We start from the raw sequence: 68912 nt of genomic DNA, 5'->3' as shown, positions 1-68912 counted from the left end.
CACCTCAATATGCCGAGAAGTATATCGCAGAAATTGTGAGGTTGCATGGTATACCAATGACCATAGTATCTGATAGAGGCTCACAGTTCACGGCTCATTTTTGGGAACATTTACACAAAGGCTTAGGAACTAGTTTAATTCGCAGTACCGCTTATCATCCTCAGACAGATGGTCAGACTGAACGAGTAAATGCTGTTTTGGAGGATATGTTAAGAGCCTGTGTATTGTCTTCTAAGGGATCATGGGAGTCATGGTTACCGTTAGCTGAGTTTTCTTATAATAATAGCTATCAAGAAAGCATCAAGATGGCCCCATTCGAAGCTTTATATGGCAGAAAATGTAGAACACCATTGAATTGGGTCGAACCTGGAGATAGAAGGTATTATGGCATTGACTTTGTAGAAGAAGCCGAGAAGAGAGTTCAGATTATTCAGCAGAATATGAAAGCATGCCCAATCGCGTCAGAAAAGCTATGCAGACAAAAGAAGGAAGACCCCTTATGTTTGAAGTTGGTGACTATGTTTATCTGAAAGTCACACCAATGAAGAAGAAAAGGTTTGGAATCCGAAGAAAGCTTGCCGCGAGATTCGTAGGACCATACAAGATCTTGGAACAAAAAGGTCCGGTAGCCTACAAGTTGAAGTTACCTGAGACAATGAGTACAGTTTTCCCAGTTTTCCATGTATCACATCTCAAGAAATGTTTGCGTGTTCCGGAGGAAAGAATAGAACCTCGAGGTATCCAACTCAAATCAGATTTGGTGTATCGTGAACAACCAGTCCGAGGTGCTAGACACTAAGGAACGTGCTACTCGGAATAGTGTGGTGAAAACATACAAGATACAGTGGGATCATCATGATGAGGGAGATACAACTTGGGAAACAGGAGAGTATCTACAAAAAGCTTATGAGGAATTTTATAACAAATGGTTCGTAACCCAAATCTCGGGACGAGATTTTTATAAGGGGGGAGGGCTGTAACACCCCGGTGTTATGCCTGCATTTAGGCACTACAAATCACGCATATCATGCATCATCAAGCATCCAAATCATACATGCATAATCTTGCATATAACAACTGACACATTACTTCGAAACATACGAAACATGTTTGTGAAACGTAAATGGTACATACACTTGTTATAGTTGTTTTGCCCTGATTTTGCTTGCTAGTTTAGTAGAAACTGTTTGGTTATGATTGTAAATCATCTAGAATTATTTAGCACAATTTTTGGAGCAAGGTTTGTATTTGAATTATTGCCAAATTTTGCTTTAAAAATAATTCCCCAAAATTAGGGTTTTGAGTTAAAATTTGACTTTGATTTTGTAATTCAAAATCTATAAGAAATTGGACTTTGGTCATGTAATCAAAGTTGTAGAGGATAAAATTTTGAGCAACTTTCATTTTTGGTCCAAAGTTTGAAACTGCTTTAATTTAGTCCAAAAATTCGTTTGAATGAAAAAGGGATTCAAATTAATTTGAAAAAAATCTGGTTTTTACCTTCGTGGGCCTTGCGCCTCGCTTCTGGCCCGCCAGCCGAAGCCAGCCCAGCCCCGCACCGCGCTGGCCTGCTTCCGCGCTTCGCCTTGGCCCAGCAGCCGCCTCGCCAGCCCAGGCCCACGCCGCGCCCCCGCTCGCCCGCACTCGCGCGCCTGCGCCCTGACGCCGGCAGAAGCCGACCGCCGCGTGGCGCCACCCGTCGCCGAGCTCCTGACCACGCGGCCACGCGCCACGGGCTTCCTGACGCTGCTGGCCGAGTCTTGAGCACCCCGCGCGCCCACCGCATTCCAGCGCTCCGCATTTCTCTCCCGCGCTGCCTCTCTGCCTCTCACCGCGCGCCCGTCATAGCCATCGCGCACCGCGCCTCGCCGGAGCAAGCTCGCCCGGCCGTCCTAGCTTGCCATTGAGCCCTCCATCTCGCCCGCATCTCCAACTCATCTTCGCGCACCTCGTGCTCGCCTCGGTAAGCAGCGAGAAGCTCCCTCTCCCTGGGAATCTCTCGCCGGAGTTGTGGCCGAGCTCACCGGAGCGCTCCGCTCCGTGGACCTCGCCCTCCGTCTTTCTTCCAGCTGTCTTTTCGCGCGCACAACCACCGCATGAGCTCGGTGAAGCTCCCGCTCTACTTTTCGCGCCCCTTCCTAGCCGGAGTTGGCCGGCGTACCTCGCGCAGCGCCGCTGTGATCGCCATTGTCGCCGGCGACCTCCTTCGCTGTATCTAGGGGGTCCATTTTCTACTTCCATCGATGCGGGACAACCTGTTGTGCACGCCGGTGCCGTCGGTTTCGTCGGGGAGATCACCGTCGGCGAGCTCGACCATCGCCGCGCCGATGTGTGCCGTCTCCCCTGTTCCGTGTCAATGACATGGGGGTCCCGCATGTCAGTCGCCGAGCCGAGGAGAGCCAGGCTGGGCTGCGCCGTTCTGGGCCATGTGTGTGCGCACAGTAGTAGGCCAGTTCGTTTCCAGCGGGCCGGCCCAGTAGAGTTTTAAAGAATTGTTTTCCATTTATTCTTTATTATTTGAAAACAGAAATGGTTTGCAAAATGTTTGGATACTCAAACTTGCTCCAAATTTGTTGAAACAAATTTTGCTAGGTTCCTTATCAACAGATCTACTTGGGAAAATTATTGCATGTCATTTTTGAGATACTTTTCTATAGGATTTTATTTAATCTTGAATATTGCTGATAACTTGAAAAATATGTAGAAAAATATATAGGCTTCAGAAAAATACGATTCCAAGTTTGTTAATCTTCTTGTGTCATGCACTTCTTAGGAAAAATAGGTTTCATACATGTGCTGTGGGAAAATTTAGAGGTGTAGTTTAAGCTCCTTTTATAACTGATTTTTGTTATTTTTGCTAGAGAGCAAACTTTGTATAAAACATGCATGTAATAATTTTTGTACAGTCATTATATGCTATGAAGAACCCAGGAAAAATATTAATTCTGTTGTTTGACACTTTTCATAGTACAAAGTAATTTCATGCTCATTTTTATGCTATAGCTTGTCATTTTTGTGTAGGATAGTTTACTTGTCCAAATGCTATGAAATTTTTATGGTAGTCTGATTAGGGTAGTAGTATGCTACTGTAATTTTCTCAAATTTTTAGGAGCATCAGAAATATAGGTTGCTATTCAAACCTATTATTAATTAGGGTTTAAGCAAGTGTTGCTTTAAGTGTGATTAAGAAATTAGTAAAGCTTTGGTGTATCTTTGAAGCATTTCATAAGATAGGTTAACTTAACATATTAGTAGTAGAAGAGAATGCAGAAGATGACATGTGCTTATGGTATAGTTTCTTGGATGATGTTGACTACCTTGTATTTCAACATATCCATTGCATTCATCTCCTTCGATGCACCGTTTGCATAATCACTTACGCGCATTGCATCATACAGGATCGCAAACTGAGAACTCAGTCGTCATTCCCGAGGAGCCCGAGCAGCAGTTCGAGGTGCAGCCGCAGGAAGTGCCAGAAGCCGACGAGGAGGGCGTTGAGGAACTTCCGGAGTGCCCCGATCACCGTCCGAGCTCCTTCGAGAGAGGCAAGCCCCGGAGCATTTTTCTCCCGGTTTGCAATGATTTAATTAAATGCTTTACTTTAATTGATGCATTACGTTCAGGAGTTGTTTGCAACCGTTGCTGCATTATACCTTGTTTACCTTTGTTATACTATATCCTTGTTACCCTGGTATCCGCAGTCGAGTCAATGCTTAGCTGGCTTAGACCGGTAGAAGTCGGGTGATTTCCTGTCACCTGCGAGCTATAGGTGATTACCTGGATCTGCTTGGATGACTATGAAGTCATGGTATAACTAAGTGTTAAATGAAGTTGAGACCGGACGGAGACTTGCAGAGTTTTGGACTGTAGTGTTTCCGTCTGTGTCGATTAAGGACCGACCGTTGTTGGGCCTCGAGTCATGTTGAACGCATGCCTTACATTTAGCTGGCCGGATAAAGTACCTTCCGACCGCGAAGCTGGGAGATTTTTCGGGCCGAGTAAATTGCCCGCAGCGCACTGTGCCGAAGCAGGTGTGGTAGGACACGGGGGCGGGATGATAAGGCCAAAGTGCAGTCGGTCGGCCCCCGGGTACATGTGGTTCCTGGCAAACTCGAGGTTCCTGGAAAGTTGACTCGGTGATCAATATCTCACTTTAGCGGGTGAGTGAGATTTGTGTAAGGAACAAATCACCAGCTGGTTAGGAATCGATTCGAATCGCCATCGCTCCTGGATAGTGAGCACTTGACTTGAGTTACTTCATCGTAGTAAATGTTATGGAACACTTGGACAGTTATAATGAATATGACAGTATGGAAGTTGTTTAATGATCATTGGTTATTATTATCTGCTTAATCACATGTTTACTCTAGTATAGGTGTAAATCTAGTTGACAGATTAATAATAATTAACTTGGCAATAATGCTTTTAGAAAGGTTCTTGAAATGCTAAAAATGCTTCTTTTTGCAAATGAGTCAGCTACCCTACTATAAAGCCCTTCATAATCCTTGGTGTCATTTGTTTTTGGTTATGTCGGGTAAGTCTGGCTGAGTACATTCTCGTACTCAGGGTTTTATTCCCACTTGTTGCAGATGGGCAGATGTACTATGGCTACTATATCAACTGCCTGTATCCTGCGATGGGTGATGCTTAGGACCATGGGCATGGTCATTCCTTACGTCTCATCTGATGCTTTTGTTGGAGATGATCATTTGCTGGCACTATATTTGAACTCCGTGTGAGTGTGTGTGGTTTTAAACAAATGACTTCCGCTACTTTTTATTCGAACTTGTTTTGTAATAACTATGTTTAAACTCTGATGTATCTGTTATGCAAACTTTTATGTAATATGTGATTGGTGACCGCTAAACTTATTACGATCATGGCTGGGACATGAGTTGGTTTGAAATCCTTCGTGATTTCACGGACTACCGGGTTATACGGGCTTAAGTTTGCTAAAGCGTCTGCTCTGGCATATGATTTTCTTACTTAATTTCGTATAATTGGTCGGTTCTGTTACAGTACACAAGCAAGAAGGTAACTAGCAAGCTACACAAGCTAACTAATTACAAGAGCAACTACACAAGCACAATGTATATGAATATAAATACAAGCTTATGTAAAGGGGATGCAAACCAATGGGAAGACAAGGATGCCACGGTGATGTTTATCCCGAGGTTCACTTGGTTGCCACCAAGCTAGTCCTCGTTGTGTCGACCACTCACTTAGTTGTTCGGCGGCTAATTGACATCACCCGGTAAGCCCACACGTTGGGCACCGCAAGAACCTACTCACAAGTGAGGGTAGCTCAATGACACGCTCAACTAGAGTTGCTCTTCATGGCTCCCACGGGGAGAGCACAACACCCCTCATAATCACTTCTCCGAAGCACGACACAACCTTCTTTGCGTGCTTCGACAGAGACCACCACCAAGCCGTCTAGGAGGTGGCAACCTCCAAAAGTAACAAGCACCACCGGCTTGCAACTCGAACACCTAGTGCCACTCGATGCAATCTCACAATGCAACGCACTAGAATCACACTCACTCGCAATTGATTTGCACTCTTGCAAGCACAAGTGAGTTAGAGGGCATCCAAGCACTCCTATACAAGCCACATAGGCGTGAGGGTGCTCAGCTAGCACCCCAAGGCCGGCTACCACTTTTATTTATAGCCCCAAGGGCTAAAAGAGCTATTGCCCCTTCACTGGGCAAAACACGCACTAACCGGACTCGCAGGTCATAACGACCGGACGCGCAGGTCACAGAGTCCGATCGCTAGGATGACGCCACACGTCCCCTCCTTTCGAAGCTGATCATTGGTCTCCAACGGCTAGCTCCCCCGCATGCATACTCCTGACCAGACGCGCCGAGACCGAGTCCGATTACCAATGCATCTCTACAAAACTGACCGGACTCTGCTTTCTCCCGTGACCGGACTCGACTCTCCAGAGTCCGATCACTTTTAGAGAGGTCTTTTGATGACCGAACGCGTCAGGTCATCACTGATCGGACTCCCCTAGCGTCTGGTCACTGTTGGTGCGGGACCCACGGGATACCCCGCAAGGAAGGGAGAAGATCTAGTCTAACTAGGATTCTTCCCCTATAATCTTAGCAGTAGTATTATTCTGTAATCCTACTAGGAACTCTCATTGTAAACCAACTAGGATTCTGACCTCCTGACTATATAAAGGAGGGCAGGGTTCCTAAGGAAAGGAGAGTGACAATTGTACGACACGACATTTTACAATCAATCCAACGCAAAGGCTAAACACCGACTGGACGTAGGGCTATTACTCGATCAAAGATCAAGGGCTCGAACCAGGATAAATCGACTGTCTCTTGCGTTTACCGTCGAGTTCCACATACGCTGAAGCCCAAACAAACTGCCCCGGGGACCCCCGTGGCAGGCTATCGATGGTGAAACATCGACAGCTGGCGCGCTAGGTAGGGGCTTTCGGTGAATTTGCATCTAAGAGCTCGATGGACCTCGACAACATGATCTTCTCGACAGGATCAACCTTCATCTTTGGTTCGTGGATCTGCAAGGCAGGCGACGATGGCAAGCTCCAAAGCCGTCTCCTCAAAGATTTGGATCACCATGAAGACCATTCTATTTTAGCAACTACGACAGATCAACTTGCTGGAAGATTCGCGCAGCTCGCGATGTCCGATCCAACTCAGACTTCGCGACTTCACGCATCCGATTCAAACTCGGGCTCCGCTTCCGAGATGGAGTCCTATCCGAGTTCTTTCGGAAAACTAAGTTCTTTTCCGATAAGGCTCCGGAACACAACATCAACCTATCAAGAATACAACTCGAGGTACACTCAGAGTACTTTAAAGAAGACAGGTCCTTTTATGTTCGATCTCCGCAACATGGCAACGTCTTATCGGGCACAGCTTGAAAGATCTCTTAATCCAGTGCTTGGAATACCACTGATAGGAGCTCAGACAGGTCTCGTGTTAACTATAACATCTCAAGACTGCATCGTCCACTGGTCAGGTTCCGTTCCTGAGGATTGCGGCACCCAACTAGTCGACAATACGACAACGACAATTCTACCCTACCAAGAAGGTGGCTCAATCTATGACCTTGAAGTCTCTACTAAAGTTATCAACAACTCTAATAGTACGGAAACCAACGCCGATGACAGAACAACTCACGCTCGAGAAGTATTCATGATTCGCCGTCCTCGATCACCATTGGTCCCCTAGAAGCGTCCGACGTCAGGTCTTCAGATGAATCTGAGTGCAACATATCACCATTTACCTAGGGGCATGATGGTGAGATCGAGAGTCAGAGGCAAGCCAGAGAAAGAAAGAACAAATTGAAACAAGGATGTCAACGCCGTGCTAAGCAGCGCAAGGAAGCTTGGATCAAATATGAGTCAGACCTAGCCGAGTACAATAGAAGAAAATTAGAGCGAGAGGTCGAAGAAGGACGAGCAGTGAATACACCCTACGATAAGATCCGAGAAGCACTAGAAGAACTCAGGGCGACTTCACATCCCAATGAAAAACAAGAACAGCTCCAGGACTTCCTCCGATCAATAGTCCTAAGGGCACACGACGGAAGGGCCCGCTCAAGACTACCTAACAGGTCAACATCTCATGAGCAGGAAGATCAAAATCAAAGGAAGTCCGCCTTCGAGAGACTTGGACCGAGTGGAAGTCACAACAGAGAAAGTAAAAGAAACCATAGTCAAAACGACCGAGTTGAACAACCAAGAAAGGCCAGAAGCAAAGCACCTACACGGACAGCCACGCAAAACTACTCTCACCAAGATAATAGTTGGCAAGAAGGGGGCGCTGAATCAGAATACACAGAAGCCGAAACGCATGATAGATTCCCCTGTTTTGCAAATAGACTTGCTTCAATACGACTGCCTCACAAGTTCAAGCCGTCCAACCACTCCAAGTATGATGGCAAGACCAAACCAAGGCAGTGGCTCAGGATTTACTCGCAATCAATTGAATTGGCAGGAGGAGACGATGACATCAAGACCTTGTTCTTTCCCATGGCCCTAGAAACCATGCCCCTTCAATGGTTTGACAAATTGAATCCAGGATCAATCAGAAATTAGGAAGACTTGCAAAGGGCTTTCTGTGAAAATTTCGTGGGTATCATTATGCACCGAATTACCCATGCAGAGCTAAAAGGACTCAAGCAGAAAGGAGGTGAAAGTCTCAGAAATTACTATCGACGATTTGGCGAACTACGAGCTCAAGTACATGACATCACCCAACGAGAAGTAATTGAAGCTTTCTCTCACGGAATCATGGCTAGGTGGCAATTTCAAGACTTCTGCAAAGAAAACCCAAGAAACAATGAAGAATTCAGACGAACAGTGGAAAAGATGATTACCGCAGAGGAAAAGATATGAGAAAGATTCCCGGATAGAAACAACCGAGATAACCCGGACAAGCAAAATCTTTGAAATAACAGACATCAGGAAAGAAAACATGGACCAGACAACACAGTAGCAGTGACTGACAAATCAAGGAAGTTTTCCAAGCCCAGGAGGTATGACGGCATTGAAAACATGCGTTGCATCTTACACCCCAAAGGAAATCACACCATTGGAGATTGCTACACCTTCAAAGATCGATACACAAGAAAAGATAGTAAGGAGAATACCAAAGAAGACAATCAGAAAAAAGAAGAAGACAACCACGAAGACAAGGGATTCCAAAAATCCAGGAGGACAGTAGCAGTAATCTTTTCTAGGGTTCTAGATTCCAGAAGCAAACATCAAGAAAAGCTAGCGCTGTGAACCATCATGGCAGCAGAACTGACTACTCCAAGATATCTCAACTGGTCACAATATCCAATCTAATTTTCAAGAGAAGACCAATGGACTAGCGTAGGAAACGCGGACCATTACCCACTGGTTCTAGATCCAACTATTGCCGGTATGACTATCACAAAAGTACTAATCGATGGGGGAGTCGGACTCAACATCATTTTCTCAAAAACTCTAAGGAAGATGGGACTACAACTCGCCGGGATGATTACACCAACAAGCACACCTTTTTATGGCATAGTACCTGGCAAGGTAGCAATGCCACTTGGACAAATCACTCTATCGGTTACTTTTGGGACTCCCTCGAACTACCATACAGAGTTCATCAAGTTTGAAGTTGCGGACTTCGATTCATCATATCACGCAATCCTCGGGTGTCCAGCACTAGCAAAATTTATGGCGATACCGCATTATCCGTACCTGTTGCTTAAGATGCCAGGGCCTAATGGTGTCCTTTCTCTTCGGAGTGATTTGAAGCGCGCTTTTGATTGTGATGTTCAGGCAATCCAAATTGTAGCAAAAGCATAGGCCGCCGATGGAAGAAAAGAAATAGCCACTGTCACAGCAGAAATGAGCCCGGAGGAGCTAGTGATACCGGCTAAAAAACCCATCATCCTAGCGCCTCCAAAAGAAGCCGATGTTAAGCAAATCGACCTGGGCACCGGTGATCCCTCCAAAATGGCAACCATCAGCGCCCACCTCTCGGCAAAATAGGAACTCACGCTCACCAATTTTCTTTGGGACAACAAAGATATCTTCGCTTGGAAGCCGGCCGACATGCCAGGTGTCCCAAGAGAGTTGGCTGAGCACAGAATTGATATCAATGAGGGCTCCAAGCCTGTGAAGCAACGACTACGACGATTCTCACCCGACAAGAAGGCAGCAATTAAAAAAGAAATCATAAAACTAATGGTAGTCGGATTCATCGGAGAAATCCTCCATCTGGATTGGCTAGCAAACCCAGTTCTAATACAGAAAAAGAATACGGACGAGTGGCGCATGTGTGTCGACTACACAGATCTCAACAAACACTGCCCGAAAGATCCGTTCGGACTACCATGCATTGATCAGATAGTTGATTCAACAGCAGGATCTGCCCTACTATCCTTCCTTGATTGCTATTCAGGATATCACCAAATCACATTAAAGGAACAAGACCAGAGCAAGACATCTTTCATCACTCCATTCGGTGCCTACTGCTACAAAACCATGTCATTTGGACTCAAGAATGCTAGTGCCACTCACCAAAGAGCTATTCAAACGTGCCTTGGTGATCAGATCGGCGAAAACGTAGAAGCATACGTGGATGACGTAGTAGTAAAGACAAAGAACCCAGATACACTAATTGAAGACTTAAAGCAAACCTTTGAAAACCTAAAAAGGTGGAGGTGGAAATTGAACCCAAACAAGTGTATATTCGGAGTTCCCTTAGGACAACTACTCGGATTCTTGGTCAGTCATCGCGGAATCGAAGCAAGCGCCAAGCAAATTCGAGCCATAACAGAGATGGGCCCTCCTCGAAGTGTCAAAGATGTGCAGAAACTAACAGGCTGCATGGCGGCCCTCAATCATTTCATGTCAAGACTGGGCGAAAAAAGGGTTACCTTTCTTTAAATTGCTAAAGAAGACAGACAAGTTTGAGTGGACAGAAGAAGCCAACGAAGCTTTCAAGAAGCTTAAGGCATACCTCACCTCCTCACCCTGAAGCAACCTTGATTTCCGCGAAGGGAAATCCATAGAGTCGAAGTGTAATAAGATCGATGAAGATCATATTACCCAAATTCCAGTCGAATATCACTTCCATACAACGTAATATCAGAGTACAAATAGTGCAGAATTACATAATTTATTACATCGCCGCATTGGCGGAATCAAAAGTAGCATTCATTCAGAACAGCTTGAAGATAAGATCGTCAAACTCGAGCGTAGGCATGAACCCCTCAACCGTCAAACTCCTCGGAGCTATACTCCTTAGCAGAACCTGTGTGCCAAAATTTATCAGTACGATTACATGATTTTGATGATTTAAAGAAAACATTTATACTATCCAACACTCATTACAAAGAAACAACAAGATCCATAAGATGCAATAAGATCCAAAACATTCATTACATGGGTTTTATTACATAGCGTCATCTCCAGTAGCTACACTTGGAGACTTGCGAGAATCATACTACGCATAGTGTCTCATATTACATCTCATAAGGGGTACATCATGGGGTACAACTTATGGAAGCCACTGACATGACTCATGACCACGCAGGGCCATCTACTCTAACTCATATACCACAGCTGGGATACGACTGTACTCGATCTCGATCTCCTTATCAGACTTGTGAAGTCGGGACACGTACTTCAAGGCCTCAGCGAGCTCCTCAGTAGGCTTGGCTCTAGGTAGGGTAGGGTAGGCATCTAGGTTGAGGCGAGTCGAGGCTAACTCAAACTCCTCTATCGTAGGCTTCGTCTTGCTACGAATCTCCTTGGGTAACTGATCCCACATACCCTTCATCTCCCTGAGGCGCTTCTTGTCAGACTTCTGCCAAGCCTGCCATGTCCTCTCACACTTGTCCTGTAGGTACTCGTTCTGCTTGAGTGCCTCGATCAGGTGACCCTGGTTGCGAATGGCCTTCTTCCTGAACTCCTCTAGATCCTGTGTCATGGTCTTGTTCTGAGATTGGATTTTTAGCATATCAATCCCCTTGGACCTCTCTCTGTCTCCTCTATGGTTGAACTCGGCCTTCTTGTCGTCCAACTCTCTCTGCAACTCCAAGACCTTGCTGTCGAGGGTAGCAGTTCCTATTGCCTAGGTCGGCTGCTTTGTCCTATAAGTCGATGACCTCGGTTCTGTGGACTTCTTCACGACGGTTGAGCTCGTCCTGCAGCTTGGCAACTATCTCAAGTAGACTAGCTCGCTCATGTGCTCCTTGCGAGTCTCGCTCCTGGTACTCCCACAGATGGGCCTAGTCCTGACGTCTCCTCTACTCCAGCTAGGTCACATACCTGTCTTGCTCTAGTAGGTGGATAGCTGAGACACGAAGGCATCTGTCCTCCTTGGCAAAGATAACTCTACCGGCTGTGAAGCTCTGCTCACTAGGGGTAAGGCTGGGTCGAGGGCCTAGGGAAGTAGACGGAACTCTATCGTCTTCAGGTGTTCGTAGTGGTCCCTCATTACTCTGCGAAGTGCCTTGTGTGAGATAGCTCGCAGTCCCTCCTCGACTGTGTCCTCTATAGTCATCTCGGTGGAAGCTGGGATAGAAGGTAAGGTAGTGCTAGCTAGGAACTCGACTGAGGTGACAACCGGTCCTTCGATTCCTCCTTCCTGAGCTGGTTTCCTAGTGCAGGTGACCTTGACAAGCTCGTCAGAGACTCCTAACGTGACGAGAACTCGGCAGAGGGTCTGTGCAAAACCCCCGAGCTCACGTAGGTCAAAGGTAAGCCTGGCGTGGTCCAGAGGTAGCAGTCCTAGAGGCGGTCAGTCGACGTTCGTTGCCATCTATAAATTTTAAGAAACAGGTGTTAGCAGGTCCATAAATAGATAAGCCTTGCATAAAAGTAGATGCAGGGTCGGTATATAACCGAAAGAAGGGTTGTTCACGTCCTATTCTATTGTCCATTTCTAAGGGTTTTGTCCTATGGTCAAGTATGACTCTGATACCAACTGAAGCAACCCTGATTTCCATGAAGGGAAATCCACAGAGTCAAAGTGTAATAAGATCGATGAAGATCATATTACCCAAATTCCAGTCGAATATCACTTCCATACAACGTAATATCAGAGTACAAATAGTGCAGAATTACATAATTTATTACATCGCCGTATTGGCGGAATCAAAAGTAGCATTCATTCAGAATAGCTTGAAGATAAGATCACCAAACTCGAGCGTAGGCATGAACCCCTCAACCGTCAAACTCCTCGGAGCTATACTCCTTAACAGAACCTGTGTGCCAAAATTTATCAGTACGATTTGTACTGGCCACTCCCACCCTATGAGCATTGCTTTGTGGAAATTGGATGCAAGTTGGATATAATCAGAAAGGAACCTATAAGGCTAGGGTTTCCTATGCAATAGCATATCAAGTATATCATAATAGTTGGTCAAGTTTTAACACCATTCCCACACCCATTCCACCCCATTCCCATTCTAGAGCTAGGTTTCGATCCAGGGATCGATATACCACCATCTCCACACCATCACCATACCACACCCATACCATCGCTCAGTCGACAGGCCAACTCCCTCTCGGTACTGTCTTAAGGCCCGTAGCCCCTGGCTACGAACGACACTCTCTCACGGGGGGAGAAGAGAAGGACTCATCTCGCTATCTAGTTTAAGCGAAACCTAGGAAAGGTCCATAGCCTACAAGTCGGCATATGTATTGATCGATCAACCATGCACTCTGCAGAGGTTTATTGCGTAGGGCTCGATGAATTTTGGTCCTAGTCTGGTGTTTTTCTGAGTTCGTATGAATTAGTTATGAATTTCCAAAGTTTCAATCATTTCTGTTCAATGGGAAAAGGTTGAATTAATTTTGGGCTGACACGTGTCATGCTGGGTCTGGTTCACGTGACATGTGGGAACTTGGAGTGGTGAGACAGCTGGTGAGGTGGTCGGACGCACTATTTGTACTCTAATATTACATTGTATGGAAGTGATATTCGACTGGAATTTGGGTAATATGATCTTCATCGGTCTTATTACACTTCGACTCTGTGGATTTCCCTTCGCGGAAATCAGGGTTGCTTCAGTTGGTATCAGAGCTAAACCTCGGCTGACAGGTGGGTCCTGCTGACGGTGTCATTGACATGTGGGTCCAGTCTAAGTGAACGTCAAGTCAACCGGTGAGTCAACGTTCAACGAATCACAGTCACTGACATGTGGCCCCGGTCAACGGTCAACGTCGACCGGTCAATGGTCAATACAGGTCGGGTCCAAACTGGGCCGGTTGAGCCTGGATACGGGCTGGACCTTGGTCCACCACGTGGCGCGTGCTGGTGCGGCCACGTCATCTTGCTGGGCCATTAACGGGCCGTGGTCCACGGGCGCAGATGAGGCGCCGTTCATGGTGAACCAGCCTATGTTGGTCCATAGACCGCAGAGCCGGTCTATGAAGGACTTGCTCCACTTACTCCTTCCCAGGGTTCGGTTCACGTGCACGACGTGGTCGTGGTCGAAGCTCGGCGGAGCTGCTCGGGGTGTGGTCGACGTGGTCGTGGTCGGAGTGGTCGACGTGGTCAACGGGGTCGTGGTCGGAGCTGCTCGTCGAAGCTGCTCAGGGTGGTCGACGTGGGGAAAATCCCCTCCTCTTCCCCGATGGGGCTTCCGCCGGCGGTGAGGTCACCGGCGAGCCTCTCAGGCGGTACTGGTGCGCGATTAAGGTAGGCAAAAGCGTCGCCAAGCCTCGGTGAGTGCAGTGGTGGGGTCAAGGTGGCGGCTGGGGCTTCCTAGGGTCCCGGCCACGGTGAACGGCGGCATGGGTCCGTCGGCGTGCATGGACAGGGCTGTGGTGGTAATGAGAGTCTAGTTGGAGAAGCATGTGAGCTCCACTGTGCTTCTACGGCCATGGTGGGCATGTTGAAGGAGCTCCTGGTGCTCCTGGTGGCTCTGGCCACGGTGGTGAGGGCAACACAGAGGCGGTGGCGCTCCGACAAGGTGCGGTGCAGCAACGCAGGGCTCTGGTGGGCTTCTTCCTCGGCTAAGGTGAGTGCGGCATGACTCTCGTCATGGCGGGGCCAGTCGGTGTGTCAACGTCGCCTTTATCGCGACGTAGAAGACACGGTGGTCTCACCATGGTTGTGCTCTCGGCCATGGTGAGCGTGCTCGTGCATGTGCGCTCCTGCTCCAATGTACTACATCATGGCTGGGGTTCTCCTTTTGGCTGATGACAGCGCACACGGCGCGTCCTGGGTCTCGGTACGCATGGCCATGGCGGTCTCCCTAGCTAACCAGTTGGGCTAGGCCAGAGCTCGAAGCTTCAGCAAGGTTTTGATCATGGTGGTGCGCGTTCCATTTGGCTAGGGAGGTGGTCTCAGCAAGTTGGCTCACCGTAGGGTTCGTGGCGGTAGGATGGCGGTGCAGTGGCGATGTAGTGCCGTGCCGTGCAGCTACGTCGCTGTAGCTGATTGGGGCAGTGCTCCTAGATCCGACGAGCTCCTCCCTACAGCGGCCTCCTTCTCCTCCGTGCTTCTCCCTCCTCCCTCTCTCTCGACTTGTCGCGGTGTGGTGATGTGCCACCAGCGGTGGCGGCGAACGAGCTGAGGGTTAGGGTTCATGGACGTTGGCTTTTATAGCCGAGCTCCAAGGGCTTCAATGGCGGACAGCGATGGGCGGTGGTGATGAGCCGAGCTCATCCGATGGCTCACGTGAGGTAGTGTAGGCGCGGCGCAAGGGGAAAACAGGGTCATGCGATTTGCGTGACCCCGGGCCCGCGCCTGCTCCGCGGTCGGCTCCCGGTCGCGTGGTGGAGGGAGCGTGGGGAAGACGACGACGCTGTAGCTGGGCGCTGACAGAGGGGGCCTATTTGTCAGCTTGTCCTGATGCGGCGGCGTGCGGTGCGTGACGTCTGACGGGCGGGTCCGGCTCGTCAGTGGATTGTGCGCGCGCGGGCGGTAGGGCGTTGCTAGGCTGGCTTCGTGGGCCACGTGCGCGTGTGGGAGGGCAGGCGAGCTGGTTCGCATGGTCGAGTAGGCCTGGGCTACTGCTGCTACTCCCTATTCTTTCCTTTCTCTTTTATTTATTCTTTCTTCTATTTTATTTTCCTTTCTCTTTTATTTGCACAACAAAAGATCAATAAAAAACAACTCACTTGTTTAGAATTAAAATGCATGCAAGAATGTAGGTGTTAGGGATTCTAAACACACACCTATACAACAAGTGACATGCTATGCTTATGACTAATGCAACACTTAGGGTTAGCTCCTACAAATGTCACTCATCATCACATGGGGTTAAAAACAGAAAAATTTTGTAGTTGGGATTTTTGGTGTGTGAATTTTTGGGTTGTTACACACCCGTTCTCACACCTCCGAAGAAATACGAAGACATGATGCTGTATATTGCGGCAACTTCTACTGTGATCAGCACAACGATTGTCGTAGAAAGAGAAGAAGAAGGGCGTGTATATAAAGTACAACGCCCCGTATATTACATCAGTGAAGTACTGTCAGAATAAAAAATCTGGTACCCGCATGTGCAAAAATTACTCTATGCCCTCCTGATCACTTCACGCAAGCTTCGCCACTATTTTGAAGGCCACAAGATTACTGTGGTGACAGATTTTCCACTCGGAGACATCCTACACAACAGAGACGCAATAGGGCGCATATCTAAGTGGGCAGTTGAACTTGGTGCTCTCAATATCGATTTCACCCCACGGAAGGCAATTAAATCTCAAGCCCTGGCTGATTTTGTTGCCGAGTGGACAAAAATTCAACAACCTATGTCAAATACCATCCTTGATCATTGGAAGATGTACTTTGATGGATCACTCAAGCTAGGCGGAGCCAGTGTAGGTGTTCTCCTCATTTCTCCAGATGGAAAACAACTCAAGTATGTCCTTCAGATACTATGGCAAGCTACAAACAATGAAGCAGAATACGAAGCCCTCATCCATGGGCTACGAGTGGCAATTACCCTCGGAATCAAGCATTTACTCGTATATGGCGATTCAGCAGTAGTCATCAATCAAGTTAACAAAGATTGAGATTGCACCAAAGAAAACATGGGCGCTTACTGTGCTGAAATACGAAAGTTCGAAAAATATTTTCAAGGATTAGAAATTCTACATGTCCTGCGCGATTCTAATATTGTGGCAGACATCCTCACCAAGCTTGGATCAGACAGGGCGAAGGTCCCACCCGGTGTATTCATAGAGGAGTTATTAGCTTCCTTTATCAAACAACCCGATGAGATAACCCCTGAAATCTCAGCTAAAGGCACCCAAATTTTGGTAATCACCACTTTATGGACCTAGGTTTTTATCGATTACATCAAAGAGAATAAGCTGCCAGCGGAAAAAAAAAGGAAGCTACCAGAGTTGTTCGCAGAAGCAAGAATTACGTCCTAGTGGGAGACAAGCTCTACAGAAGAGCTGGATCATCAGGAGTACTCCTAAAATGCGTCTCATTTGAAGAGGGCAAAGAGATCCTAGACGAAATACACTCAGGTTGCTATGGAAATCATGCCACTTCAAGAACACTAGTCGGCAAAGCATTCCGCACCGGTTTCTACTGGCCAACCACTTTGAAAGACGTAGAAGAACTCGTCAGAAGATGCAAAGGTTGTCAAATGTTCGCAAGACAAGCTCATGTGCTAGCTCACAACCTCATCTGCATCCCACCTGCTTGGCCTTTCTCCTGCTAGGGGCTAGATCAAGTAGGACCTCTCAAGAAAGCAAAAGGCAGTTTCGAGTACATCCTCGTAGCAATTGACAAGTTCACCAAGTGGATTGAATACAAACCACTCGCAAAATACAGCGCAGCCAAAGCAGTCGAGTTCATCCAAGACATTATGCACCGCTTCGGCATGCCCAATCGAATCATCACAGATTTGGGTTCTCCCTTCACAGCCACAGAATTCCAAAGTTGGGCACAGGACTGCGGCTTCAGAATAGATTATGCATCAGTCGCACATCCAGAGGCCAACAGACAGGTCAAAAGGGCTAACGGACTCATACTAGCCGGATTAAAACCAAGATTGTATGAAGAACTAGTAGACTATGGATCAAAATGGATTGAAGAATTACCCAAGGTCATATGGGGGCTACGGACTCAAATAAGTAGAGCCACCGGAGTACTTGAAACCATAATGTTCACGCTCCTTCAAAGGTTGAACTCGGCGGCGAAGAAAACTTAAAATAATCCCGAAGCCAGTCAAGCCTTACTGTTTCAGAGTGCAAATCCTCTCAAGAAAAGGCTTGATCATCTGGAGCTCAGTAGTCATCACAGGGTTCTTTTCCCATCGGCCATTAACCAAGGGACCAGATCCGGAGTGAACGGAAAGAGGAGGAATCAAGTTGGCAGCATAAAACCAGTCAACACGCCAATCCCTCATAGAATCAACCAGGTCATAGACAAAGAATTTACTCTTAAGACCCTAGCAAAACTGGATCCCACAGCCACCAAGAACATTGGTGTCATCGCGGCGGGGTTGTGGCTTTAGGCGAAAGAAGTAACGAAAGAGAGAAAGAGAATGAGGAATTCCAAGGATGGTTTCACAAAGATGAATGAAAATAGAAAGATGAAGGACAGCATTGGGAGCAAGGTGGTTCAGGCTAATCCCAAAATAGTTAATAAATCGGTGAAGAAAGGCAGAAGCCGGAAGGCAGAGACCGGCACGGATAAAGGAGACGAAAAGAATAATCTCACCAGGACTTAGAGCAGGGACCCGATGCTCGCCTGGAGCTCTCCAATCAGCAAACTCCTTGCTCTAGAGCAGACCATCGCTAACAAGCTCGCGAAGCTGATCTTCAGTTGTTGTTGGAGCCGGCCAGATCTTCTAAGCAGCCCTCATCGCCATGAATTCCTGATTTTCAATAACGGAGAGCGATGCTTCCTCGTCGACAAAGGTCGCCTAGGACTTACTCGCCGACTTCTTCCTACCCATATACTAGCAAAGGCAATGGGGCACTAAGAATAGAGAAGGCTAGGACAACAGTGCTTAGATGATAGCAGCAATGGCGACGGTGGAGTTTCGAAGGCTAGGGTTTCAAGGCAAAGGCAAGGTACCAAAGAAAAGGAGGAGAAAGGCCTTTAAATAGATTTTACACCGGTAAAAACGCGGCCCACCAGGCCCGTTTTAACACGGCATGAGGACACAACGGTCCATTTACCGACACAGCTAAAATGACGGATGGCTCAAATCCACACAACGGTACAGTTCAATGGGCAGATTTCAGACTTATCCATACAGCACCACGACGGAGTTATCATATTACTACAAAAAGAACTCATCAACAATAAAGCAAAGAAGGGTTACCTCACAAGGAGCGCAACAACTCGATCCTTACAGAAAGAACTCGGAAATCTCATCAACAACTGGGACATCAGGAGAATAAAGAATGACAACTCAGAAGACAAGATTCTTTCCATTATAAATGGTTTTAAAAAATAGAAGATTACACATCTTACAAGACCCAACGAACTCAGTACTGCGACAAGCAAGGTAGCAAAGAGGAACCCGGACACAGCTAGGCTCTGGAACGACTATGTGTTCCAAATTGCTACTCGGTAGAACAAACCACCCTCGGCTACACTATTTTCTTCAAAGGACGGGCACAGTGCATCCAAGGCAGAAATCAGCAGCACGACGGGACAACATGGAGTAGAGAAGGCCAACAGGCATCTGTCTACCCAAGTCCGATGTGATGCTGGATATGGTGCTGATCTGCACCGAACAGTCTCAGGGCAGGCGATGAGGATCAACCCAGAACTGCCATATGAAGGATCGCATCCCACATCACAAGACTCCCTCCAACTACCGCCACATACTTCCAAGTACAATGCTGTTGTGGGATTAGCCTACCTCTAATCCCTATCACAAGACTCCCTCTAGCTACGGTAAGATACACAAGGATGGCAAAACACGCCCGGAGGTTGCTCTACTTCACAAACTACCATATTCATGACTATGGAGACTTCGGACCACGCAACAAAAATGCTCGATGAATCAAAACAGCACAGAACGAGAATATTTATAGGCCAAAGAAGCGGTGCACATAGACCAGGAGCACCAGTGGAACAAACCTAACAAAGGACACAGTGAAAAGATAGAATTCAATAAAAGAAGACTCAGGCGTGAGGGAACAGTACTCAAGGACAAGCATATTCGAAAGGATATACCAACACTGTACAACTCGTGAACAAACACCATTTACGCTCAACCATCACCATACAACTACATCTGACAACAGCAGACCACCAGAGAATATGCCAAAACCCTGCTTCTGAGTTCTTTCTAAACAAAAGAACCCGGATATATGCTCGGGGGCTGCAACATGAGAGGTTTTCAGTTCTTTTGAACAACTCAGATTCAAGACCCTCCAACTCTTTGTTCCAAATAGCAAGAGGTTCGGAGGCTACACTCAGTGAGTGCACTTTTTTTGAAAAAAGCGCACGTCACCAAGAGGACTACTTCAAGACAGCAGTTTTTCAAACAACATAAGATTCAAGACCCTCCAACTTTTTGTTCCAAATAGTAAGAGGCTCGGGGGCTACACTCAGTGAGTGCACTTTTTCCTTCAAAAAAGCACACATCACTCAGAAGACTTATTCAAGACAGACGACTTCAAGGCCACATGACAAAAAGAACCCAGACATAGCTATATCCGAGCTCTTTTCGACAAAGAATCCGGGTATACGCTCAGGAGCCCTTCGACGAAGAATCAGGAAGATTTCAAGAAAAGACCCTCCAGCTCCTTGTGCCAAATAGCAAGAGGCTCAGGGGCTACACCCAAATGGGAGTACTTTTTTCTTAAAAAAGGTACACACCACGCGAAGATCTCACGAAGCACTACACGGTTTTGCTCAAGAAAGCACTCGGACGACGCTTATTCCTGCTCGACAAGACTTGAAGGAACAAGACGAGGCTTCCAGAACTCAACCATGGAGTGCTCGGGGGCTTGTCGGTGTGGGACCCATGGAATACCCCGCAAGGAAGGGAGAAGATCTAGTCTAACTAGGATTCTTCCCCTGTAATCTTAGTAGTAGTATTATTCTGTAATCATACTAGGAACTCTCATTGTAAACCGACTAAGATTCTGACCTCCTGACTATATAAAGGAGGGCAGGGTTCCTAAGGAAAGGAGAGTGACAATTGTACAACACGACATTTTACAATCAATCCAATGCAAAGCTAAACGCCGACTGGACGTAAGGCTATTACTCGATCAAAGATCGAGGGCTCGAACCAGGATAAATCGACTGTCTCTTACGTTTACCGTCGAGTTCCGCATATGCCAAAGCCCGAACATACTGCACTAGGGACCCCTGTGGCAGGCTATCGGTGGCGAAACATCGACAGTCACTTCTGCACGCGAAAGAAACACTGACCGGACTCGCAGGTACTGACCGGACGCGCAGGTCACAGAGTCTGGTCACAGACCTTTCAATGCTAAAACGGCTATAACTCTTAGCTCCAAACTCTAAATTCGATGATCTTTGACATTTTGGAAAGCTTACTCAGAGGGCTACACAAACCACTAGTAACTTTTATACAAAGCAAAATGGGTCAACACATAATTCCAATCCAATAGCCATCGCATAGTTTGGAGCACACCGAAAAAACTCTCTTCTCTAAGTTGATCCAATTCAACTCCAACAACTTTTCCTTAGCAAATGTGCCAACACCACCAAGTGTACACCACCATGTGCATGCATGTTAGCATTTTCACAATCATTTTCCAAAGGATTAGCCACTCAATCCTAGCAACAATGCAAAGTTAGATCATTCGAGTGACACTAGATTACCGATATGCAAACAAGTTTGCCCCTCTTAATAGTACGACCATCTATTCTAAACCCGGTCATAAACTTCCCTACACACCTATGACCGATGAAATGAAATGTCCTATAGGTTATATCTTTGCCTTGCACATTCCATTCCATCTCCTCCAATGTCGATGCAACACATGCACCAACACAATCAACAATGATATGATCCACTTCATATCATCATGTGAATTTATTGGTTCATTGATCTTGACTTCACTTGCTCTTCACCGTTGCATCGGTCCATCAACGCCAAGTCTTTGCTTAAACATCCTGCCACACCAGCCTCTGACTTGCCCTTCACTCTTACAACCGGTCCATCAAGCCAAGCCTCATCTTGATCTTCTCCACCTTAGTCACATGACTCCATGTCATGTCTCATATGCAATGAGATCCTTCATTACATATTCACCTATGAACTAATCTCCTGTGTATTCTCATATAACCACATATTAGTCCACCTAGATTGTCACTCAATTACCAAAACCAAACAAGGACCTTTCAACTGTGCCGGCCGTGGCGGCACTGTAGACTCGATGATAGTTCGACAGCCATCCTACACGACATGGTCTCCGTCGTGGCCTTCGTCATTGCCTCCTAATCTCCCGGGGGCGTCGTACATGAGTTGGTAGCCACCCCCAGGTCGCTGGATGCCTCATTGGTTTGTGGAGCTGGTGGCCATGATCCTGAGCCGTGGGGTCATGGCCTTTGTCTGTGAAGCTAACCTCTAAGTCAAGGCCACCATCGTGGATCCCATCCCATGGTGGGTGGAGCAGTACGTATGTCCTATCGGGCCATATTTGGATGGTGGGTCACCGTACCAGCCATCACCGCTGGCGGTGTTATCGTGTCTACGCTGGGTGGCATGGGGACAACGTCTGACCGGACCAAAGTGATGGCTATCCCCTCGGTCCTTGCGGGGTTAGTACAGCATGCCCTTCTCTTATCAGAGCAGACACGCTTGGCTGGGCTTGACCTTGCCCCGTCCCTCCAGGGGTAAGGACATAGAGAGGTTGTGGATCCTTGTTGCGTGTGCGGCTAAGTTAGACGGAGGGGTCATGGTCGGTGAAAGGTCCTTATTTGGTTTTGGTAATTGAGTGACAACCAGGTGGACTAATTGTGTTTGATGAGATATACACAAGTGATTAGTCCATAGGTACATGTGTGTGAGCAACATATGCCATGGAGGTGAAATGGCTCGAAAATGTTGCAAAGCTCACACATGTGATGAAGGAGCTCATTGCATATGAGACATGACATTGAGTCATGTGACCAAGGTGGAGAAGATCAAGACAAGGCTTGGCTTGATGGACCGGTTGCAAGCGTGAAGGGCAAGTTGGAGGCTTTAGAGCGATGCACCACGTGGCGGTGAAGCTTGAGCAAGACTTGGCGTCGATGGACGAAGGTAATGGTGAAAAGTAAGTGAGGTCAAGATCGATGAACCAACAAGGTCATGTGATGATATGAAGTGAATCATATCATTTGTGATATGGTTGGTGCATGTGTTGTGTCAACATTGGATGAGATGGAATGGAATACGCAAGGCAAAGGTATAACCTATAGGGCATTTTATTTCACCGGTCATAGGTGAGTAGAGAAGTTTATGACCAGGGTTAGGATAGATGGCCATAGTATCAAGAGGGGCAAACTTGTTTGCATATCAGTCATCTAGTGCCACTTGAGCGATCTAGCTTTGCATACGTGTTAGGATCGAGTGGCGTTGAGAATTGAGTGACTAATCCTTTGGGAAAATATTTGTGAAAAGCTAACACAGATGCACAAGTTGGTGAACACTTGGTGGTGTTAGCACATTTGCAAAGTTAAAGAAGTTGGTGAAGAAGAGGAGGCAAAACTAGGCTCGGGGTGCTGCCTGTGTGGCACCGCCACCCCCTGTCCGGTGCACCACCACCCCTGTGGCGGTGCCCGGCTAGTCAAGGCCGAGAGGAGCTGGTGCTGGGGCTAACACTGCCAGTGGCGGTGTGCGCCGCCTTTGGGATAGCGGTGCACCGCCAGGTCATGTCCGGTGCCACCGCCGTGGGCATCGCCCATTATTTAGCCGAGAGGAAGAAAGCGCCGGGGGTCACCACCGTGGTCACCACCATGGTGACGGTGGTGCACTGCCCTATATTTCTAGAGAGATGTGTTTTGGGCCTTGGCTAGCTAGGGCACCGCCTCTCCTGTGGTGGTGGCACTGCCACCTAGTGTCCGGTGATCAAATGGCTAGTTACTAGCCGTTGGAATTTGACCGTTGGGAGGGGCACCGCCGTGTTCGGTGCCCTCGCAGAAACCAGTAGCTTTGGTCCAACGGCTCTATTTGGCTTGGGGCTATAAATAGAGGTGGAGCTCGGGCTTGGGCTAGTTGCTGAGCACCCTTAAGCCTTGGTGGCTTGTGTAGGTGTGCATAGGAGCCCTCTAACCCACTTGTGCTTGATAGTGATCATCCGATTGAGTGAGTAACTGATTCTAGTGCGATTGCATCATGAGGTTGCATCGAGTGGCACTAGGTGATCATGTTGCAAGCCGATGGTGCTTGTTACTCTTGGAGGTTGCCACCTCATAGACGGCTTAGTAGTGGTCTCCATTGAAGCACACAAAGAAGATTGTGTGGTGCTCCGGAGAAGTGATTGTGAGGGGTATTGTGCTCACCACGTGGGAACCGCGAAGAGCAACTCTAGTTGAGTGTGTCATTGAGTTACCCTCACTTTTGGGGTAGGTTCTTGCACTGCCTGACGTGCGAACTTGGTGGGTGATGCCAATTAGCCGCCGAACCACCAAGTGAGCGGTCGACACAACGGGGACGTAGCTTGGTGGCAACCAAGTGAACCTCAGGAGAAAACCACCGTGTCAACATTGTCTTCATCATCTTCTCGGTCGTTTACATTCCACGCAACACAAGCTTGTATTTACATTTCATACATTGTGCTTGTGTAGTTGCTCTTGTGACTAGTTTAGCTTTAGTAGCTTGGTAGTTGCCTTCTTACTTGTGTAGCATAGAAGTAGCTCCCTTGCGTGGCTAATTTGGTTTTAGTAACCATTGTTAATCACATTGCTTAGTTTCTGTAGCTAAGTAATTTGCGCTCTCTAATTTGGCTTGTGTAGCCTTGTTATTGAGCATTGCTAGTGAGCTTAGGAGCTTTGTGCTTTTGCATCACTAGTTGTGTTGGAGCTCTCCCGGTTGCTTGAGTACTAGTGCATAGGTTTGTGTGACCTTGCTCTTGAATTGATTAGGTGAGCTCTAACTAGCCCGTCACCTTTGTTGTCTCTTTAGAATCTTTATAAGGTGCTTATGAACTTAGATAGAGGGGTGTAGTCTTGGCTAGACCGATAGTTTTAATTATGCATTTGTTTCGGTTAGCCGACGTGATTAATTTTAGAAAGAACTATTCACCCCCCCTCTAGTCCGCCATCTCGACCCTACACGTGGTATCAGAGCGAGGTCTCTCATTTGTGGTCTTCACCGACACGAGAGGATGGCGGCTTATGGGCTAGATGTTGAGTATCCATACATTTTTTATGGCACACACTTTGCACGGTGGAAAAATTGGATGACATGTAATTTTAAGTTTATTTCCCCCCAAATGTGGTGGATCGTAGATGTGGGCTTTTCTCATGCATTGGATGAAAAAATGCAACTAAAGCGTAAAAGGAATGCCTACATCTCGATTGCCAAGCTACTAACATTTTCTATCAATCTATGAAAGATAACATATTTAGGGAGATCATGTACATGAAGAGCGCCCATGATATTTAGTTGTACCTCAACTTGATATATGGAAGTGTCTCCAATGATGATGATGAGGCCACCAAGGAGGAGGCACATGAGTATGTTGAGCATGACCACAATTTGATGATTGTGGAAGATTGCTCCACCTCATAGTCAAGTGATGATGTTGATGATCGATCTACTATAAGCTCACTTGACAAGGTTGATGATGATGCCTCAAGTGATGTAAATGATGATGCTACCCCATGCACACTTGATGGTGATGATGATTGTTCATGCCCGAATGATATTGCTACAACAAGCTCTCGAACACCTCTACATTGCCTCATGTCACAAGATGACACTAAGGTATCAAGTTGCAATGTAATTGGTCATGATTCATATGATGAGCTTGTTGGTAGACTTGCTAGCATGAACATAGCTTTAGAAAATGAGATGGCTAAAACAAGTAAATTGGAAAATGAAAACTCATTTCTAAAAAACACGTGTGAACAACAAAAGCATCTACTTTATGTCATTAGTTGTTCACGTGAGGAGCTAAAATTGACTCATAAGGAACTTAGTGTTGCTTATGATAACTTGGTACAAGACCATGCTTTTCTCACTAAAGAGCTTTCAAATCAAAAATATAAAACTAGTGAGAGCTCATCACATGGGTCAATTGGCCAATCACATGTTGTTGCTAACTCTTGTGATGTAGGCAAGAAGAATGTATCCACCTCTTGTGATGATTTATTAGAAATGCCATGTTCTTCAAATATAGATTCTTGTTCTACTTCCTTGTCTTGTGAGACTAACCTTTTGAAGAAGAATAATGAGCTCAAGAATGAAGTGAAGAATTTAAGCAACAAATTAGAGAGGTGCTACAACTCAAAAGTCACCTTTGAGCATATGTTGAAGACTCAAAGAAACTTCGGTGACACAAGTGGTCTTCGCTTCAACAAGAAGATGACAAAGGGCGAAAGAAAAAGGGCAACGAAGATAAAGAAGCAACTACAATTGAAGTTGTCTCACACCATGTGCTACCGGTGTCATGAAGCAGGACACCTTGCAAATGGTTGCCCTAACATTGAGAAGCTCAAGAAGATGAAGGAAGAAGAGGGGCTCAAGCATGTGAAGTGCTTTAAGTGCCGTACTTGGGGACATCTCACCTCAATGTGCCCAACCAAGCAATTGATAAAGCAACTAGAAGAGCCTCAACCAAAGCCATAAGTTGAGCAAGAGAAGACACCCCAAGAGCAAGTCAAGATAAACCATGGAGATGGTGATGACTTGAAGAAAAAGATGAAGAAAACAAGAAGAGGTGGAAAAGCAAGGCATCCATTGCTTATCCAAGATGCCAAGATGGTGAGCAAGAATCAAGACAAGAAAAGAGATTGTGCTCACATCAAGTGCTTTAAGTGTGGAGATATGGGACACTTTGCCTCGAGGTGTCCTACCAAGCTTGAGAAGAAGGCTCAAGCAACTCATGAGAGGCAAGGCAATGGAAAGCACCACATGAGCAATGAAGAGAAGGCTCAATCAAAGAAAAAGTGCTACTCATGTTGGGAAAGGGGACACATGGCTCATTCATGTCCCCTAGGTAATAATTCTAAGCCCATTTCAATTGATGATCATGATGTGCTTAGAAAGGATGGCAATGGTACCTCATTGGTTGCAATTACAAAACATCCCGCTACTCATACTAAGACTATGCCTAAGTATGTTGTACCTAACTTGAGAGGATCCAAACTAGTTTGGGTACCATCAAAAAGTGGATGATCGTTTGTAGGTACCATCGGCATTGGAGGCTTGATTCAATTAATCTCACACCTCAACCGCTTGGCTCTTCGACGTGCTACGGTGCTAGCCGTGCCCGTGCACGGTGCCTACGGGGTTTGGCCCACAGGAACAAGATAGAGGCAGTCCACTGGGGCAATTCTTTCCCCATTGCAGTTATCAGGTGGACGCTACAGCTAACTGATGTTGTGTATATACCTTCTAACGGGCTTAGCGAGGATTTCTTTATCGTCTCAATCGTAGAAGTTTTTTCTCATATATTTACCTCTGCTTTAAACATTGAAAATTGTTTAACTTCCGTTGCTTTTGTATAAATGTTTATCTTCTGCTATTTTTGTGAAACTTGTTTTATAATAATTCTGATCTTGTAATCATGTAATAAAAGAAATGGTTTTGACATTTTGAAATTTCTTCTCATTTATGATCCTGGTAAAGACGTACATTGTTTTGAGTTTCCCCTTGGGGTGTGCTTGACGGACAACCGAGTTTAACTTGGTCTCTCGTGTACTAAGTTTCAAATGGCTAACAATCACACTTGGGATTAGATTAAATTGGAAGGTTTTTTGTCACACGTACAAACCGAGAATGAATAGAGACTTCTTCAATTCCATACAACTCTTCAATATGACCTAAAGCTCAACCAAGTTGTATATTCCTTCACACCTTTCATGAGGAACATATCCTAACATATCTTGTGTGAGTCTAATGTTATCAAAATTGTTATCTAATGTTATCTAAATTGTTAGACGCGGAGACCCATATCTTTGATCAAACAGATCTTTCACATCTAGATCACTATAATTAAATGCAAATTGAGCAAGTGGTGTTTTGCTAACTCCTACACCGACAATAGGCAATATAGTCACACCATCTAAATTAGTTAGTTCATCAGTTTTCTGATGAATTCCATCTAAGAAAACATGATGTCATTGGAGCTTGGCCAAAGTCTAGATGAGTCTCTCACTCACAAGCATTATCAGAATGCAATGTAGGCCAAAGGGGGTCATGTGCTCCTCCTCCCACAAATTGAAAACTCCTGCAATCGGTGGTTAAGTTGATGACTAAAATTAATAAATGTGCACTTTGAGCAATAAACTAAAACTAATGTCCCCTACTTTTTCTTCAAGCTCTGGCACTACTCACAAACACTCAATTGTCTTGTAACTGATGATTTATTTGTTCTAACTTGCTGAAATATTTGGCCTTGATTCAATCATTTATTCTTGAAACATTATTGCTTGTTCGCCATATATTCTCCTCCTTTTTCTGCCAATATGATTATTGCTTCCAATGTTTCCATTATTTGTTGCACCACCAACACCAACGGTACTAAACAAAAGAAGGGAGGAAATGCTTTTGGAAAATATAGTATAACAAATTAGACCTCTTAAATATGTGGAGAGAAACAAAAGCTTAGCCAAACTGTAAAACTTTTGAAGGAGACTAGAATTGGTTTAATGTAGGTGGACATATCTTTTGCTTGAGTTATGTGACATATAGTACTACATGACTTGGAGGATAAGAAACCTCTCATAGAGATAATGAAGGATATCACCGGAATACCATAAATACTAAATTAAACATCTCTAGGGTTACCAAATATACTCTGGAGGCTATATCAACATTTCCACAACATAATACTTTTTATGCCAATTTTGTTTTGGTATAAGATAGTGAATGTACAATCTAGATTCTAGATAAAAATGTGAGATGTTTAGATCCTGGATTATTGTCTTTGCATAAGAACTATCTCCAAGTAGCAGGGTTTGGATAGATAGTTGGATAGAAATAAATCTCATTCTAAAATCCAAATATTTTGATTTCATTCTTATTTATGTACCACAATCTCATAGTTTTTAGGGGTCCAACATTCCTTCGCATCTTGCATATTCTGTGTAAAAATGATTGTCTGGTTTCCTTAAAATAAGAACTGTGTTGGATATTAAAAGTTTATAACTACAAAGGGTTGTTAAGAGAACATGTAGAGATGTAAAGCTAATAGTCTAGACCATTATTTCATAATTGAAGGAAAGCAAAGATTTCAGCTTTGGCTAGTCATCAAACCATGTTGCCAATGGGCCTACATTTTTAAAGAGACAAAAAAATTAAAACTTATGTATAAATTAAGGACCCATGACTAGTCAAAATTATCCATCTTTATTTTATCTCATTTTTTTATGATCACACTCGTGTAGGACACTAACCTATCTTTATCTAGTTATGGTAAACTTTAGACACCATACTCATAGTTTTTAGTTGGTTCCATGTTTGTGAGAAATTGACTCTCTCCAAATAACCATCTAAATAAAGAATCCACAAACAAGCCATAGAAGTGGTAAGCTCAATCTAGGAAGGTAGGATACTACATCCTATAATATATAAATTCTTTATATTGCAATGTGGGTCAAGTCTCATGAGAATTTATTTTTTACAATGTTCTAAACTTAGATCATTGTTTCATTTTATGACAACTACATGTTAATTTGTCAATCAATTTTATCTTCATAAGCCTTAGCTGAGATTGTTATCATTTTTAAACTAAAACATATGAACATTATACAATTTAATTCATGGATCATTGTTGCTAGGCTTAGCTATGCTTAGAAGACTGCATTATGCCTTTAATAGTGTAACGTTTCTAAATTTACCCTTTGAAACAATATTATCTTAGTACTAATTGTAAGATCCTCTTATAGGGATTGTGTGGGTAGGGTACTAGGGTGGAGAGGGGAGACGGATGGGGGCTTAGGCCCCCACCCATCTACTAAACATTGGAGCCCCCTTAGTCTCCTCTCCATTTTGAAGGAATAAGAAGCAATACCCGCTTCTTGCATTGTGACTTTGGTCAACAGATTATACATGTTGATTTAAGAGTTTTCCTCTGGATTCTTACTGTCTTGACTCATTGATTTTGGTTGCACTCTAAACCAAAATTTATATATAAAAAACTAAACACAATAACGTCATCATGTCTTTACAATTACTCTCCATCCCCAGATACAAGGACTTTTGGTGTTTAAACTTTATCCCAAACTTTAAGTACTTTTGAGTATCTAATCAAATAGTTGGTTAACTAGGAGTTAGTCCGGCCATTAATTATGCCAATCAAGAACTGGCATGCCTACTTTCATGAGAATCAAGAAAGATTGTTTTTTCTCCTCACATAATTTCTCCTAAAATCCTTGTATTTTGGGATATAATTTAAAAAAATGGGGTTTTATACCGACTCTGCTAGAGTTGTGCACCCCAACCGTCATTATTCAAGTTCTAGCTGTCAGATGATTTAGGACTCCCAAAATGGTAAGCAAAACTTGGAGACAAATGCAAACTCAAATGACAAAGTAAGCGCTAATCCTATTAGAAAACAACCACCCATTTTGGTGAAAATCTCCATTGTGGTTATCTCTAGCAAGCAACATGCCCACTTCATTCTAAATTTGTCGTTTTCCTTCTGAAGAATGGACCAATAGCATGTCTAATATGTAGCCCTGAAAGTAACCAGCAAACAAGAATAGAACGTTTCTTTCCCAAAGACTACATTATTTTTTTTATCAGCCAAATATACCAACAAATTAAATTGCACTTTCCCACCCAAACTTGAGATGGCAAACTTGTGTCTACTTGTGCCCAAACCCTAAATAAATCCATTATATTTCTAAGGGGTTGTAAAGATCCTCCAAACAAATCTTGTGATATGACAAAAAAAAACAAGTTGTTGCATAAACAACAATTATCATCATATTTCTTACACCATTTTAAGATATCATCGTTTGTTAAAATATCTCTCTTCAATAAGGACCAATCAAAGATACTAATTTTTAGATGTAACTTTAGCTTACTTGAAGGTCAGAGGCAATGCAATCTAATTTACTAAAAGTTTATACATGAATTGTGCGGAAAACACCCTTTGTAAGTAGAACCCCATCTGTTGAATTGGTTTTTTTTTTTTTTGATAAAATCTGGTAGAATCAGTTTTTTATAAAGTCTTATAGAATTAGGTTGGTCTCTGCTCTAGTAACTCACCCGTTCCACTTGTATGTATTTTGGGATAGAGTGAGTAATTTTGATTCCATTAGAAAAAGTCAATGTATGATGTGTAATTACACGAGAGCACTACTTCCAAGACACAAGGAAGAAATAGACCGGCACGACAGGGCATTCGACTAATTCGGTTTGGTTAAATCATTATCAAGAATTTTGTTTTGGCGAAACGTTAACTGAATTTATTGCCAAATAAAACTACCAACAAAAATCAGTTTCAGTCAAATTGGTTCGGTTAATCGGTTAACCGTAATACATATTGTACTTCTATAGAAAATAATACAACAACATAATCGTATTGAAAAGCACCTAACAAGAAATGCATCATATAATAAAACAAAAGGAAAAGAAACAAAGAATGCTTCTAACAAATAAAGTCTCAAAGAAATACGCTTACAAATGCAAATTGGCATAATTTTAGTCTTTGATATAAGACTCAGAAAGAATTTTGGTTAAAACGGTTGATTCGGTTAATGCCTTCGGTTAACGAATAACATCAAATTCTTCACCGAATAGTTCATGAAAATTTCAGTTAATCGACTTTTTCTGTTAAATCAGTTCGGTTTGGTTAATCGATTTCAGTGAAATTTTCCAACCCCTAAGCATGAACGCGTCCTCTACTCAAATCATTCCCACTCCAGCATGGACACGCCACGTTGTATGTCCATGAATTTAGCCTAGTGTCCACAAACCTACTCACTCTGACCCAAAAAAGATGCAATTCTAGGTTTTGGATAAGTCATGAAATTTTAAGTTTGATCAAATTTATAGAAAAAGATATCTATGTTTGTGTCTACAATTAGATTTAGGAAAAAGTCTACATAACCCCCCAAACTATTCAGGGTGGACTACATCACCCCCTAAACTATAAAACCAGATTTTCTACCCCCTGAACTTTCTAAAACCGGTCAAATAACCCCCCAAGCGGTTTTGGACGGTGGTTTGCTACAGTGACGATGGTTTTGTCTTTTTCTTTTTTATTTATTTTTGCTGAATCTTTGAAAAATTATAGTAAATCACAGAAAAATTATAAAATGGAAAATCTAATTTTGTTGGACTCCACATGAGTAGATCTACACATTAAACACATAATATTATATGCTTTAGTACAAAGTTTTTGCTGTAGCTTTAGATCTATGTTTTTCTGTAATTAATTGGAATAATTCATAGTTGCAGCTTCTATGGTCCAATTGTGGTGAAATTTTTATGGTGGGCTAATTACTGTATGCTTGAACTATAGTAAAAATTTCATACTCATTGATCATGTATAACTTAGTTATAGATAAAACATAGATTTAACAAGAATAAACCTAAATAAATCTATAACTAAGTTATACATGATCCAATGAGTATGAAATTTTTACTACAGTTCAATCATACAATAATTAGCCCACCATAAAAATTTCATCACAATTGGACCATAGAAGCTGCATCTATGAATTATTTAAATTAATTATAGAAAAGCATAGATCTAAAGCTACAGCAAAAATTTTGTACCAAAGCATACCATATTATATGTTCACTGTGTAGATCTACTCATGTGGAGTCCAACAAAATTGGATTTTCCATTTTATGATTTTTCTGTGATTTACTATGATTTTTTAAAGATTCAGCAGAAATAAATAAAAAAGAAAAAGACAAAACCACCGTCCCTGTAGCAAACCACCGTCCAAAACCGCTTGGGGGTTATTTGACCGGTTTTGAAAAGTTCAGGAGGTAGAAAATCCGGTTTTATAGTTTGAGAGGTGAAGTAGTCCACCCTGAATAGTTGGGGGTTATATAGATTTTTTCCATTAGATTTACTATGAAAATATATTTCATAATCAACGTAATTATACCTATTCGGTATCCTAAATATTAGTAATTTTTTGTATAAATTTGATCAAACTTAAAATTGTTTGATTTCTAGTGAAGTGAAAATTGTTTTTTTTATGGAGGGAGTATGGATCTGCGGAGGAGTTGTTTTCCAGTGGATTGTTCAGCTCGGCTTGGGCTCCTGCAACAGCTTATGCGGAGGAGTTTTCTAGTGGATTGTAGAGGAGCCGAAGTGGGAGTTCGAAGGTGCTCCTGCTAAGGACGTGTTTGGTGCGGCTCCCGTACAGCTCCGGCTCTGGCTCCAGCAGCAAAGCCGTACCAAACGGTACAGGCCGAAGGAGCCCTTCTACTATAAAATGAGAGAGCAGAAGCCGTTTTGGCGTACGGCAGGTGAAGCTCGAATTTGAGGCTCCGGCACTGTGGCTCCGGCTCTCGCACAGCCGAGCGGAGCCCGGCCAAACACGGCCTAAGGACTTGTTTGGCCGGGCTCCCAGAGGCTTCAGCTCCTACACTGTTCACGACTGTAGCGTGTCAGAACCGGAACCGGAGGAGCCAAGAACTGGAGCTTCACTGGCTCCATGAACAGTAACCACGCTACAGTGAGAGGAAAAAGGTGGGGGAGTGAAAAACAGCTCCGCTGCTCCATTGGTGCTACAGTATTCGTCGTAGGGTGTCAGGTGGAGCCGGAGCTACCGGGAACCCGGCCAAACAAGTCCTAAGTCAAATAGCGTCCGAGTACCGGAAGTAATTTTGAAGAAAACGTCAACATGCGATGCGTAATTACACGAGAGTACTGCTACCGTACCGAGACACGGGGAAGAAACGAACGGGCACGAACACGGTCCTCTGAATAGCCTCGAATCGTTCCCGCGTGCTTCTTGCGTCTTCTCTCGGAGGAAAACCGGCAGGTCCCTTGTGTGTAAATAGGGGCGTCCCGACTCCAGGCCACCCCCTCCCGTCTATTTTTATCACCGCTTCTCCTGTTGGTTAGGTCGTTTCTCCGCCTCCCTTTCCCTCCCGTCCCCGGCGGCCGGCCGGGCGTCGTGTTCGTCGTCAGCGCGGGCTATATCTCCCTCACGGCCATGGCGACTCCGGTATCCTTCTCTTATACACTGCAGCCCTGCATGCTTTGCTTTTCCTCCTCCTGTCTGCCGTACTAGATCCATCAATCGGTCGCATGCATCAATCATACATTGCCATTTCCAGTATCTTCCCTCAGATGCATCTCAATTTCATTCTAAAATCGGGCGTTGCAGACCCCAATTGGACGGTAGTTATCGACTGACGCGCAAGCATGCCGTTGCGTTGCAGGACAAGGGGCACGGGCATCCGCTGCCCAAGTTTGGGGAGTGGGACGTGAAGAATCCGGCCGCGTCCGAGGGCTTCACCGTCATATTCCAGAAAGCCCGCGACGGCAAGAAGACCACCGGCCCCGGGAACGTGCGCGCAGGCATACCGCCGGCCTTCAGGAACGGCGACGGCGGGTACAGGCCCGACTTCAAATACGGCGACAGCAACCAGTACACGCCGCCCAAACGCATCAAGGTACGTGTCTGTCTTTGCACTCTTTACGTACTAGACAATGCTCGTGGTTGTTATATATATATACACGCCGTGGATCTTGCGTGTGCTGACACGTGGACCTCTGGATCGCAGAAGAAGTGGGCCTTCTGTGGCTGCTGATTCAAAGCTCGCTGCTGCTGCTGACTCGAAAGGAGAACGATCGTGCCGCACCTGAAGCAATCCAGGATGGGAGCGCCGGGACAGACGGGAAAACATTTCAGCCATGCTGTTTCGCCTTGCTTTTACCATTTTGCTCATTTCTACCGAGGAACAGTAGTTCCATCGGGGTTGAAACGAGTTAGCAACATGGCTTGTACCTGAACCTGCAAATGTTCTTGATGAAGCCGTCGCGTCATTTGTTCCATGCCTCGTTATGACCGTACTTGCAGAAAACTTAACGATCACCCTGCCGGCAGCGGCAATCAACGATGCAAACGAGCACCCTAATCAATCACCAATCACAATTTCTGATGCAACGCGTGTTCCTTTCGTGTGCATTCAGCTCCAAACAGATTTCGCCAAATTATAAGGTCAGCGAATATACATATGCAGGCAACCATACGCTGTTCATCAAAAGATTAAACAACAGCCTCAGCAAGTTAGCTGGCACCAGATGTACCAGAGGTCGTTTATATAACAGGTGAATTAAGCACCAAGTACCTGGGACAAATAGAAGCTATATTCTTTAGTTTACACAAATTTGAAACAAGTTCTAAATATGACAACAATCAACTGACTGCATTTGAGCCAAAATTTTCGTACAAATAGCACCAACTACAGTAATGGACATGTAACCAGACCAGATATCGCCTATTCGCCTATCAGTTATTTACCAGGGTGACACAACCAGAACCCCACTATGTGGCTGAAGAAAGGAGACGGAAGACTACTTTCAGAATTTTGCGTCTCGATGTAGCCCACACACTACAGGCACATAGCAATCAACCACCATTAAATTATGTTACAGATCAAACCTAAGCATCTCCATGAGACACGTTGAATCTTTGAGGGGCCATCAGATGCATGGTCCGGGACCACCTTCCTCCAACAATGTAGAACAGAAAACCCACATATGATCCTCAAACTGTTTGTACAATAATGGTCCGACCAGTTCCAAGTGCTTCCTGCACGTCCATCATCATATGCCATCCACCCACCATCGCGTGACCGAAACTCTGCTGCCCTCAATTCATTTCATTTCTCAGGATTTTGTTCACCCATTGGATACTCTGGTACAGCACTGTCAGCAACTGGTTCAGGGTGCTTGATTGAATCAATATCAGATGAAACAGGCGATGCTGCTTCTGCCTCAGGCACTGAAGATCCAAGCGTACCATCACTCTTCTTTTCCTCTCCTAACTTGGCATCGCAAAGCATAACATCATCCATGGAATCCAGCTGCTTCTCACTTTCAACCTCCATATCAAGAACTGCAGTATCCTTCTCAGCAACATCACCAGGTTCAGCTTCCTTCCTCCTTCCATTCTACAAACTCAGGTTGACTTTCTTTTACATCTGGAGTTGGTGGTCTGATATCACCTTCCAATTTGTCAATGGTACCATTTGCCAAGCCAGTGTGACCACACTCTTCGTTTGCGTCTTTGGTGGACACTGGTAGAGGTGGTTCAGAACCTTTTGTGTCATCTATAACCTCGCCAAGAATGACTTCATCATTTTCATCATCCTCTTTTAGTGTGGATATTTCCGAATTTGGAGATGGGGAAGCTTCTGAGCTAACCACACCATCATTCAGTGCTTTGTCCTCTTCAAATGCAAACCAATTGGAATTTGTAAAGAGCGAGCCACTGCAAACGACATCTTCATTAGTCAATTCTTGTTGCAAACATCAAATGTGCTTACAAAAGGAAGAACAGTAGTCAAATCAAATAGAATAAGAATAAACCTTTCTTGCTCGTCTCCAAGGCGAAGGGAGGAGATTACTACCTCTGCAGATTCATCATCAAAATATACATCCTGCGGCAGATATAATAACCAGAAAGGAAAACATCAAACATCAGGAAATACAGTATGTTCAGTTCAATTTAAAATGATACAATGAATCTAAACAGTAAATCTGAATATACCTCATCATCCTGCTCAAGTGATGCTTGAGCCTGCATGTATCAAATATAAACAAAAAGTTACTGAATATTTTTTTAAAAAAAATGTGTTGCAGCTACAGCCAAAACTTGCTGTTTAGGTCCATGATAAAAATTAAAAATTGGTCCATGATAAAAATTAAAAATATTCTTTTAATATAATTGAGCATTTTGGATCGCAGAAAAAACAATGATTCAATCTCTTAATGTAAATCAATATGCCTATATATAAAGCACTAAAGTGTGCTAATAGACCAAACTAGAAACAACTGCACTAATCAAGAGAAACTGACCTCATCAATATCCTCATTACTGTAAATACCATATTTAAATGCCTGGCTTAAATTACTAGCAAGTGCAGCCACATCGTAGTCCCTATCTCGGAAGTCTTCATCATCACTATCCCTACCACGATCCTGCAGTGATGTTGGTCGACTATAACCAGAGAAGAAAGCAGAAATTTAGCATATGATCTTTCATCCCAGTACATCTCTTTACACATATCAAAGCCAAAGCAGCTGAAGTCTGTGGCAACTCCATATACTTCATGCGAACATGCAGGACATATTGACTGCCCTTTGAAAGTATTAAAGAATTGATAGATTTGGCATTAACATCCTAGAGAGGCAGAACTGCAGAAGTCTAACCACATCTGGGCCAAGCCAGTTAGCGCAACATGAGGGAAGCTCTGAAACATCACAATATTGTTATTGATGATTCCTTATATGTCACTGCAATTATTTCCTAATCCATCATATATGCATTTAATGTGTCAATGACATATGGACTGCAGACCCACATGCCAGTGACATTCGAGGAAAATTTCAGATTCCTCGTCACATAAGAGAAATTAGCTCTTGTTCATCCATGCGAAAAAAGAGAAAGCATCCTAGTGAGAACATCTTCTTCCTCCTCTTTTTTTGTAGGACATGGACATAACTTGTTCGTAATGGACTTGTTACGCCACAAGCATCTGTTCACTATAGTTCCTTCCAAATCTAGCAAGAAGTCTAGGAGTAATGCAGGATGTGCTTTTGGATATCAAAGCAGCACAGTTGTGGTTAACAGACGTGCAATGTTTCTAAAGCAATCACATTGACTCATACTACTTTCTGTCCGTAGAACGCAGATTTTATGATTCATAACGACAAGCGAGTACATGGAGAATTCAAATTTGCAGTTAAATAAAAAAATGCACAAGATAAACCATAAAAAAGCTAAAACGTACTTACCCGCAAGCCCACTGGTAAACATTTTCTAATGCATTACGCTTCGTTAGGGTACTGGCATGCCACTCGATCCAATCAGAATTTTGCTGCAATCAAATTAAGCCTGTTATATAAAATTGGCTGTTGCTTGAATCATCAAAAGCAAATCACGCAAACAGTTCTTTTAGGAATGAACTTATACAGCAAAGATGAACAAACAAAGATAATACAGCTGACAACAAGCACAATAATTGGCACAAAAGGCGCATCAGAAATCTGCAAGATAGTATTGTACAAAACCTTAACATGTACATTCTACCAGCATATACAATCATGATAAACAATGGGTATTGCAGAGGCTACAATACTGCAGGTGAATTTAACTTGCATCTATCAAGATTTCCTAGGAACAAAACTTCCATCAAAGAACTTCAGGGGCTGATACAGCTCAAAGTCTGACTTCACATGAAGCTTCAATACAAGATGGCAACAATAAGCAAAAAAGTTTACGTGACATTATTTTATTTTGATCATTGTACAATGATCATCAGATAAATTGCAAGTGAATTAGCGATGGCTAGCAGACCGAAGTAACATGTAAATAATTGCAGTTTTTTCTCTATACAATGATCATTGAACTCAAACCTGCAAATGTGATTGAACCATGATGTTAGTATTGGCCAGCTGAAGGAGCTTGTTAGCTATCCGTGTCATATGACCAACAATTCCAATCCTTGGTGGAGATCTTCCCTCTGAAGACAATGTATGCTGCAAGAAAAATATAAGTGAACAAAAAATATATATATAAAAAAAAAAGATGATAAAGGTAAACCACAGACAATTTGATTTAACTACCTTAGTTAAATCTGACGACAGAGCAGAGTTATTCTCTGCTTCCAGAATTCTTGTAACAAGTTTACACTCATCAAGGACATGGCCAATCAGTTGATCCTGCTTACTCTCCAGACATGACCCGATGATATTCTCAACATGGTGGTGCAAAAAGTTGTTAAACGGGTACCTAATGATAAAATCTGTGTCAGGGTTTCAATAGTTTTCATATGCAGATTCCAATATTTAACTTACTCAAAAAATAGATCTATAGCATGCTTGATTGCTCCTAGTTGAATCAGTCGTGTTTCGGCAGCTTCACTACCAATTGATAGTAGAACAGAGATGAACTCAACAATCTGAAAATGAAATAACCAGCATTAATAACAAAGAAAAATTAGAACCATTACCTGATATTCTATAAAGTAAAAAATCAAAGAAACAGGTAGTGTTAGTGCTCTGGATAAACCAAGCAATCCTTGATATTTTCCACGAAAGATGTGTGTGTAAACCAATAGTGGCATCAAATGAAAAGTTCTCCAACACTAGTTGCTGTGCAGTTTAGTTCATGACTATTTAAAATCAGCAAATAAACAAAACAAGTACTGCTTACCTTTAAGCGATGTTTCCCGAGTGGAGGTTGTAAGCTTCCGTATGTCGTTGGCAGAACATTTTCAGCAGATGAAACATTCAGCAGCTTCAACAAATCCCCTGAAATATCATAGGTAAGAACATAGATGTTCCAACGGCACATTAGATAGATGGTTGTAGCTATGATAACTCCATAAGTAAAGATACATGGAATTTACAAATTAAACAACCACTAACCTAGGCTATCCAGCATGCCATTTACTGTCTCTGGACTTGCAGTGACAAGTGTTCCATGGCTCAACTGACTACGGAAAGCCTGGTAGGAAGCCGATACAAGTCTCTTAGGATCTAACAAAGATATGCACACTGATAATGAGTGGACCAGCACCGATTTAGGCCTTGAATCTTCAAAAGCTTGTTGAAATAATCTCCCCACAAAGCTGTAAATGTGAAGTAAAAAAAGAATGGCCATAACTATGTTGAACATCAAGTTGAAAAGACAAAACCATCACACTATAAAAACCTTGATAAATTTAAACAGTAGTACAACTCACAGTTACCTTGGACTGGAAATCTTTGCAGCAAGTGCTGGAGGGGCATATCTAGTTACTGCACAAAGGATTTCAGCAGCATTTGCATGAACCTCAGGAGAATCCTGCAATATAAGTTAAATAAAGAGAATCACATTGAATGCAAAAGGCACAAATTCCCAAGAAAATGTGATCCATTCAGTGCAATTACTCCACAAACATGACAATGTGAACCAGAACTTGAATCATTACATCTTAGGTCTGGAGGAGATTGGACTAGTCATATAGGATCTGGATTAGAAAGTTGTAGCCAAAGCTAATGCAATTGATAACCACATTATATGAGTCAATGGTTATTCTAAAAATGGGGCATCAAGAAACCCAGTTTTTTTACAAGGCCTATCATGCTTTGCCAAGTCAATTAAATACAATATGTTGGTTTTTATCATCCCTTGAATGCAACCTGGCACTGTCAACCAGAAGTGCTGTTTTACCCACAACCAGCAGAATGGAACAGGCAAAGGCCTTTCACGATAAGAGAAGCATAGCTTTCTGATAAGCTCAGTGAGGACAATTGAGAAATAACGTTTCAACAACATTTACTGATTTACACAGATGTCAACAGATGCAAACTTAGGTAGTCTCAAACAATGAACAGGATAAATGGATAACTGAAAAGGTTTGATGCTAAAAACAATCTTTAGTTCTTACTGATGTGCTGAACTTGTCAACAATCATCTCAAGGGCTTGTATGTCATCTAACCATTGCATAGAATCTGCATAGCTTGAATACATAGCTTCATCCGCACCAATTAAGCGAATCAAAACCTGTACAAACGAACAAACAATCAAACTATATAAACTGGGTCATTAATTCATTGTATGGGAAAAGTACATTTTCAAAATAGCCACTTTGTGCAAAAAAAAAAAAATTTACAAGTCTTTGTGCAAAATGTTAGCACAGGCCAAGCCCTCATTTGCCAGTATCACAAGCAATATACTTTTTTCAGCACCTTTACCGGTGATTAAAGTAACAATTTGCAGTTATAGTATAGTTTTGGAGAAAACTGACCTCCATGATAGAAGTAATCCCAATAAGATCAACAAGTTGGCTAACTATTTCAGGATGGCCCTGTAGAAACAAGACAGTTTGGGAATAATCATTACATATTCAAAGTGGTCATTTTAGATACAACACACAGGGTAAGGAGAGATACAAAAGCATTGCATGGATGTGATAGCCATCCAGAAGCATTATGTTCCAAGGGGGGTAGTGGTGTTTCATTATAGATATAGTACGAAGTAAGCATTATTAGATATACCAATGCGTGAACAAGACAAATAACAAATAAGGGGCATCAGTGAATCAAACAGAACCTACAAGAGCAAAAGAAGAGCTAAAAACTGGTAAAAGAGGTACACAAACCTGCACATAACTAACTAGTGGGAGTGTCTTCCTCATCATCAAGCAAATCACTACCTGCAAAAATAAGAACATGATCATTTAGAATGTCAGTACAAGAATCAGCAAATTACCATTTTGATCGTGCAACTAGAGATTTTTCTTCCAGAAATAAACAGATGCCTAAAAGTACCTTGGCAAAGTAACCAGCCGACAATGTCCCATGAGGGTGGTCAGGTTTCAGGAAGGAGAAAAGTAAATTCATAAGCTGCACAGAGATCACAACTTCATCAGTTGCAAGAGACAATTTTACACACAATTGGGAGAAACAGTAGTATCAGAATTGCATCTCAAAAACAATAACAAGGTTAAAAGTAAAGCATACATCTTCATCCTCCACTAATGTCTTCATGATGACATCCACTTCACATGTAAATATTTCACAAGCTATAAACGGAAATCTGCACAGTGGTATTCCATGGTTTTGAATAAATTCCACATTAGAAGATTGCAAAAAATGAGTTTTACATAATCTTAGTTACCCATGCTATACCTAAATATCCTTTTCTTTTCTGCATCTTCAGGAGCCTCCTCTACAATGTAGCGGAGCAATTGTTCCACTTGAACCTTGTCCCGCAAACTGCACTAATAAGAATACACAGATTAGTTCATTACCAAAAAAAAAATAATGTTTACCACTAATATAGAAAAAGGACAACCACAATGTAACAGTGTTCTAGAAAAGAAACAGTACAAATTGATTAAGCGGGTATTCAGTGCTTTGCACTCCTGAATTATTTCATCCTCATCAAGAAGATCCTCCAACTTAAAATTTTCCTTGTCCAAAATAGTATCCACCTGATAGAGATAAAGGAATGTTCAGTTAATAAATAACTGTACCTTAGGAGAAAAAATACGAACATCAAAGTGCAAGCACTCACAGGTGATGCAGCGGAGAGTCCCGGCACGTGCCAAAACATCTTGCACAGTGACAGCTATGTCAGTACCCACACTGTCACGATATCACAACCCAAGCGGATTTAGAGCTCAGATTTCCACATCATGAGCTGATATCCTTGAAATAGATGATAGTGAGATAACACAGGGAAAAGTTTCGTCAACGAATAAAGGAAACATTGTATACATCTCAAACTTTATAAGAATTCTAAAACACCGTCAGAAGTTAGAGCTTTAAAACATTTAATTTAACACCCTGAAAGCCCAAAAGCCAAACCCCTAAACAGAAGAAACTCGACAAAAGTGAATATGGGACCATTGGTCATCCAATTAAACATCGCTAGCCTCAACAAACATCAATTCACCTAAGAAAAAATGTAACCAAAGCAACAGAAAACTAAATTCCAATTGCATCCTTACCCCCAAAAAATCTTTTCAGCATAGAATGGAAAGCACAAATATGCATTAAACAAAAGCCCCCCGAGATACCCTGCGCTGAAATCTTCAAAAAGTGTACAATAGCCAGTCAGCTACCGAATAGCAATCCCCCCATTGTCAGCTTCCAGATTCAATACAGCTACACTCGAAGCAACAATTGAGGAGCCGATCACATCAGAGTTGCAAAAGAACTTGCAAAGGCAAAACAATGTTTACCCCCACACCTCCAGCCTACCCCGCCTCAAAAGTCCGAACGGTCTAATAAGCCAAAGCAATCCTACGAGCTTCCAGCTCCGAAAGCACCAATCCGCAAAGCGAGACAGCTAAAGCGACGACTGACACAGCAACACACGGCAGCCCCCACCCACCCGCATACAAAAAAGCAAGCGCACAAACACAAACGACAATCACTCCCCAACTAGCTCCCAGCTGCCCACCCCAGCTCCGCCGCAAACCTCTATCTCTTCTCTCGATACATCAAATCACATGACGACGCGATCGAAGTGAGTGTAGAGAGCTAGCAGCAAACAGCAGTTGTGAGCTCGAGAAAGGAGCGGAGTTCCTCACCGGTGGCCAACGGAGAGGCGACGGAGGCTCCGAACCCAGGCACAGGCGCACAGCAGCTCCTCGTCGTCGTGGCGGCGGCGGCGGAGAGGGGGGAACAGCGAGTGAGCAGAGAGCGCCCTCTCGCGATCCGAAGCTTTAGAGGCTCTCGCAAAGCCAAGCTGGATCCGGGTGGCCGCCTGCGAAACCCTAGAATTTGCCAATCGCGAGATGAGGAGTGGGAGGACCGAAGGGCGCGGAGGCGGAGGTGGAGGAAGGGAAGCAAGAGCCAAAGGGGGGCGAGGGTTCGATCGCGAGGCGGAGATGGAGGAGCGGCAGGGAGAGAGACTTTGGGGAGAATAATCTAATGAGAAGGGCTTCGTCTCGATGCGACATGGGGAGCTGGACTGAGGTGGGAGTCTCCGTTCAGGTGCGGGTGTATACGGTTGCCTCTCTTGTCACTGGGGCCACGGCGCGTGGTCCCGTACGGCAGTGAGAGTAGTTTGAATTCCTCCGTGGCACTGGAGGATTGCGCGAAGACGTACGCTACGATTACACGCTGGTGTACCCTGGTCGTTTGAAATGCTACTCTTAGACTGCTGAGTGGGCCAGACCCTTTGCGGGATCGCATCGCAGGGTAACGAGAAAAGATGGGTTTCGGTAGCAGTAGCTTTTCCGGGGTTAATGACGTGGCATGGGTCGGGCCAATAGCTCCTGCCGGCGTCCATCGGGACACTCATGTTGACCCATGGTTCTCCCACTGCCTGGTGGGTCCACGAGGATATGGGACACTTGTGTCAGTGGAAGTTTACAGAGCCGCACTGGCATCCGAGATTCGATCTAGCAGGATTCCGTCCGGCTACAGTTACACGGTTAGCGTACGTGCAGTACTGCCGGGTTGGTCGACGCGAGACACTGCCTCGCTGGGCCATGAATTCCTCGGGCCTATAGTTCGCCATGCAGCCCGAGCCCGTCGGCTCGACCTGAGGCCTGTTTTTTTGTCCGGCCCAAGCACGGCCCGGCATGGAGGCTAGCGGCCCTGAGCTGGCCCAGCCCGGAGGAGCAGGCCGTGCCTGGGCCTTACCCCAGGCACGTGGCCCGACCCGGCACGGCCTGCTACAGTCGAGCCAACCCGATAGCGGCCCAGCCAGCCGGCCCGCGCAGCGCAGCCCCCTCCCCAGTCCCCACGCGAACGCGGCCACGCCCGAACCCTATCCTCGCCAGTCGCCTCCCCACACGGCCTCCTCCTCCTCGGCTCCTCGCCTCCCCACGCGGCCACCTCCTCCTCGCCTCCCCACCTCATCTCTCCCTCCCTCGGTGGCCCTCCCTCTCCCTCCAACCACGCCGACGACCCTCCTCGCTCCCACCATGGCGGGCCCCTCCTCCCTCTCCCTCCAACCACGACGGCGCGGCTCGACCACGGCGGCGAGCGCGGCCTCGTCTCCCTCCAACCACGGTAGCGGTGTGACCAAGAGCAGGCGGCGCATCCACCGAGCTCGCAGCCCCGACGAGATCCGGATCCGACGGCTTCGGGAGATCCGGCGCGAGGAGGAGGACGACGACGAGATCCACGCGCAAGGAGGCAGTGTGGCGCTCCCCGACGGCGGATCCAGGGTGGTGGCGTCCCCGGCGGCGGATCGAGGGCGGGCGCGCTCACCGGTGGCGGATCTAGGGTTCAAGCGTGCGCAACCGTCTTCCTCCCCGCGCGCGGCGTCCCCACCTCCAGGGCGAGCGCGCCGGCGACGGCGGCCGCCTCCCGTGGCGCCCTACCTCCTACTCTCCCCTTCCCTCTCTCGTGGGCCTCGGGCTAGCACGGCCCGTGAAAATTGCCGTGCCTCGCGAGCCGGCCCGGCACGGAAATCGGCCCATAGGGCTATGCCTGGGCCGGAATCAAGTGGGTTGTTCGGCAGGACTGAAAAATAAACAAAAAATACTGTTCCGGCTGATTGTTGTGAGGAAAAAATATTGTTCTGTCTGAAATCACTGTTCATGTGAACAGTGATTTCTGGGTGCGTCGGCCAGCCCAGCCGAACGCACTGAAGGCCCGTGGGCCGGTGAGGCACGACCCGAAAGGCACGGTGTGCCGTGTCGACCCGTTGGCTATCGGGCCGTGCCGGGCCGGGCCAGCCCGTTGGCCATCTATACTCAGGCCCCAGCGACTGGTCATGCATTCCTAGTTCCCTTAGTACCCTTTTTACTTAGAGGAACAATTAGATTGTTCCTAATTCCATATTATAATATTAGAAAAAAACATCTAGCTCCTACTCAGTCCTTAGTCAATTTTTTTTTAGACCTCCAATGCCACTGACGTCTACTTTTAGTGTAACAAAAGCTACCAACAATATGAATTGTCCATTTAAACCTTATGATCAGTATGTTAAGGAAAAAAATTACAGTTGCCTGGAGTGCCACTCGAATATGTTCAATGTATATACTTGTGCAGTATGTTCAGCACTTGCCCAGGAAACAAAGTCAAACATAAAAACGATAAAGAAACAAGACACTGACCCAAACTTCTCTTTGCATTGTGATCACTGATCAGTCACACACCCTACCAGTACTGAAAAGACAAGACACAAAGCACAAGTTCACTTCTTGCTGTCTCGCTGATGCAACCACCGTTGATGACTTGTGTTGTCAAGCGACCATAGATGGATCATTTTGAGTGAAAAGCACAAAACGTTACAGTATGCCATGGTAACTTCAGGTGAAAACGAGAGATAGCAACCCTGGCAAAGCAAAATTCAGTGCAGCAACCATTATAGTATGCCAAGGCAATTTCAGAAGGAGGAACTATACAGAAACTACGTTTCTGCTGGTGACTAAAAGGTGAGTGTAGTGTGTACTTACTAGTAGTTTGTAGCAGCCATTACCCAAATGCTTTCGAGCATCAAGATTTCTTAAACTGAGCATCATCACAGATCTGCAGGCCAACCTTGCTGTCAAGATCACCGGCGACCATGGGGCAGCAACATCCAGCATTGCACGTGGGCCCAAGATTGAGCTATGTGAATGTGCGGCCTATTCGCTGGTTGGTTTCTGGGCTGATAAGCCCGGCTGATACTGGTTTATCGTGAGAGGAAAGCACTGTTGGCTGGCTGATAAGCCCTGACTGAAACCAATAAGCGAACGGGCCGGTGAACTACAACCATCTAGGGATTAGCTGAGCTTGTCATATCTTTCTTTTTTCAGGTGAGGCATCAACACTTAACAGAGGTAGTTATTGCAGCCTCGATGGGCTCGACCTAAAGCCCACACATAGGATGCCTGAATGGCTCGGCCCAGTACGCATTATGCTGGCCACTCCCACCAATTAGTACCACCTCGGTTTCTCAGTTCTAGAGCTTCACAGCACGACGTTACTTAAACAGGATCTGTTCTATAGGATCGTACCGCTACATCCTTGACTAAGGAGGCAAGCATGGGAGATAGTCATGAACTATGGGTGATTAAAGGCCAAGATTTAGCGTGATGCTCTGTCTGGTGCTGTAGAGAATCGTTTCCGGTCCCCATGTTTGGCTGGGGTGGCCTTACAGGTTGTATGACAGGCTTTCCTTTTTTGTTTTTCACGTTTTTTGCTTTGCTGCATTTGAAAACACATATGAGCAAAATATTCCAGCTGTTTTTCCACAACATTTGCTCTCATATTAAAATATACAGATCTCTTGATGGTTTTTGGCTTTCTGCCATTAATAATAGACCTTTTTTAGCTGTGCTGCATTTGAAGGGAATTTGAGCACAATATTCCTGTCAACATCTGTTTTTTTAGCTGTCCTCCTAATTATGGAGTAGTTCTTTTATGTACTGCCAGAACTAATTTCACTGCCAATCTTTAAAATACATTTGAACTTCAATGGCTACATAATTTTGCGCATAAGAGTAAGCACTAAGCAGCAGTAAGCCAATAACATAGGCATCTTCTTACATAACATGTATGTACGGCAGGAACGGATCATGCTACACAAAAAAATCCACATAAATACTCCGTGTATTTTTTTTAACTAACCTCTCTTTTAGGACCAATAACTTTAACTTAATCTAGGATACACTGATAACCCACAACATGCACCAATCCTTTGTGGGTAGTAATAAGTAACCCAAACAATGACGAAATGGAGCATGCATGCTGCAACAAACTAAATCTGCTTTTACATCCAGAACGCTTCAGGAGCAAAAGAATATTCATGCCTAGATACTACATGTGAGCATATGGACTGGTGATGCGTATTCCCTCCGTCCCAAAATAGATGTCATTCTCACTTCTTGAGAAGTCAAATACTTTTAACTTTGATCAAATATATAAAAAATATTAATATTTATAATATATTATTAGTATGATTAGGTAGATCATTGAATATACTTTCATATGTTGCACGTATTTTTTTACAAACTTACTCAAAGTTGAAAAAAATTTGAACCACACGCATCCCATAACGATTTCTATTTTGGGATGGAAGGAGTAGTTTGCAGGTCTCTCTTATGATTGTGCTTGAGGCCAAACATGGTGACATAGAGCCAGTAACCGTCCTGATCAACCAAGGAGCACTCCATATCTACCGCCTCTCGTACGCTCTCCACGAGATAGAACCTGCTTCCGCCTATATAAGCGAGGCACGAGATGCGGGGGGCGCGCGACGTGAGGCACGGACGAGGGTCTGCGGCGCGAGACGTGAGACGCGGGGGCAGGCGGGTTGGTCCTGTCCGGAAAGGACGGAAGCCCTGAGGGTATGATTATTGTTTTATTTTTGGTGCTTAATTTTCTTTTCTCCTATCATAACTCTAAATGGACAAATAATGATGTGCTTTATTTAGTTAAATTGCATTCTTTGTGGTATGTTTGCTATTACATTATGTGTACCGATTATTTTAAATGGATTTGATTATTTATCTTTTTCTATCAAAATGTTTATATTATTTTTATTTTGAAATTTAGGTTTTAACTAATTATATTTTCAAATGTGTTGTGATTAGAAAAGAATTTCTTTTCTTTTTTTATGAATTTAGTTATTTATTAGTTCTATCTGGCATGGACATGTATGGGCCCACAAGGTTTCCGATTGCCAATTTACCATGAGTTTAAGTCCCATACGGAGCTCACGGAGGTGCTTTTTTGTCCCAAGTACGTTCATTATGGAGTCAATTTGTAGCACGTTGAAGCTAACCATGAAAAAACGAAGCAAAGAAAAGGAAAGGGAGAAATCTGCCAAATAAAAGGAACATGTGATGAGTTAAAACTTAGCTTGACAGTTATACAAAATAAATCTCTACATAAAAGATGTCTTAAAGCAAAAACAAAAAATCAGAAACAAGATTGGAGAAGAGCAAGTTCTAGATCGAGTAGACATAGGGAGCCATGCTCTTGCCATCAGCTTCTGCACAACAAAGACAATGGTAGCGACAACATAGAACGAACTCAATGGGTGGCCAAATTTTTGTGCTTTGCCATGCTACGGATCCACCCATCATGGCCATAAATTTGGCGTTTGCGCTAGCCAAACACGCCTCGCCCATGGACCTCACCTGAAGTCACGACGGAGGGTCCCATGTAGAGAGATCGAAACCGACGAGTGGGCAAGATCAACACGTCTTGCCACCCCGCCATGCCTCCTGCGACGGGCCTTGGCCTTGAGGCTAGGCTTTGGCAGAAAGCGTTACGAGCTTAATTATAGTGGTTGTGGCGGACAAGTCCTGCTTGCGGTGGAACGCGTTTGGAGGCTGGCCCATCTTCACTAGCCATAAGCCTAGTGCCGGAACTGCCTTTACGAACACATGATAGTATAAAACTAAAGTAATAATATACTTAGGCTTAAACATTTATGTGCTTTGCGATGAGAAAAAATCTACTAAAATTGTATTTTAATTCAATACATACAAACTTAATAGGACATTATTATATTATTATCGGCATTGACTTATATATATTATGAATGTCATGGTCATTATAAAATAAATTATAACTTTTAATTATAGAAAAGGTAAAACATAAACAGAAATATACCATTTTCATTATCATTTTATATAAATGTTTAATAGTTTTTTTTCTTCGGTTGCAATACACAAGCATATTTGCTAGTAAATATAAATTATTGCTTTTTTTTTCTAAACACGTATGGCGTTTCGGCTAGTGGCTAGTGTGACAGACAAGATTATTGGATCAATTGGCTTCTTGGCCCTCTTCGCATCCTGTAGGTGATAGGAGGCGATTTTATTGCCGAAGTGATAGATAGCCTCCACCGCGCTCTCGATGCCGCGAGGTAAGAAATTTGGAGAAGAAGAGAGATAGTGGTCACTATGGTCATTTCATATGCCAAAATAATGAACAAAGAAAATAAACACATGTCAGAAATAGAAAATATGAAGAAGTCAAGCAATATAATGTTTCGAAACGTAGCGCAGATTTCTCAAATTCAGCTGTACATCGTAAAATCGACTGAGTTTTTTTGTTGTGCGGAAAGGTTGACAGTAGGGTTTACCGATGGACCGGTCCGTGCAACTCTGGTTCTACCATGGGAATCAGATTGTCGAACTTTGGCTTCCTGAACTTTTCTCTGCAGTTGATCGTCGTAGCCATCATTTTAGATCTAACCGTGAGACTCTAAAACTATGGACCTAACCAATTTAACAGGCCTTCGGGTGCCCCATCTTAGCCCACAGGAGACTTCTTCCTCGTTCCCCTGCAGCGACTGTACGGTCGGTCGCCTCGGTTGCCGTTGCGGACTCCCTTCCCCTGCGCACTTGTACGGTGTCGCCTCCGCCGCCGCCGTTGCAGGTTGCCCGTCCTTCACCGAGTTCTCCAAAATCGAGAGTCGCGTCAAACGCAAGAATCGCGCCAAAAAGAAAACATTGTTAGTTCGCGAAATTTGGGCTACGTAACTCGTTTCTTATTGCAAAGTGTCCAAAGAAAGCTACAACGTCGTCTCGCAATTTCCCACCAAACTGTGCAATTAGTTTTTTTTTTCGTCTACATTTAATACTCCATGCACGGGCCGCAAACATTCGATGCGACATGTACTGTAGCAACTTTTTGGATTTTGGGGTGAAACTAAACAAGGGCTGAAACAGGCCGTGCTCTTGTTGGGCCAAAGCCCAGCGTGTAGAGCAGGGCAGCGCATATCTTGCTCACCGTCCGATCCGAGCGAGTGGTCAGATTCCACGCGACTGCAGAGGAAAGAAGCCAAAGTTAGACGATCTGACCGCGCCGCGTCGTCTCTTCTTTCGCCTATCCCCGTCACTCGCACTCCCAACGCAGCGCCCACTAGGGTTTAAAACTTCCCCCCGATCCGCCTCGCCCCCGGCGCCGTCTCCCGCCGCCAGACCACCGCCCCCACACCCAGCCGGAGACGAAGATGATGGGGCTCGGCTCAATGGCGGGCTACGGGATCCAGTCGATGCTCAAGGAGGGCCACCGCCACCTCTCCGGGCTCGAGGAGGCTGTGCTCAAGAACATCGACGCCTGCCGCGAGCTCTCTGCCATCACGCGCACCTCCCTCGGCCCCAACGGTGAGTCGTGCTCCGCGTGCGGGTTATGGGCTCGGGTGGTGGCTACTGGAGTGAAAAGGGATCTGGAGCGAGATGAGCGTGCTCGGTCTTCGGTGGCGTAGCGTGAGGCCGCCGGATTGAGCTGTTGGGGGGAGTGGGCAGGGAGTGAGGGGGATCTGGAGCGAGGAGTCGTCTAGTTGGAGCTTATTGGGATACGGTGACAAGGCTGATGAATGTTTGGGTAGTGTGCGGCGCTTTGTACACTGGCGTGCCGTTTGAAATCACATTTAGCCTTGTACAATGTTTGGATCACGAGCAATTAGTTTGTCTAGTACTACTAGTATTCTGCACTACTACTAGTCTTCTGCATTATATAAATCGCATCTGACTAAATTTTACTTAGATGCTGAAACCTTCCAGTGATCGATTGCTTGATGTTGTAGTTCTATTTGTTTTCTTTATGTAGGAATGAACAAGATGGTTATCAATCACTTGGACAAGCTGTTTGTCACAAACGATGCTACCACCATCGTGAATGAGCTCGAGGTTCAGCACCCGGCTGCTAAGATCCTGGTACTGGCTGGCAGGGCTCAGCAGGAGGAGATTGGGGATGGAGCCAATCTCACCATATCATTCGCCGGCGAACTGCTTGGGAAGGCTGAGGAGCTCATCAGGATGGGCTTGCATCCGAGTGAGATCATCATTGGCTACACCAAAGCCATCAACAAGGTGACTTGCCCCCCTGACCCCCATAGGCTTTTGTAGCATTGAAACATGCAATCTGATAGCAGGCTCTTTGTGCTTTTGTCTTTGGTATGCAGACGATTGAGATCTTGGAGGATCTTGTTGAGAAAGGCTCAGAGAACATGGACGTAAGAAACAAGGAGGAGGTTGTGTTGAGGATGAGATCCGCTGTCGCAAGCAAACAGTTTGGCCAGGAGGATGTACTGTGCCCTCTTGTGGCTGATGTAAGCTAATCCATACAAGCTTATAGGGAGCTTTGCCTTTTTTACCCTCAGACGTCATACTGATATCAACTGATAGTGGGTTTGTTGTATCCTTTTTTAGGCCTGCATTCAAGTTTGCCCCAAAAATCCTGCAAACTTTAATGTCGACAATGTTAGAGTGGCTAAGCTGCTTGGAGGTGGTTTGCACAATTCTTCTGTGGTCCGTGGGATGGTTCTGAAAAATGATGCTGTTGGTAGCATCAAAAGGGTGGAGAAGGCAAAGGTAAGCTCAAAAGGCTACTCTTCATTCACATTGCACACTGGTTATACCTGTGAAAGTTCTATACCCTTCTTTTTTATTGATTTTGATTTTTTTAATGAAATGGGCAATGGATGGAGCTCTAAATATTATTTTCACAAGGTTACGAGTATTTGTTGTTGGAAGCTTAAGGATAATCAGTTACTCATGTGTTCATTGTTTGTATATTTTGTTACTGTCAAGTGAATCATGTATGCTTATGTAGCATTACATCACTCATAAAGCCCTGGCAAACCAATTCCTACTTAAAGCGGTTACGGCACAGCACATTTCATTTGCTTGTGTTATGCTCAGTGCTATTGTAATCTTTTCTGTTTCTTAAAAATCACACTTCATAGAACAGTATTTTTATTAATTTCTGTCTTTCTAGTTCACACTGCTGCTAAGGGCAATGAATGGGTAGGAACTATGATTTTAATTAAATGGGCAGTTATATGTTATAACATGGTGCTAGAAATTCAATATGCACAGGAATCCTAACCAATTACAGCACAGTACCCATCTTTTTCTGTATGTTTTCTGGCAGTGTTTCTTTCTGAATTCTAAAACCAATCAATATTCAGATTGCAGTATTTGCTGGTGGTGTCGATACCTCAGCAACTGAAACAAAGGGAACCGTGTTGATTCATTCCGCTGAGCAGGTATGTTCTTACTCTGAGATTTTTTTTTTTTACTTCTGTTAAAGTCATCCCTACTTTTACTATGCTCATGAAGGTTTGAGTGTTGCAAAGCTGTTTAGTTGGCTTTGTGTGTTTTATGTTATGTAGACGTGCATTCAACAGTACATTCCTTTTTCATAATCTGTGGATTGATTTCTTATGGATACGCTGAACTTAAAAACGGAGCACATGATTTTTCTTTGCTTCTGTAGCGCATTGCAAGCTGTAATCTACAAAATCATATGTTGGAATCTATAATACATATGCTTTTGCAGCTAGAAAATTATGCTAAGACCGAGGAAGCTAAGGTGGAGGAGCTTATCAAAGCTGTCGCTGACTCAGGTGCCAAGGTTATTGTCAGTGGAGCTGCAGTTGGTGACATGGCACTACATTTCTGTGAACGTTACAAGTGAGTTTTGTTTTTCATGTGTTCTGAACTGAATATATTACCTGAATTCTCTGTGCAGTATTGATCTTTGTTGAAAATTCCTTTTAGACTGGAGCATTATCATGTTATATTTTCTCCAAAATTGAGGACTGTATGGATGTGTGGCTGTTGACCTTTTTGATAGCAGTTACTTACTGATGTTCTGTTTGCAGACTGATGGTTCTGAAAATCAGCTCGAAGTTTGAACTGAGAAGATTCTGCCGTACTACTGGGGCTATTGCAATTGTACGTTCTGATTTTTCAGATGTATTTGTTCCTGTGTTGTAGTAGCATACTTATTCTGATTTTGGATTTTTGTTTTCTTTTGAAATATAGTTGAAACTTAGCCAACCCAATGCGGACGAACTAGGATATGCAGACTCTGTTTCCGTTGAAGAAATTGGTGGTACTCGAGTATGTTCTACCCCCTTTGTGCTTTTACAGAAGATCTATCTTTATGCTTCCTCGCCAACATTCATTTTATTTTGTTTTTTATTTATAAGGTTACTGTCGTCAAGAACGAAGAAGGTGGAAATTCAGTGGCTACTGTTGTCTTGAGAGGCAGTACTGACAGTATACTAGATGATCTTGAAAGAGCTGTTGATGATGGCGTCAATACGTACAAGGTATATCTGTATTGTGTGGTATCTAAAATAGTTGTGACCTAACTCTTTTATTGTATTGTAACATCCATGTCTGTTTAGCTAATCTATCCGAGTTCTCACTTTTTTGTTTCTGCTAGTCAATGTGCAGGGACAGTAGGATAATTCCTGGTGCTGCTGCAACAGAAATAGAGCTGGCAAAGAGATTGAAGGAGTTCTCATTGAAGGAAACAGGGTAAGTTTGTTTTTACCATGAATAATTAATAACTTCTCATGTACAGGGTAAGAGTACATCTGCTTTCAATATGAGCAGGGTTAACCCTTTGTAAAAAAAAAGTCAATTTATGTTCCCTCAATCATTTGTTGGTTGCTGTTAATAATTGTACAGGTTGGACCAGTATGCCATTGCAAAATTTGCTGAAAGCTTTGAAATGGTTCCAAGAACCCTGGCAGAAAATGCTGGACTTAGCGCAATGGAGATAATATCCTCTCTTTATGCTGAGCATGCTAGTGGCAATGTGAAAGTTGGCATTGACCTGGAGGAAGGTGCCTGCAAGGACATCTCGACCTTAAAAATATGGGACCTCTATGTCACAAAGTAAGTCGATCAGATGTAGGCATCATGTGTAAGCTGGTTTAAGAATGTTTTCGATCTTTTGTGGTAATTGAACATGTGCTCATTGGATGTGGAAAATGCTTGCACCATTGTCAGTCTACATACGCTTGTCCTCAAATTGGGGCATGGGTTTGCACATCTTGTGTGGCAGTTTAAGCTGCTTATGATGATCCCTTAGCAGATTTCTGACTTTGCTTGTTTTGCTGTACAGGTTTTTTGCCCTAAAATACTCTGCCGATGCTGCATGCACTGTGCTACGGGTTGACCAGGTATGACTCCAAGCTTACGTTCTAAATTCTTTTTGATGCTTGCGTTTCATAGGAGCACATGGTAATATTTGAATAAATATGAACTGTTCAGATCATCATGGCCAAGCCGGCAGGAGGTCCAAGAAGAGATGCCCAGCCTGGTGGTGGGATGGACGAGGATTAGTTTTGATTGTGATTGTTTTCTTTGTATCACGTATGCGAGGTTTCAGAGCAGAGAACATCCTATCTTATCTAGGCTTTGGTTCTGTAGAAGGTTTTGGGTGCCTGGAGTTCACGTTTGGAAGGGTTGCACAGCCGTGCTGATATCGCATGGGGAATTTGCATGTTCTTTCCTGGTGTATTGCAGTGCTGATGTATCAAATGATTAATTCCAGGGTTTGTTCCTTCAGTTCGTCACACCAACTGAGCTCATGTGAGAGTGTTACTTTAGTTCTATCTGAAAGAGTGAAAAGTTGTCTCGATGGATATTGTTTTGGGTAACGTTGAATGCAGTCCTTTGCTCCCATGGTGAGCATTCTTGTATGTGTGGCTAGACAGATTGGCAAATGGAACGAGTCTAGGATGGTAGTTGGTGAAGGATCAACCATTTCCATCCATCACTACGAACTGAAAGCAGCATACGTCAACATCAACCAATGCTCGATGGGGATTACTTTGTCGCATTTGTCTGTACAACTGTACCCCTGCTTGATTTTGATTGTCCCCTTAATTTTTTCAATTATGTGATTTCGCCAGTACTATATCAAACTTAAGGTTGAGTTTGCCCCTGTTCATTAGGACTTGATGTTTTGTCATATGTTGGACACCTGTTGGTAGACTCTACCTCTACCTCTGGTTACCCCCGACTCTAAGCCAGAGCCTTGGGTATCCCATTAGCCTAGCCGGCGCGTAGGGCTTAAATTCTTCTAAACACTTTCTGTTATTCCCGTAAACTCGTATTTCTGTTATGAAAGTAATGGAAATGGGAAGGTTTCTCGGTTGGAAATGTTGTGGATTCAGCTATAGAATGATTATTAGTTTGTACCGCTTGCGCATTTGCCACTATATTTTTTATTATTTTGCTCTAAGGAATCCCGAAAGGGCTGACGTCCGATGGGTGGTATTGCCCATTTTTTATTATCAAACGTTTGCACAATTTTGATAGATGTCAAAAGAATCTTAACAAAACTTAAACAAATCTTGCGTACATTTTAAATTTGAGCATGATGAGTTTATGACTAAGTTTTGCACATGCATTAAAGCATGGCAACCAACATAAAAAGTGCAAATGGCTAGATCACCACAAGGTTATGAAATGTTAAGATAACGTCCAGACATACTAAGTCTAACGCTATAATATGAGGTTGTTTAGTTGCATGGCTTATTCCTAACCTAGCTAAGATTGTCATCTAAAAAAAAAACTAGCTAAGATTAGCCTAGCTAGAGATAGAGAGGCTAACACAAGCGAGTATTGTGTTTGGTTATGGGACTTACGGGCTAAGGTTTTCGGAGCAGCCTTACCATGCGACGACTCCAACGGAGTCGTGAAAATGTAGTTTCTTCCAGCTCCCCATAAACTTGGCACAAATTATAATAAAACTATCACCGGAAGCTAAAGTCATTTTTAATCAAACGCTTTTCAAAAGGGCTTCGTGTCCACTAGAGAAGCTACTCCACAAGAGGAGCCGTCCTTTACGAGGAGCTACAGACTTGCCAAAACTGGCTTTAAAGCTAGTCTCCTCTACCCAAGTCTTGTTTGGTTGGGTGGCTTTGCATAGTGTTTAATATTCTAGCAACATCTCCCATGAAATGGCGACATCTCCTCTTAAATTATTTTATGTGGGCCATCCACAAAATTATAGGGTTTTATTGGACAATGGTCCATCCATCTCCTATATTTGTTAGTGAAAGAATATATAAGAAATAGTATACAAAGTAGAAAACTATCAATAGAAAAATAGTATACAAGTATTATGTACAATATACATAAAATATCTATAGAAAATAATAAATTGTAACAATCTATGTACTTAGCTCAGAGTCGGAAAATAAGTTGACAATTAGTGACAAACCAAGTCAGCAGAGGATGAGAGCAAGGAGACGAGTGTTGGCGAACGATGGTGGATAGGACATGGGAGCTAATACCGGAAGGTGGGGGTGGCTGCCGATGCGGTGGACTAATTGGAGTGGTGAATATTGGCTTTGTGACCTTGGGTATTTTGGTTATTTTCCATGTAGATAATAGACAAAAAAGAAAAATAATGAATAAAATGTAATTTTGCATAATAACCGGTATGGCTATATTTAAAATGGCAATTATGCTAATCTAACTTTTTGATTAAAACATTGCGAAGCCACCTGACAGCAGTGGCACAAATCCAAATCCCTCTGAGAGCATCTCAACTATTCATTCAATACCTCCCTCTGTTCCCGTATTCCCGTAGAATAGTCCTGGGTGACTATATACTTTTTCCTTGCTTAAATAGTCCTCCAATACATCTTTATTTTTTGGTGTCTACTAACATTACCTCCATCTTCCCTCAAACAAAGAGAGAGCATGGTCTCCCCCAAGCGTCAATAGCATGGGGCCCAACAACTATTACTTTTCAGCTATCTTTTTTCCTACACAAATGTGGGGTTCACCTTTCATATGGGTACCAGGCTATAGCAACTGCTTGAATCTATACTAGTATATATGTATCTTTTCAGTCCTCCCTCACTTCACCACTCTTCTTCCGCTAGTGTTGCACCACTCATGGCATGGTCTAACCCGCCAAACCCGAGCCCATGCGTGTCGCAATAGGGCTCGAGCCACGCAAGCACGTGGCTCATCTTCACCTTTCTTAGGGCTTGCTTGGTTGGACTACAAAATTTATCAAACCAAAGATTTGGTAATCAAAAGTTGCCAAAAGTTAGGCAAAAAATATTTGCCACAAATTTGGCAAGCTAAGTGTGAGGTATTGGCAAATTTTAACAACAAACCAAATAGAGGCAAAAAAAAACTTGGCTTTCACAACCAAATTTTGGCTATCAGACAATAAGACTCTATAAACAATAGCTATGCATAATAGCCACCTATTTAAGCCGAGTTAGCGTATAATTATTTTTGGAGTAAAGTCCACCAGCGCCCAGCAGTCCTCGAACCTGTTCGACCATCCCGGTCCATAAACTCACAAATCGACCATTTAAGTCCCCAAACTTGTTTATATAAATTTATTGTTCATATAAGGGTAATGGTAGATATATTATGAGACTTTTTATAAATATAAATTATTGCTTACTATGTTTTTTTTTTCTAAACACGTACCGCGTCTCTACTAGTGGCTAGCGTGACAGACAAAATTATTGGGTCGATTGGCTTCTTGGCCCTCTTCACATAGGATGCGATTTTATTGCCCAAGCGATAGATAGCCTCCACCGCGCTCTCCTCCTAGATGCTGCGAGGTAAGAAATTTGGAGAAAAAGACAGATAGAGGCAAGGTCACTATTGTCATTTCATATGCCAAAATAATGAAAAAAATAAAACATATCAGAAATAGAAAATATGAAGAAGTCAAGCAATATAATGTTTCGAATGTAGCGCAAATTTCTCAAATTCAGCTGTACATCCTAAAATCGACTGAGTTTTTGTTGTGCAGAAAAGGTCGTTAATCGGCTCCACAAGTCGAAAGCGATTTTATTTGGTCATCTGGAACCCTTCGGTCCACATATGATCTGTGGCCTCCTGGTTGGGCCTGGGATGGATGGACCTCAATCCGCCTTACATCACATTTCACGTGTGTTAGAGCATTTCCAAGACTACCCAATATTTTCTTCCTAAAAATATGAAGTTTTATTACCCCTAAAAATGTATTGGAAGAAATAAAGAAGATTATCTCCAAGAGTTTCTAATAATCTATCTCTAATCTAATAATAAAGAGGCAAAATTTCTGTTTTTTTACCATTATTTTGGTCCGACCTCCCTAACTAATTGTACGCGTTTTTATAGTAGTGGATATGGAACAGCCATGAAAAAAAAACAAATTGTATCTGGACTAGGACTCGAACACAGCACGCCCGTCTGTCTCGTGGGGTCCTGGTCGCCTCTGTCCACCCCACACGACCAAAAAAAACAAGAATGGAAAAGATGAGAAGAAAACTATGAATCCACGCGGCTCTAAATCGAATTGAAGAAGAATTCGAAATCTATATCTATAAATTTCAGCCCATCCATCGATCCCAACGAGAAGAAAAAGATTGGCAATGGAACCGTACGGCCTAGAGGACCCAATTTACTTCCACAATAATAAAAGTCAACATCTTGAATTGTGACCGATCTAGGATTGTTTTTTGTGTCCGATCAAGTGATCCGGAACATCTAGAAGGACACCTCCCTCTACTTAACTTCGTGTGTAGACGGTGGAAGTCGAGTACAATTTATATAAGTACCATGTTTTTTTCCCCTTTGATGTTCGCGTGAGTCCAGTTATGATTTATGTGCGTCCGTTGTCCGGGTTCGTGTCCGGAGATCGGCGCTTTTGGTTTAATTTTGTAAGTAGTTTTTTTTCCCCTTGGAACAGATAACCGGAAGCAATAACGAGTGCAATTTTGGCTTTACACGATTTTTTTCTACCGTTTTTTTCTCAATGTACACGTACGTTGCGTACATGGTTTCTGATTTGCAGCAATTTTTTTGCTTTTGTTTTTTCTCCAACGTACTTACATGGTTTCCGATTTGTTTAGTAATTCTCTGCTTTTATTTTTTCTCAAACGTACGTACATGTTGATTTCGTAATTGTTCCCCTACCGAGGATCAACACTTTTGGTTACTTTTTCTCATGTGAAACAGGTAAGGTAAGCCGGAAGCAATGAGAAAATTTTTGGTATGCAACTGTTTGTTTTTAATGGAAACTAAAAAATAATGTTGGTCCCTTCTTGTTTTAAGTTTCATTGATATCACACCACTCAATGCCATGTCCTAGACGTCCAAACCCACTCACGATGCGTTGTGGACATGTGGTTGTTGCTTACTTTAATCTTTGTGTTAAACTCATAATAGATATACACACAATATCATCGATTTTAGTTGAGTTAATTTATTCTTAATTTCTCATACTTAGCCTTTATTAAAGCCTTGGATTTAGTTGATTTAAGGTTGGACCAAGCTCATTTAAATTCTACAAAAATAGCTAACTTATTATCAACCTTGACATGCCACCATATGTTCCCGTTGCAACGCACGAGCATATATTGCTAGTCTACTCCTAAAATATAGAAGATAATTTTACATCAGAAATCATATATTATTTCTAAATTATCCTAACCACTTTTATATATTCTTTCTCTCTTGTATATTTACATCAGGAACCCTTTCGTACTCTTTATTCTTTCAACGCCCTTTCACCTTTAGATTGGCCGACAAACACACGCGGAAGAGAGAAGATACGCGTGACTCGGAGGTGACTTTTTTCAAGTTCTAAAAGATTAGGAGGATGGATTAGGAGTTGTTGGAGAGAGGTTTTTCTGATCTTGCTAAATGGGACTCGAAACATCGGTCGTTTGTAGATTTGACACTGGACCCACATTCATAGACATAGATGGACCCACTTGTCATCTAATCGAGTGTCATCATAATCAAGGACTCAATGTTTCGAGTATTATTTTTGCAATTTTTTCGAAATGATGTAGAGAACTCTTGAAGATGCTCTTATTTGCCCAAATTTAACGGCTCACTGGGGTTTATTGGTTGGCCGGTCCATGCAACTCTCCTCTTTAACTAGAGTAGTAGGTATCTCACTCGCAATTGCTAAGTTTGCCTGAAACATCAGAAAAACGCAGTCCAACAGCTTCGTCGTCTCCCTCTCTAAAATAGCTCGTACGCAGAGTCTCTCGAACTGGCCTCGCTCGCCATCCGGGGTGGCCCGGCGACTCCCGCTTCGGCCTCGCTCTTCCCGTGCTCGCTCCTTCTCCTTTTGCCGTGATGTGCCGACCTTCACGGTGTCCTAATCCAACATCTGGACGAGGATTAGGATGTCGCCTACCGATCCTGACGGCGGCAGCGCGTCCCTCACCAGAGCCCAGAGGGAGTGGAGGGTGTATACGGCATTGTCCACCATGCCCGACTCTGGGTCGGCCATGAGGTCCACCTGCAGGGGCCGCACGGCTCCGGTCTCCATGGTGCGCGTTGCCGGTTCTCGCGCGTGCCGCTGCAGAGCGCCAGAGCTACAGACCGCTGCACCTTTTCCGCGCGTGCATTTTCTCCTTTGCGCCGCCCCTCGCCAAGATCTAAAATACTACGCCGCGCGCGGACACCATCTTCCTTGTCCTTCGAACGTGCGGAGGCAGAGCGAGCACAACTCCTCCGTCACTCCGTGTGTGCGCTACCGCCGGACGACGCCTCGTCGCCGGTAGCCGATGCGGCTGGCGCGGCATCGGCGGCTTCTGGTGTCTGTCCTGTGCCCCTCGAGCGCCTGGTACGACGCTGCACACAGAGCACTCGTACTGGCTCGCTTTGCTGGCCGCTATAGCCGCGCTCGGTCTCCTGAAGAACCTAAAGAAACATCACCGGATGCAGACCGCAGACCTTGAGGGCATGTTCGTTTAAAATTATCAGCCGGTTTATTTTTCTCTCGCAACAAATCAACTTAGCTTAGCCAGCTTTAATACCTGCTTCAATCCTTGCCTTGGTCTTCTTGGATTAATCTAGAAGCAGTAGATGCACACGATGAAGAATCCGTAGATGAACCTGTATAGCACTGAGCTGCAACCATAGCCAGGCCAAGCCCCTCAGTACGGTGACCGGCCGGTGCCCAACAGCCCAAGCGACGAACAGCAAGGCGCTGCACGGTGACTAGCCGTAGCCGGTGCCCAAGGTGCTGATATGTGGGTTCAAAAAATAGCTAGCCTGATTTAAGCCCCTTTAGCACGGCTTATCCAAAACGGCTTCATCGGTGAAGTCAGAAAAACTTATTTTTCCTGGCTTCTGGTTCATTTTAACCTTGACTTATAAAACGGCTTCACGCTACAGTACTTCGATTTGCGCAAAATAGATAAAGCTAAAGCCGGCATAAGCCATGTCAAAGAGACCCTTATAGATTCTACTGCAGACGGTACGTATTTTGAGAGTCTAAATAGTTTTAGCTTAGAGATCTAAATTTACGTATACTCTTGGAGTTGCTCTTAGGTTCTACCGCGTGACCGCGCCGCCTCAGTCTCGTCTTTCACCAACCCCCGCATCCTCCCGTCAAGCAAACCCTAGAATTGAGCACACACATTACCCAGAGTCAGGAGCAGATGGGCGAGATGCCTTGATGCGGGAGGAGATCAGTACCTTCTACGATTCAGAGGACAGCGAAGACGACCATTATTTGGACGACCCGATCAAGTACGATTTGTCAGTGTGGCTGGCAGAACTTGATGATGCCACCGACGATGTTCCTCAAATCCCGCCAGCATTCATAGTCTATTGCCGAGGTAAGAATTCGCCCACGGGGGATCTAGGTTTTTTATTTGTGGATCTGCTAAATTCACCCGGGTGTTTGGGTCTTCCCCCAAACGATTTTATCTTAGATTGTCCTCCCCATCTCTGTCGAGCTCCACGGCAAGGATGAGGTTGTTCGGGGAGAGGGATAACGGCCAGTGCTACCCTTTTTGGGCTAGTTCGGATAGTAGTTATTGTTGTTGTTGTTGTTGTTGTTGTTTTTTAGCCTTGTATTGCTAGGCTGAAACCATCACTGTTTTGTATTTTCGGCCTGTAATTTGGACGGTGCTTCAGTATATGATTACTATTGGATCTGATTAGTATTTATGCGTTGCCCCCATGTTCAGATCTTCTTGAGAAAGGATGGGGATGGCAAAGGCTGGTGCCTTACTGTCATGGTAATGTTGATTGGACCACTTTTAAGGAATATCTCAAAGAATATTTTATCCAGAATGCCGGTGAAGTTGCCACTCTTTGTGCGAATAAGAAGCCTGAGAAAGATAAGGACTATTTTTGCCGCATTACTGGTGGTGTTAAGGTCAAAGACAAAAACATTCATAGCCACAATGTTTCTGGTTTTATCCAGGGTGTTGTAGCTGATATGGTAATGTCCTCCTGCCTCTGCAAAACTTTCTGTTGCCTATTATAATTGATTTTTGATCCAGTTGCTAATTAGCACCCTTCCACCAATGCACCGTCTAGTGTATAGAAATCGAGAACAACTTTCGCTTCATTCATCATCACCTATTCACCTTCTCACTGCTGAAGATATCATTCTGAGCCAGAAGATCGAGGAGTGTGCAAATTATGTGATCCAATCAGCGGGTGTTTATGCTAATGCAGCAGCAGCCTTAGTGGTATGCCTGTTACAAATTGGACCGAACTGTGGCTTTCCTGTCAATTATTATTTGATGTTTGCTAACTTTTCCCCTCCAATTTTGAAGTGTATCGTGAAGGAGACTGGCTTGTTATCTGACCTGTTTGACTAAGTTCGACACCACTGGAATGGTCAACTTGAGCAAAAAGGTCAGGCAGTCTGCCTATGAACTTATGCTCTATGAAGGGCCTGAATCTGCTGCCGCTGCAGGTGCCATGCTGGTATGTTCCTGTCCTTACTAAGACAACTCTGCCTGGTTAATTTTTCTTGTTTATTCTTTTATGCTGATAAGCCCCTCACCAATTACAAAATGTTTTAAAGGGTTTAGCGAAGGAGGCTAAGTTCTTGTGATACGTGCTGAGTCGAGAAGACAGATTCATGTACCGGGATTATTATTGCTGTCATGATATTCGAAGAGAGACGGTAGCAGCTTTGGATACGCTTTTGCAAGAAACTTCTAATTATGGGCTTTAGTTGTTGCCAAACCAGAGAAGCCTCGAGGGTATGGTCTTAATAAATAAGTTTTTATTGTTCGGAATTGTTGCTGCATCAAATTAGTGCCATTTAAATATCCTCTGCCATTGGTGTGTTCAGCACTGTTGGTTATCTGAACTACGCTTCTGATAATGGTGATGTGAATGTTGCTTCAGCTGTTTCCGAATCAGAGAAACCTCAAGGGTATGTTCTTAATAATAAATAAGTTTTTCTTTCTTGGAATTATTGCTGCTGATTTGTGACATTTGCTATTGGTGGGTTCAGCACTGTTGTGGATCTGAAATGCACTTCTGATAATGTTGATGTGAATGGCGCTTCCGCTGGTGCCAAATCAGAGAAGCCTGAAGGGTATGGTCTTAATAATAAATATTTTTTTCTTGTTTTGAGTTTTGATGCATTAAATTGGGTGACATCTAAAGTTCGCTGCTAATTGGTGTGTTCAGCACTGTTGGGTATCTAAATTGCGAAGTTTCGGATTCAATGGAACGATCTAAAGGGGATCTCAATGATTGCTGTGAAATGGACCGTAATGCCAAGGTAGGAGTAGTGAAACAAGGCTTTATCTCTAGCTCCTCTGATTTATTCTTTGTTTCTTGTGTGGATGTCCTCGTTAACATGACTGTTTATTGAAGTTCGGCTTCACAATCAACAAGGATCATAAGCTTGAAGGGGAGCATTTGGATGCATCTTACTTATGGAAGGTTAGTGGAGAGGTGAATGAGAATATTTTCATCAAATTAGACCATCTTGTATATGCAATGCCTTATGTTTTGAAATGGGCAGAACTGAAGCTAATGAATTAAGATGCATGATATAGTAACAAATCTGGCCACCGCCACTAGCTCTTTATGTATGCTTTAGACTTGTCATTCACATTTCTTGTATTGTCTTGTACATGCCTTTGATTTTCAAATATGTTTGGCTCTGTTTGACATTAGTGCAATATTCTCTTTGCTTTTATCATTACTGTTTGTGCCTGACATCTAACATGACTATTTTTTTTGAAATAGTGCTCACCAAGGTTCAAACAGCGGATGACATTCTAGAAAAAAAGTATCATTAGATTCTTCGTTAATTATATGTTCATAGTATATCTATTTGATGTCATAAATCTTTGTAATTTTCTCTATAATTTTGGTCAAACTTTAAATATTCTGACTCTCCAAGAAAGTTAGAATGACTTATAATTTGGGACGGAGGGAGTACTAGATAGCTAGCTAGTTAGAGAAGGATCTTGTAAAGGTAAATATGTTAATTGCTTATTAATTAAATATAGTATGTTTATGAAAAAACATCAACTAGGATCCATGTCAAATAGAGCATCCGAATGAAACGCTCTGTGCAACATCTATTTCTTTACTGTCTTTGACCCTAATTATGATCCCAACTTCATTCCTTTTATTTATCCGTGTTATATCATTCGAGTAATCTTATCCCCACCTTCTTAAGTCGTGTTCCAACTGAACGGACCCATATTCGGATATTGCAAAGTACATGGCAATGCTTAGGCTGGCTACCAATTCAAGGATGATGAGTAGGATATTCACTGCATGGTCTGAGGGAGTTCTTTATGCTGTGCGGTTACCGCCTTGCCACTGTAGGTCTCGTTCCTGAGATGAAATTCACTGTTCTCAGTGTGGGCTATGACACTATCCCATAATGATCAAGGGATGAAACCAACTTTTACATAACTCAGCAGTTCCTTTGTATACTTGCAGACGTTGGTGACGATCTGTTTGTTGTTAGTTCTCATGAGCACAGAAACTGATAAAGTAATAATGTTGTTAGTTCTCATGAGCACAGAAACTGATAAAGTAATAATTTACGCAGGGATTCTGGGGTTATAAAATGGGTGAAGCCCTCAAGCCTCGGTGGAAGAGCCAGAACTAATTTCAGTGCCAATCTTTAGATTACATTTGAACTTCAATTGCTACATGATTTTGCCAGCAGTATATCTTATCGTAGTTGCTAAAACACGGTAACATATAGGCATTTTTCTTACACAACATGTGTATGTATGAAAGTGACCGGAATGGATCGTGCAACACAAAATCCACATAAATGTATTTTTTTAATTAACCTCTCTTGTAGGACCAATAACTTATAGTCTAGGACACACTGATAACCCACAGCATGCACGCAACCCAAACAATGACGAAATGTAGAGGATGCAAGCTGCAACAAACCAAATCCGCTTCTACATCCAGAATGCTTCAGGAGCAAAAGAATATTCATGCCTAGATACTAAGTAGGAGCGTCTGGACTGGTGATGCGCGGTTTGCAGCTCTCTCTTCTGATTGTGCCTGAGGCCAAACATGGTGACATGAAGCCAGTAAGCGTCCTGGTCAACCAAGGAGCACTCCATATCCACTCCATCTCGTATCACGCTCTCAATAAAGACAGAACCTGCTGCTGCCCATATAGGTGAGGGAAGCACTCAGGTGATCCAGCTGCATTATTCGAGTCAGGCTACGGCTGCGGGAGGCAACTCGGCAGGAACAGACGTGCCCGTCCCGATGAAGGCCAACCCACCGATCCAGGTCGGCGTCGAAGTAGCCCTGGCCAACGAACGGCAACGCCCACTCCCCGTGCCACCTCCACACGCAGCTCTCGGTGTCGAACGAGAAGGTACCCACGTGAAGGCCCGGGCTCTCCCTGTACGCGGTGGTCATGAAGATGGTGCGGCCGTCTGGGTGCACGGCGTGGGAGGTGACGAACTGGTTGTGGCTGAACGTCGGTGGTGGTGCCGGGAGCGATTTCCAGGACCAGCCCTCGGTCTTCGGACGCTGCAGCAGCTCGTCCAGTCCGTTGGGATTGGGATCCCACGACATCGCCTCCAGGGAGTGCTGCTTCTGCTTGTCGGAGAAGCGGTGCGACAGGGCGTAGAGCGTCCCGCCGACGGGCACGGCGATGCCGGAGTCGCATGGTAGCGTCTGAGCGGGGGCGTGTGGACCGACGGATAATCCGTCTGTCCTGGTGTCCTAGACGAGGGCGCAACGCTGGTTCGTGAAGACGAAGATCTTGCTGCCCAGGGCGGCGAAGAACGTGCCCTCGTGGGGCACGGTGCCGGCTGGTGACTCTATACGCAGGGCCGGAGACCCAGGGAGGGAGGCGTCCTGCCGGTCGCCGGAATCGGAGTGGAAGCTGTCTGCGTCGATCCTGTGGATCGTGAACCCTCTGCTCCAGTCGTCCAACAACAGATAGAGGTGCTTCCGCCGCACGGGCCGCGACCGCGACCTCTTCTTGTCACCGCCATCCCCTTGGTGTTCGCCGTCATGCACCCGACGCTTAGACATCCCTAGCGGTTGGAGTGCTCGTGGATAGATCTGCTAATGCAAACCCCCACTATTATTAGGAATTCAATAGAGGAAAAACCAAATCGGATTCCGAAGTTGATACGCAATCGATATCTGAGGAGAGGGAAGAGGAGTCGGATTCGCTGATTTATACTATACGAGAGGCTGTGTGTACCTGGCCGCCGGCTGATCAGAGCAGCTCAGCGGGGCCGAGGCGGTCGATCTACCCGTGTTTTCTCTCTAATCTTATAGGCCATAGATGTAATCGATGCACTATTTCAACAGGCCAACCTCTCTGGCGCGGGCGTCCAAGCCTCGGCGCTGCGCCGCCGCTGGGCCGTGAGGTCGCGGGCCCGCGGCAGTCTGGCACTGGCACGGCCTCAGGATTCTGGTTCTACGGCACTGAACCGCTCAGCATCTCTCCACTCTCCTATCCATTCAGGTTCGGGACTTCTCCTTCATTGTGGACCAGCTGGGAACCTTCTAAACTGACCAAGTTAAAAACATTGGAATAATTTACATACATGACAAACAAGAATGTGTTTGCATCTGAATACCTCAGACATTCCTTCTTTCATGCTAAAATCAAGGAATGCTGACTTCTGGAGGGTGGAGTTTAGATTTCCCACCACTATATCCCAAACCAACATACACATACTAGTTGTCGAATACTATGATCTACTAAGGTCCACAGAAGCAGCCACTGCAGCAAAGGATACTTGATCCTGGAACTCGCCCTGTTTGCCTAATCTTTTCAGCCTTCTGAACTGCTATTGCTGCTTGCTGGTTCATTTTGGCATTAGCTGAAGCCCGTTTCTCTTCAGCAATGCGCCGTGTCATCTCTAGCTTTTCGGCCATCTTTGCCATGGCCTCACTTCTCATTCTCTCAGCATGTTCCTGTTGCAAAATGATTGTCAATGTTACTAACACATCCAAATCATTAAATTCAAAATATCATAGTATTCAATATTGTTGCGTTCAAAACATCATATGAAAGATTATTGCATTCAAAACATCATATGAAAGGTTATTGCATTAAAATTTTGAATAAGGATTTTGGGCAGAGAAAGTCAGGTACAGTCCATTTTCGAAAAAGAGAGCCAAGTACACTGGGGGATAAACAATAAACTGGAACTGTACCTCTATTCTTCTCATTTCAGATTCAATTTTTGCTCTTTGACGACTCTCCCAAGCTTCAATCTTCACCTCTTCTTTTTTGAATCTGTGGAATACAATCTCCATTACATGATGAAATGAACAAGACTAATATTTATGACCTTTTTTGTTCTCTTTGTAAGTCAAAGCAGATGAAACCTTCAAGAATGATCAAATATTTCAGAGAAATAATACCTTGCTGTATGTTTGGTATTTTCTGCCTCCTCATATGATGCAGCACGAGCAGCATATTCCTTCTTCATGCGCTCCAAATCAGCAATGCTTGGTGCTGCAGAGACTAGTTCAAGCTCTTCTTTGCTGGCCCATGTAGCAATGTTCATCTTTCCTAGCTGTATACCAAGAGCAGCAATTTCTTGCCTTGTTTTAAGCCTCGTTTCAGTATCTGACAATTCATTTGCATGTGTGCCACCTTTTCTGTTGAAATATGGACCATCATCTGTGCAATCTTCTCCAGGAGATGCTATTGACCTCCCTCCTACAGGTGTTGACGGTATCGAACAATTAGGGCTTCGAGTTGGTGTCCTTGACCCAAGTGGAGTTCCAGTTCTTGAAGGTTCCTGGCTAGGAATTGGAGTCATTTCTGTGCCCACATCTCTCACAGACACCGAATGAACTGTTGGGATAGCTGCACGTAACAAATCACACATTCAAATCAGTGTCAGTTTCAAAAACAGATAAGGTTTTAACTTTAAATATGCTATACTTGCTTCATGATACAGTTACGTGCATTTATGTCCAATATAGGCCAAGAAAAAGTTACCGTCGTTGCAGGGTTTCACTTCAATTGATGAACCAGTATCAGTTGCCTTGTGACACTCCGAGTTAGCACTAGCATTACTAACTGGACAGATATCTGCATGCCTAACCAACTTAGGCTGATACGAAGCAAACGATAACCTCTCTAATATGCTGCGCGGAGCAGACAAAGCTGGGTTCACTCTCTTCATTTTCTGCACAGGGCGACCAGAAATTTTGGGCACAATGGCGCCCCTGGCTGCAACAGAGTTCATCTGGTTTACTGTCTGGTTCTGCGCTGTGCCCTTGGTGATGTTCTGGTTAACATTCTGCCGGTTCACGATCCATTTCTCTGCATCATTCCACTTGGAGGAAATGGAGGTCTGTCTAGATAAATACCCCATCGCTGGATTCTGCGTCGCCATCTTCTCAACTCCATGGAACTCAAAGCTACTAGTGCTAGCATTGTCAAGACCACTGTCGCATTCTGTACTGTCTTCTTCCACCGGTCTCACTGGGTGTATCATGCTCGAGCTGCCTGTTGCTGGTTGAGGAACCGAACTCTTGGAAGTGTTCTGAACTTTATTGCTGTCCACTGCTGAATCCTTTTCTACGGCTTCAGTTTTGTTATCTGCCGAAGGGTGTTTGATGCCATCTGCACTGTCTGAAACTTGTTATGAAACAAGAACGATGAGTTATTGACTTAGTCAGGAAAAAGGTAACTAATCCAATCAATGGCCAATTCGTCTGTACCTTCTTCAAGAACATC

General features: G+C 44.1%; 4 protein-coding genes, 1 long non-coding RNA gene and 1 pseudogene across 6 annotated transcripts in view; 4 read left to right on the top strand and 2 right to left on the bottom strand.

Annotated features, from left to right (window-relative positions):
* Positions 1–33563: 33563 nt before the first annotated feature.
* LOC136491470 (protein NOI4-like) lies at positions 33564–34588 on the top strand. The gene is made up of 3 exons (XM_066487780.1): positions 33564–33740; positions 33958–34191; positions 34303–34588. Exons 1-3 carry the CDS (start codon positions 33729–33731, stop codon positions 34327–34329), a joined length of 273 nt encoding a protein of 90 aa, XP_066343877.1. The 5' UTR covers positions 33564–33728; the 3' UTR covers positions 34330–34588.
* Positions 34589–34781: 193 nt separating this feature from the next.
* Positions 34782–43207, bottom strand: LOC136491469 (uncharacterized; annotated as a pseudogene).
* A 6819-nt stretch (positions 43208–50026) lies between these two features.
* Positions 50027–54587, top strand: LOC136493743 (T-complex protein 1 subunit theta-like). The gene is made up of 13 exons (XM_066489890.1): positions 50027–50308; positions 50754–51016; positions 51109–51255; positions 51356–51517; positions 52117–52194; positions 52488–52621; positions 52813–52885; positions 52976–53053; positions 53143–53265; positions 53382–53476; positions 53630–53839; positions 54069–54126; positions 54218–54587. Exons 1-13 carry the CDS (start codon positions 50155–50157, stop codon positions 54287–54289), a joined length of 1647 nt encoding a protein of 548 aa, XP_066345987.1. The 5' UTR covers positions 50027–50154; the 3' UTR covers positions 54290–54587.
* Positions 54588–61232: 6645 nt separating this feature from the next.
* Positions 61233–62901, top strand: LOC136492355 (uncharacterized). Its single transcript, XM_066488404.1, has 5 exons — positions 61233–61557; positions 61912–62168; positions 62230–62421; positions 62519–62662; positions 62763–62901. The coding sequence occupies exons 1-5, from the start codon at positions 61395–61397 to the stop codon at positions 62790–62792; spliced, it is 786 nt and encodes a 261-aa protein (XP_066344501.1). The 5' UTR covers positions 61233–61394; the 3' UTR covers positions 62793–62901.
* A 3781-nt stretch (positions 62902–66682) lies between these two features.
* The window catches only part of LOC136493741 (uncharacterized), a 3286-nt gene continuing 1056 nt past the window's right edge, over positions 66683–68912 (bottom strand). The window contains exons 2-6 of one of the 2 annotated variants that reach the window (XM_066489888.1): positions 68897–68912; positions 68169–68813; positions 67583–68033; positions 67373–67454; positions 66683–67129 (exon numbers count right to left, since the gene is read on the bottom strand). The exon at positions 68897–68912 is cut by the window's right edge and continues 147 nt beyond it. In XM_066489888.1, coding sequence (XP_066345985.1) covers positions 66914–67129; positions 67373–67454; positions 67583–68033; positions 68169–68813; positions 68897–68912 — 1410 coding nt within the window. In that variant the 3' untranslated portion in view covers positions 66683–66913. The remainder of the gene's footprint in view (positions 67130–67372; positions 67455–67582; positions 68034–68168; positions 68814–68896) is intronic. The other variant, XM_066489889.1, reaches the window with a different exon arrangement.
* Positions 68784–68912, top strand: part of LOC136493742 (uncharacterized) — a 1085-nt gene continuing 956 nt past the window's right edge. Inside the window, exon 1 of the long non-coding RNA XR_010768426.1 lies at positions 68784–68861. This is a non-coding gene — a long non-coding RNA (uncharacterized lncRNA). The remainder of the gene's footprint in view (positions 68862–68912) is intronic.

Source organism: Miscanthus floridulus, chromosome 11, assembly GCF_019320115.1.
Source record: "Miscanthus floridulus cultivar M001 chromosome 11, ASM1932011v1, whole genome shotgun sequence".
Classification (NCBI taxonomy): Eukaryota; Viridiplantae; Streptophyta; class Magnoliopsida; order Poales; family Poaceae; genus Miscanthus; species Miscanthus floridulus.
The sequence above is the reverse complement of the archived record's forward strand: the minus strand, read 5'-3'. Positions and strand labels throughout refer to the sequence as shown.

Bases quoted from the DNA above. Each gene is read 5' to 3' on its own strand.
- LOC136492355 (XM_066488404.1), top strand. From the start codon at position 61,395: ATGCGGGAGGAGATCAGTACCTTCTACGATTCAGAGGACAGCGAAGAC. The intron at 61,558-61,911 runs GTAAGAATTCGC...CCCCATGTTCAG, and splicing joins ATTCATAGTCTATTGCCGAG to ATCTTCTTGAGAAAGGATGG. The intron at 62,663-62,762 runs GTATGTTCCTGT...AATGTTTTAAAG, and splicing joins CCGCTGCAGGTGCCATGCTG to GGTTTAGCGAAGGAGGCTAA.
- LOC136493743 (XM_066489890.1), top strand. From the start codon at position 50,155: ATGATGGGGCTCGGCTCAATGGCGGGCTACGGGATCCAGTCGATGCTC. The intron at 51,256-51,355 runs GTAAGCTAATCC...ATCCTTTTTTAG, and splicing joins TGTGCCCTCTTGTGGCTGAT to GCCTGCATTCAAGTTTGCCC. The intron at 52,886-52,975 runs GTACGTTCTGAT...TTTGAAATATAG, and splicing joins CTACTGGGGCTATTGCAATT to TTGAAACTTAGCCAACCCAA.
- LOC136491470 (XM_066487780.1), top strand. The intron at 34,192-34,302 runs GTACGTGTCTGT...TCTGGATCGCAG, and splicing joins CGCCGCCCAAACGCATCAAG to AAGAAGTGGGCCTTCTGTGG.